Source organism: Salvelinus namaycush, chromosome 29 (genome assembly GCF_016432855.1).
Source record: "Salvelinus namaycush isolate Seneca chromosome 29, SaNama_1.0, whole genome shotgun sequence".
Classification (NCBI taxonomy): domain Eukaryota; kingdom Metazoa; phylum Chordata; class Actinopteri; order Salmoniformes; family Salmonidae; genus Salvelinus; species Salvelinus namaycush.
In genome coordinates this window covers 28,794,783-28,850,588 of record NC_052335.1, presented here as the reverse complement: position 1 = coordinate 28,850,588, position 55,806 = coordinate 28,794,783, and the positions used below count along the sequence as shown (strand labels likewise).

The window sequence follows — 55,806 nt, the reverse complement described above, 5'->3', positions numbered from 1 at the left end:
GGTGAAGGAACAGAACACCAGCCCTCAGGACTGTAGTCAGACACTATTTGCAGAGGAGCTCACAACAGGAGAGAATACCCTGACTAACTGCCGGCCCTCAAACTCTACAGACACAGTGATTCCTGGGCTCGGTCCTGAGCTCTGGCAGCTCCATCCGCTCATAGCGGGGCTGGAGTCAACAGAGGAGCGAAGAGGACTCTGGTAAAGTGGCAACTGGCAAGTTTTACTGAGCAGACTATCCCGGCTAAATAAATACATTGAAATAAATGAAGTGATGAGGACTCACCCTGGGTCTGTGTCGCCCCAGCAGCGGAAAAGGAATAGCTGGCCTGGGAGCAGCTCAGAAGACTGTACCCCATATCTTCAGGCCTCTGAGAATATGAAGAAGTCAAGGAACAGATCCTAACTTATAAGATAGGAAACATAAAATTCACAAAAATTGACGTTCGCTGAAGATTCTCATAGAACAAAATGTATAAAGATCTCCTAAGCCTGTGTTTGTTTTCCACAGACCTTATTTTGAGTTTAGCCAAACATTCCATTAATCTCCCCATAGGCTTTGTCCAACGAACCATGGAGGAGTTACAGCCTACAAAAAGACACCATTACTATTGCTCTCTATAGCATGAACTATCTAATGATTGTAACAAACACAACATCTCACTATGGTAGTGTTTCCAGTCATCCCTGGTGACTCTCCTAGGGACTTCATTCATCATATTAGCATTTTCATAATGGCTGTATGGAAGATATTTTCAAATGAGTACAATAATTGATGTGTCAAAAAGTGTTGGATACATTTTAGAAGTTTATACCCGAGGTCCATAAAGTGTTGTGATAAGTAACGAGTTACAACACACACAAAAAAGCGCTGTTCAAAAAAACGGTTTATTGAAGTTCTGGCATTGTAATACATTGTTGTTTATGTCCCTTTATTAGGTAAACTAACAATCAGCATGCCAAGAGGTAGAAATTAATATCAGTCAGAGACACACACTCTGCATTAGTCCTCCTGAACACAAAACAAAATGACCTAAACCCATCATCATTCATGCTGAAATCAATAACCTACTGACTAACAGCCTTCCAATTGATAAACACATACAATTGTCTGTGTTTGTGGTGGTAGGTGGTAGCACCAATTGGGGGCTATTTCATTTCATGTTCCCCTACTGAGGACCTTTGCAGACTTGATCCTTGACCTCTAGGCTGATAAAACTATACAGTTCAAGTTAAGTCCAACCATGTATCACCCATCTCTCAACATTGAACTAACACTTTAACAAGGTTTTACCGATTAGAGCCACAATACAGAAGAGAATGACTCATATGAGGAAGAGCTGAGTCCTGGGGCTGGCTCATGGGGGGGGGGTATAAGTCCTGGGGTTGGTGGGGGAGTCTGGGGCCAGAGAGGTGAAGGGTGGACACGGGGGTAAGTCCTGTGGCTGGCTCATGGGGGAGAGAGGGAGGTTTGGTAGGGGAGTCTGGGGCAAGTCCCGAGGCTGGTCCAAGTTTTTTCGTATTTTTTCTTTTTATGAGCGTTTATGTCCTCTTGTTCTCATGTCTTTTTGGTCTCATTCACTCCTTCTGTGCTGTGTACATTTACACCAGAGATCTGTATATAATGACTAGATGCTCATGTCTCCGCCCTAACAATGGGAGTCGTTGTCCCAAAGGCGGGAAGGCAGGCGACAAGCTAGGTTCAAAATAAGCACATAGGGCTTGGAGATTGGAGTGAGACCTCTCGCTTCGCCTCTTTCTCCCAAGCCCCTACAACAACAAAGATGAGCGATCACTTCTTCTTCTCTGACAAACGGTTTCAACTCTCTATTTACATTTGAGGTTTGGTCCAACAGAATGGGTCATATGGACACCATAACACATGGAGAAATGATTATACTGTAATAGAGGAGAAATTAACCTTTCTAATGAAACCCTGTTTATGTCTCAACTCCTCAGATTTTGAGCAGAGCTACACTACTACAACAAATTTACCAATGAACCTTCATCTGGAAAACGAATGCTCAGTTTGTCGCGCCGCATTACGGCACCACATATCACTAGCAGTATTTTAGTCAAATAAAGACGGTTACACCAGCTGTCTAGTCTGTTTTATGCTTATTGCACATTTATAAAACAATGAAGGAATTGTCATCTCATTCTCATTCAGAAATGAAGTAGGCCACTTGATTTCAACATCTGAACAAAGTGGACAGGCTAACATGCTGTTCAAACAGTTGGAGACGGACAGAAGGGTGTGTTCATAACAATTCAACTGTTCTACCTTGTTAGCTGAATCCAGAGCTAGTGAAACTATACCTAGATCCAAGTTTGCTGAACTAGAAATATAAATATTAGCTGGCTACTCACTAGCCTGTGGGCTTGTGCTTGAGAGATTGAGACCGGTATTCATTTTCTAGAATACCTGCTACATTATTAGTGAATGTGCATTATGCATGGTTCTGGTTACATTTGTAACAAAAAGTTAATTTTTATAGACAAACCTGAAAGCCAGATCAGTAATTATAGAAGAAAATAAAGCAGGTACAACTATTTTGATAAAGTAATGTAATGATTAGTGGGTCTTATGGTTGTCGAAGGAATATATTCAGCCTCTGTATAATTACACAAACTCTGAATTCATGAAATGATTTGACTGTTTTAAATGCAGTGGATTTGACCTTTAATTGTACAACAAAGCTTATTCAGAGATGTTTTTTTCTTCTTCTAGATATATATAGTGAATCGCTTATAAGAGAGGTGAGGGGTGGAGACAGGGGGTAAGTCCTGGGGCTGGCCCATGGGGGTGTGGGGGAAAGAGGGGTAACTGTATAGTCCGGCTGAACTGGAGCCCATGCCCAAAGCAAGCCTACACTGGGAAGGGAGAACCAGGAAGAGAGGGGTGGTGAATACAGGCCAGACAAACGGGTAGGAAGAGATTGATTACTGCTCAGGAACAAATGAATAAGTCCACAGTAGTGATGATGAGAGGAGGGAAGGAGAACAGCTGAACAAAAAGATTAGTGATCAATACAAAAAAAGAACGAGAACGAGTAAGAAACTTCTAAGACACCGATAGAGACACTTCCCCTAGAAACAGACTTCCAGGGAACCACCCCCTCCCCTCCTCTTCATTTGACCCAGGAGAGGCTGAGGCAGCGGGCGATGAAGGCGTACGTGTCGGCCACCTCCTGGATGACCTTGCTGGTGGGCTTTCCGGCGCCGTGGCCCGACTTTGTGTCCACGTGGATGAACAGTGGATTGCTCTGACCCGACCAGCGGCCCACCACGTGCTGCAGCGTGGCGATGTACTTCAGGGAGTGTAGGGGGACCACACGGTCATCGTGGTCACCCGTGAGGAGGAGGACAGCAGGGTACTGGACGCCCTCGCACTCGGGCACGCGTATGTTGTGGAGCGGGGAGTACCTGGAGGGAGAAGAGGAGATTTCTACAGGGACGATGATGTACGGTAAAACTATTGTGTACAGGTTTTAATACACCAAACATGGAGCAAATAGATACTAGAGGTCGACCGATTAATCGGAATGGCAGATTAATTAGGGCCGATTTCAAGTTTTCATAACAATGGGAAATCTGTATATTTTTTTGTTTTATACCTTTATTTAACTAGACAAGTCAGTTAAGAACACATTCTTATTTTCAATGATGGCCTAGGAACAGTGGGTTAACTGCCTTGTTCAGGGGCAGAATGACATATTTTTACCTTGTCAGCTCGGGGATTCAATCTTGCAACCTTACGGTTAACTAGTCCAACGCTCTAACCATCTGCCTCACAAGGAGCCCGCATGTTATGCGAATGCAGTAAGAAGCCAAGGTAAGTTGCTAGCTAGCATTAAACTTATCTTATAAAAAACAAATCAATCATAATTACTAGTTAACTACACATGGTTGATGATATTACTAGTTTATCTAGCGTGTCCTGCGTTGCATATAATCGATGCAGTGCGCATTCGCGGAAAAGGACTGTTGTTGCTCCAACGTGTACCTAACCATAAACATCAATGCCTTTCTTAAAATCAATACACAGAGGTACATATTTTTAAACCTGCATATTTAGCTAAAAGAAATCCAGGTTAGCAGGCAATATTAACCAGGTGAAATTGTGTCACTTCTCTTGCGTTCATTGCACGCAGAGTCAGGGTATATGCAACAGTTTGGGCCGCCTGGCCCTTTGCGAACTAATTTGCCAGAATTTTACGTCATTATGACATAACATTGAAGGTTGTGCAATGTAACAGGAATATTTAGACTTATGGATGCCACCCGTTAGATAAAATACGGAACGGTTCCATATTTCACTGAAAGAATAAACATTTTGTTTTCGAGATAGTTTCCGGATTCGACCATATTAATGACCTAAGGCTCGTATTTCTGTGTGTTATAATTAAGTCTATGATTTGATAGAGCAGTCTGACTGAGTGATGGTAGGCACCAGCAGGCTCGTAAGCATTCATTCAAACAGCACTTTTGTGCGTTTTGCCAGCAGCTCGTCGCTGTGCTTCAAGCATTGAGCTGTTTATGACTTCAAGTCTATCAACTCCCAAGATTAGGCTGGTGTAACCGATGTGAAATGGCTAGCTAGTTAGCGGGGTGCGCGCTAATAGCGTTTCAAACGTCACTCGCTCTGAGACTTGGAGTAGTTGTTCCCCTTGCTCTGCATGGGTAACGCTGCTTCGGGGTGGCTGTTGTCAGTGTTCCTGGTTCGAGCCCAGGTAGGAGCGAGGAGAGGGACGGAAGCTATACTGTTACACTGGCAATACTAAAGTGCCTATAAGAACATCCAATAGTCAAAGGTATATGAAATACAAATCGTATAGAGAAATAGTCCTATAATTCCTATAACTACAACCTAAAACTTCTTACCTGGGAATATTGAAGACTCATGTTAAAAGGAACCACCAGCTTTCATATGTTCTGAGCAAGGAAGTTAAACGTTAGCTTTCTTACATGGCACATTTTGCACTTTTACTTTCTTCTTCAACACTTTGTTTTTGCATTATTTAAACCAAATTGAACATGTTTCATTATTTATTTGAGGCTAAATAGATTTTATCGATGTATTATATTAAGTTAAAATACGTTTTCATTCAGTATTGTTGTAATTGTCATTATTACAAATACATTTTAAAAAGCGTCCGATTAATCGGTATCGGCGTTTTGGGTCCTCCAATAAATCGGTATCGGCGTTGAAAAATCATAATCGGTCGACCTCTAATAGATACAGTGCAATCCTCAAGTATTCACACACCTTGACTTTTTCCACATTGTTACTTCACAGCCTTATTCTCAAATTGATTAACTTTAAAAAACAAAAAACAATCTACACACAATAACCCATAAATGACAAAGCAAAACAGTTTATACATTTTTGCAAATGTATTGAAAATAAAAAAACTTAAATATTACATTTACATAAGTATTCAGACCCATTACTCAGGACTTTGTTGAAGCACCTTTGGCAGCGACTGCAGCCTCGAGTCTTCTTGGGTATGACACTACAAGCTTGGCACACCTGTATTTGGGGAGTTTCTCCCATTTTTCTCTGCAGATCCTCTCAAGTTCTGTCAGGTTGGATGGGGAGCAACGCTGCACAGCTATTTTCAGATCTCTCTAGAGATGTTCGATCGGTTTCAAGTCCGGGCTCTAGCTGGGCCACTCAAGGACATTCAGACACCTGTCCCGAAGCCATTTCTGCATTGTCTTGGCTGTGTGCTTAGGGTCGTTGTCCAGTTGGATGGTGAACCTTAGCCCTAGTCGGAGGTCCTGAGCAGGTTTTCATCAAGGATCTCTTTGTACTTTGCTCCATTCATCTTTCTCTCGATTCTGACTAGTCTCCAAGTACCTGTCGCTGAAAAACATCCCCACAGCATGATGCTGCCACCACCATGCTTCACCGTAGGGATGGTGCCAGGTTCCTCCAGACATGACACTTGGCATTCAGGCCAAAGAGTTCAATCTTGGTTGTTACCAGAGAATCTTGTTCCTCATGGTCTAAGAGTTTTTATTTGCCTTTTGGCAAACTCCAAGCGGGCTGTCAAGTGCATTTTACTGAGGAGTAGTTTCCGTCTGGCCACTACCATAAATGCCTGATTGGTGGAATGCTGCAGAGATGGTTGTCCTGGAATTTTCTCCCATCTCCACAGAGGAACTCTGGAGCTCTGTCAGAGTGACCATCAGGTTCTTGGTCACCTCCCTGACCAAGGCCCTTCTTCCCCGATTGCTCAGTCTGGCCAGGCGGCCAGCTCTAGGAAGAGTATTGGGGGTTCCAACCTTGTTCCATTTAAGAATTATGGAGGCCACTGTGTTCTTGGACTTTCAATGCTGCAGAACTTTTTGGGTACCCTTCCCCAGATCTGTGCCTCGACACAATCATGTCTCGGCGCTCACGAACAATTCCTTCAACCTCATGGCTTGGTTTTTGCTCTGACATCCACTGTCAACTGCGGGACCTTATATAGACAGGTGTGCGCCTTTCAAAATCATGTCCAATCAATTTAATTTACCACATGTGGACTCCAATCAAGTTGTAGAAACATCAAGGATGATCAATGGAAAATGGATGCACCTGAGCTCAATTTTGAGTCTCATATGGTCTGAATATTTATGTAAATAAGGTGTCTTTATTTTTAATACATTTGCAAAAAATTCTAAACCTGTTTTCGCTTTGTCATTATAGGGTATTGTGATGTCATTATGGGGTATTGTGATGTCATTATGAGGTATTGTGTGTAGATTGAGGAGGACATGTTTTATTTAATACATTTTAGAATAAGGCTGTAATGTAACAAAATGTGGAAAAAGTTCAGGGGTCTGAATACTTTCTGAATGCACTGTATGTCAAATAGCTGCACTTGACGTTTGCACATTTGGGATTACACTAAATCAAGCGAGCACAAGCATTGGAAAGAACTTAACATGCATTTGACGCGGTTCTGGAATACTGAAAGATTAATGTTAATATCCCAAACAGCCTAACTGTAGCCAGGTTCCAGATTTGTTTGTGCTGTGTAGCGAACACCTATGGTTACTGGCATGACAACCACCATAGAAGTTGGCTACAAAGCTAAATTGATCTGGAACCAGGCTAGGCTTAGGGAAGTGTAGCACTAGCACCCACTTGATGAGCCAGTCAAACTGCTCCTTGACCTCACAGCAGCCGAAGTCAGTGGTCCAGGCGTGGCCGATGGTGAACTTGTGGAACTTGAGCATGTCCATGACGCCCACCTGGGCCACGGCACAGCCAAACAGCTCTGGCCGCTGGTTCACACACGCCGCTGGGGGGGCAGAGGGCGTTACAGATATACACACACGTTAGCAGGCAGCGAGAGACACACAGACACACACAGGTGAGGAGATAAACACAGAGTAAGACAAAACCGCTGTATATACAGACAGACATTCCGATGTCAACAAAACTGTCAGCTTAGGAACGTGTCAGGGTTGGGTTTTCAGGTCAATGACTAAAAGCATCAACAAGAAAGTGATGCCATCATTCCGCAACGTACCTACGAGCAGGCCCCCGTTGGACCCTCCGTTGATGGTGAGTTTGGAGGGGGACGAGTAGCCCTCCTTGATGAGGTACTCTGCTGCACACTGGAAGTCTGTGAAGCAGTTTTGCTTTTTGGCCAGCATACCCGCTGGAGAAAAACACACAGAGAAAGATCAATGTGAGTGTGAGTGAATAAAACACAGAGGGATTTGAGTTGAGAGAGGTTGTGTGTGTTACTTTTGGAGATTGGAAACCCAAATTGGTCTACACGGACAAGTTCTGGCCTGGTTTAGATCTTATCTGTCGGAAAGATATCAGTTTGTCTCTGAATGGTTTGTCCTCTGACAAATCAACTGAAAATTTCGGTGTTCCTCAAGATTCCGTTTTAGGACCACTATTCTTTTCACTATATATTTTACCTCTTGGGGATGTCATTCGAAAACATAATGTTAACTTTCACTGCTATGCGGATGACACACAGCTGTACATTTCAATGAAACATGGTGAAGCCCTACATTTGCCCTCGCTAGAAGCCTGTGTTTCAGACATAAGGAAGTGGATGGCTGCAAACTTTCTACTTTTAAACTCGGACAAAACAGAGATGCTTGTTCTAGGTCCCAAGAAACAAAGAGATCTTCTGTTGAATCTGACAATTAATCTTGATGGTTGTACAGTCGTCTCAAATAAAACTGAGGGACCTCAGCGTTACTCTGGACCCTGATCTCTTTTGACGAACATATCAAGACTGTTTCAAGGACAGCTTTTTTCCATCTACGTAACATTACAAAAATCAGAAACTTTCTGTCCAAAAATGATGCAGAAAAATTAATCCATGCTTTTGTTACTTCTAGGTTAGACTACTGCAATGCTCTACTTTCCGGCTACCCGGATGAAGCACTAAATAAACTTCAGTTAGTGCTAAATACGGCTGCTAGTATCCTGACTAGAACCCCAAAATTTGATCATATTACTCCAGTGCTAGCCTCCCTACACTGACTTCCTGTTAAGGCAAGGGCTGATTTCAAGGTTTTACTGCTAACCTACAAAGCATTACATGGGCTTGCTCCTACCTAGCTTTCCAATTTGGTCCTGCCGTACATACCTAAACGTACGCTACGGTCACAAGACGCAGGCCTCCTAATTGTCCCTAGAATTTCTAAGCAAACAGCTGGAGGCAGGGCTTTCTCGTATAGCTCCATTTTTATGGAATGGTCCGCCTACCCATGTGAGAGACGCAGACTCGATCTCAACCTTTAAGTCTTTACTGAAGACTCATCTCTTCAGTAGGTCATATGATTGAGTGTAGTCTGGCCCAGGAGTGTGAAGGTGAACGGAAAGGCTCTGGAGCAACGAACCGCCCTTGCTGTCTCTGCCTGGCCGGTTCCCCTCTCTCCACGGGGATTCTCTGCCTCTAACCCTATTATAGGGACTGAGTCACTGGCTTACTGGTGCTCTTCCATGCCATCCCTAGGAGGGGTGCGTCACTTGAGTGGGTTGAGTCGCTGACGTGGTCTTCCTGTCTGGGTTGGCGCCCCCCCTTGGGTTGTGCCGTGGCGGAGATCTTTGTGGGCTATACTCGGCCTTGTCTCAGGATGGTAAGTTGGTGGTTGAAGATATCCCTCTAGTGGTGTGGGGGCTGTGCTTTGGCAAAGTGGGTGGGGTTATATCCTGCCTGTTTGGCCCTGTCCGGGGGTATCATCGGATGGGGCCACAGTGTCTCCTGACCCCTCCTGTCTCAGCCTCCAGTATTTATGCTGCAGTAGTTTATGTGTCGGGGGGCTAGGGTCAGTCTGTTATATCTGGAGTATTTCTCCTGTCTTATCTGGTGTCCTGTGTGAATTTAAGTATGCTCTCTCTAATTCTCTCTTTCTTTCTCTCTCTCGGAGGACATGAGCCCTAGGACCATGCCTCAGGACTACCTGGCATGATGACTCCTTGCTGTCCCCAGTCCACCTGGCCGTGCTGCTGCTCCAGTTTCAACTGTTCTGCCTGCGGCTATGGAACCCTGACCTGTTCACCGGACGTGCTACCTGTCCCAGACCTGCTGTTTTCAACTCTCTAGAGACAGCAGGAGCGGTAGAGATACTCTCAATGATCGGCTATGAAAAGCCAACTGACATTTACTCCTGAGGTGCTGACTTGTTGCACCCTCGACAACTACTGTGATTATTATTATCTGACCATGCTGGTCATTTATGAACATTTGAACATCTTGGCCATGTTCTGTTATAATCTCCACCCGGCACAGCCAGAAGAGGACTGGCCACCCCTCATAGCCTGGTTCCTCTCTAGGTTTCTTCCTAGGTTTTGGCCTTTCTAGGGAGTTTTTCCTAGCCACCGTGCTTCTACATCTGCATTGCTTGCTGTTTGGGGTTTTAGGCTGGGTTTCTGTACAGCACTTTGATATATCAGCTGATGTAAGAAGGGCTATATAAATACATTTGATTTGTTACCTTTGTGCCAGGTCTCTCCGTACTCCCCCCCTCCTCTGATGTTGGCCACAGCCAGGACTCCTCCCATGTGTCGGACAAAGATCAGCCGTGATACACTGGGAAACAACATTTAACATCACCTTACATCCTTTCCTTAGTCTGACCATCACCTTACTTCCTTTCCTTAGTCTAAACATCACCTTACATCCTTTCCTCAATCTGACCATCACCTTACATCCTTTCCTCAGTCTGACCATCACCTTACATCCTTTCCTCAGTCTAAACATCACCTTACATCCTTTCCTCAGTCTGACCATCACCTTACATCCTTTCCTCAGTCTGACCATCACCTTACTTCCTTTACTCAGTCCAAACAAGTCCAGGTAGATACAAAGCATGTAGAAGAGCCAAGACAAGATAACATTATTTGCAGGCACAATGACTATCTTAAATAGCCCTAAAAGTCAAATGATATACAGTGCCATCCATAATTATTGGGACAGTGAAGTATTTTTTGTTGTTGTTGGGCTCTGTACTCCAGCACTTTGCACTTTAACCTCAGTCATTGTATCACTTCAAATCCAGACTGTCAGCGTTATTGTATTTTCATTCCTATCGGGTGAACTGTTAAGAAATTACATAACTTTTGTACATTGTCCCCCCTCCCAATTTATATGTTTTAAAGTAGTCAAAAGTTTAGTATTTTGTCCCATATTCTTAGCCAGCCATGATTCCATAAAGCTTGTGAGGTTGGTATGTCTTAGGGGTATGATATTTGTGCGTCTAACTTCCTCACTCATCACTATTCACGATTTATTCAGGATTATCAGCCATCATGGCAGCATCCACATTAATGTAGAAGTGTTAAGAAGCAAAATATATTCTTATTTACAACAAAAGGGACTCCAAAATTACACAATACATTATTTACCATTCATTTCTATTGGGCGCAAAATAATCTGAAACACAACCTAAACAACCAGCAAATCCATCCAACAAGTTTGTAGAGTCACAAGCTTGATGTAGTAATTGTGTGCTAGGAGTATGGGACCAAATACCAAACTTTTGACTACTTTAATACACAAATGAATTTGTCCCAATACTTTTGGTCCCCTAAAATGGGGGGACTGGGTACAACAAATGCTGCAATTGTTAAACAGTTCACTCGATATGGATGAAAATACCCTCAAATTAAAGCTGACTGTCTGTATTTTAACCTCATAGTAATTGTATCACTTCAAAATCCAAAGTGCTGGAGTACAGAGCCAAAAGAAGAAGACAAATATTCACTGTCCCAATAATTACGAAGACCACTGTGTGTATAGCAGTAAACAAGTACATTTTCATGAGGAAATTAAAAGAAAAAATCAAGGTTAAAGCGACATCATTACATGTAGCAACTGCATGATACATCCAGTGTAACTTGGTGGTAGTACCTGTAGCTGGGGGTGGGACCTGGTGGTGGTACCTGTAGCTGGGGGTGGGACCTGGTGGTGGTACCTGTAGCTGGGGGTGGGGCCTGGTGGTGGTACCTGTAGCTGGGGGTGGGGCCTGGTGGTGGTACCTGTAGCTGGGGGTGGGACCTGTAGCTGGTGGTGGTACCTGTAGCTGGGGGTGGGACCTGGTGGTGGTACCTGTAGCTGGTGGTGGGACCTGGTGGTGGTACCTGTAGCTGGGGGTGGGACCTGTAGCTGGTGGTGGTACCTGTAGCTGGGGGTGGGACCTGGTGGTGGTACCTGTAGCTGGTGGTAGTACCTGTAGCTGGTGGTGGGACCTGGTGGTGGTACCTGTAGCTGGGGGTGGGACCTGGTGGTGGTACCTGTAGCTGGGGGTGGGACCTGGTGGTGGTACCTGTAGCTGGGGGTGGGACCTGGTGGTGGTACCTGTAGCTGGGGGTGGGACCTGTAGCTGGTGGTGGTACCTGTAGCTGGGGGTGGGACCTGGTGGTGGTACCTGTAGCTGGTGGTAGTACCTGTAGCTGGTGGTGGGACCTGGTGGTGGTACCTGTAGCTGGGGGTGGGACCTGGTGGTGGTACCTGTAGCTGGGGGTGGGACCTGGTGGTGGTACCTGTAGCTGGGGGTGGGACCTGGTGGTGGTACCTGTAGCTGGGGGTGGGACCTGGTGGTGGTACCTGTAGCTGGTGGTAGTACCTGTAGCTGGTGGTGGGACCTGGTGGTGGTACCTGTAGCTGGGGGTGGGACCTGGTGGTGGTACCTGTAGCTGGTGGTAGTACCTGTAGCTGGTGGTGGTACCTGTAGCTGGGGGTGGGACCTGGTGGTGGTACCTGTAGCTGGTGGTAGTACCTGTAGCTGGTGGTGGGACCTGGTGGTGGTACCTGTAGCTGGGGGTGGGACCTGGTGGTGGTACCTGTAGCTGGGGGTGGGACCTGGTGGTGGTACCTGTAGCTGGGGGTGGGGCCTGGTGGTGGTACCTGTAGCTGGGGGTGGGGCCTGGTGGTGGTACCTGTAGCTGGGGGTGGGGCCTGGTGGTGGTACCTGTAGCTGGGGGTGGGACCTGGTGGTGGTACCTGTAGCTGGGGGTGGGACCTGGTGGTGGTACCTGTAGCTGGGGGTGGGACCTGGTGGTGGTACCTGTAGCTGGGGGTGGGACCTGGTGGTGGTACCTGTAGCTGGGGGTGGGACCTGGTGGTGGTACCTGTAGCTGGGGGTGGGACCTGGTGGTGGTACCTGTAGCTGGGGGTGGGACCTGGTGGTGGTACCTGTAGCTGGGGGTGGGACCTGGTGGTGGTACCTGTAGCTGGGGGTGGGACCTGGTGGTGGTACCTGTAGCTGGGGGTGGGACCTGGTGGTGGTACCTGTAGCTGGGGGTGGGACCTGGTGGTGGTACCTGTAGCTGGGGGTGGGACCTGGTGGTGGTACCTGTAGCGGGGGGTGGGACCTGGTGGTGGTACCTGTAGCTGGGGAAGTGACCTGGTGGTGGTACCTGTAGCTGGGGAAGTGACCTGGTGATGGTACCTGTAGCTGGGGAAGAGACCTGGTGGTGGTACCTGTAGCTGTGGAAGAGACCTGGTGGTGGTACCTGTAGCTGGGGGAAGTGACCTGGTGGTGGTACCTGTAGCTGGGGGAAGTGACCTGGTGGTGGTACCTGTAGCTGTGGGAAGTGACCTGGTGGTGGTACCTGTAGCTGTGGAAGTGACCTGGTGGTGGTACCTGTAGCTGTGGAAGTGACCTGGTGGTGGTACCTGTAGCTGGGGAAGTGACCTGGTGGTGGTACCTGTAGCTGGGGAAGTGACCTGGTGATGGTACCTGTAGCTGTGGAAGAGACCTGGTGGTGGTACCTGTAGCTGTGGAAGAGACCTGGTGGTGGTACCTGTAGCTGGGGGAAGTGACCTGGTGGTGGTACCTGTAGCTGGGGGAAGTGACCTGGTGGTGGTACCTGTAGCTGGGGGAAGTGACCTGGTGGTGGTACCTGTAGCTGTGGGAAGTGACCTGGTGGTGGTACCTGTAGCTGTGGAAGTGACCTGGTGGTGGTACCTGTAGCTGTGGAAGTGACCTGGTGGTGGTACCTGTAGCTGGGGAAGTGACCTGGTGGTGGTACCTGTAGCTGGGGAAGTGACCTGGTGATGGTACCTGTAGCTGTGGAAGAGACCTGGTGGTGGTACCTGTAGCTGTGGAAGAGACCTGGTGGTGGTACCTGTAGCTGGGGGAAGTGACCTGGTGGTGGTACCTGTAGCTGGGGGAAGTGACCTGGTGGTGGTACCTGTAGCTGGGGGAAGTGACCTGGTGGTGGTACCTGTAGCTGGGGGAAGTGACCTGGTGGTGGTACCTGTAGCTGTGGAAGTGACCTGGTGGTGGTACCTGTAGCTGTGGAAGTGACCTGGTGGTGGTACCTGTAGCTGTGGAAGTGACCTGGTGGTGGTACCTGTAGCTGGGAGTGATTGAGATGTTGAACCCTCCGTAGCCGTAGAGGAAGGCAGGGTGAGAGCCGTCCAGCTTCAGGCCCTTCTTATGGACGATGAACATGGGGATCTCTGTGCCGTCCTTACTAGGGTAGAATACCTGGACACACAGATACAGGGGCTTGTTGGTGTGAAAACACATACATGGTATCAGTCAATTCTGGTGGTTTGTATTAGTATAGATAACCATCTAAATAAAGAAGACCTTTTAGGAGAGGTGCTGAACAACAGAAGATAAAACTATACATAAGAAAAATCTATTGGCATACTCATCACTCCTTCCTGTCGATATATTTGACCAATGTTTCATCTTTATCCTAAAAATTGGTCAAATATATCCACCGCAAGGACAGATGAGGGTGCAACGTTCTTTTTAATTTGTATAGCATGCGTGTACACTGAGTGTACAAAACATTAGGAACACCTGCTCTTTCCATGACAGACTGACCAGGTGAATCCAGGTGAAAGCTATGATCCCTTATTGATGTCACTTGTTAATTCCACTTCAATCAGTGTAGATGAAGAGGAGACAGGTTAAAGAAGGATTTGTAAGCCTCGAGACAACTGAGACATGGATTGTGTATGTCTGCCATTCAGAGTGTGAATAGGCAAGACAAAAGGGCCTTTGAACAGGGTATGGTAGTAGGTGCCAGGCACACCGGTGTGTGTCAAGAACTGCAATGCTGCTGGGTTTTTCATGCTCAATAGTTTCCAGTGTGTATCAAGAATGGTCCACCACCCAAAGGACATCCAGCCAACATGACAACAGTGGGAAGCATTGGAGTCAACATGGGCCAGCATCCCTGTGGAACACTTGACACCTTGTACAGTCCATGCCCCGACAAATTCAGAAAACTTTAAAAGCCTCAAAGGATAAGATAATCCAACTTTTAAAACAAGTTATTTTTGTCTAGTTACAGCAGTCAACTAGCTAGGTAGCTGTTTAGTTTTCTAGAGCGTTCACTAATTTGTTGGTAAACAATTAACAAGCTAATTGACTACCACACGTTCTTGTCAAACTGTCAACGGAGTAGCCAGTAAGAAACGAGAGATGCCGAATAACAGTCTACAAACCACTTGAGGGAAAATAAATCTAATTTGACTGTTCAGATAAGTCACGTTACCAAGAATCAGATTTGTATCTGATTTCAAGCCACCTACAAAGGTGGTTTGAAATACCTGATTCCAAGTGCTTTTTGGCTGTTCAGAATGCAGGGGGGGAAAAGAACAGATTCGAACATGCCATTTATTTATTTTTAGTCACTTGTAGGTATCTTACCTGAGTGGTTTGGTAGTCGGAGGGGTCAAAGCCTTTGACGGTGACCTCGCGGAACACGTGGGGCTGCAGGGGCTCCTTGGTCAGGTCACAGTGGTAGATGATGGCTGGAACACAGAACAAAGACAGGTCATTGACTTGTCACTGTTTCACTGCAGTATGATAGAAGATCCATACGGACTCCTGCAAGAACCTGTATGAGACTGTCTGATAGCATGAGCGATACCTGGCGGTGGGAAAGAGGTGAAGTTGTTGAAAGTCTTTGAGTGTGTGTGTGTGCGTGTGCATTTGTGAATGCATGTGTGTGTGTGTGTGTGTGTGTGTGTGTGCCCATGCCAGCATTCGTGTATCCACGTCTCCCTCTAATTCCCTCTTGCGTCCGTCCGGTGAAGTCCACCACAGAGTGTGTGTGTGCTCTGACACCGCACGTGTCTGTCCCCGACACCGCACGTGTCTGTCCCCGACACCGCACGTGTCTGTCCCCGACACCGCACGTGTCTGTCCCCGACACCGCACGTGTCTGTCCCCGACACCGCACGTCTCTGTCCCCGACACCGCACGTCTCTGTCCCCGACACCGCACGTCTCTGTCCCCGACACCGCACGTCTCTGTCCCCGACACCGCACGTCTCTGTCCCCGACACCGCACGTCTCTGTCCCCGACACCGCACGTCTCTGTCCCCGACACCGCACGTCTCTGTCCCCGACACCGCACGTCTCTGTCCCCGACACCGCACGTCTCTGTCCCCGACACCGCACGTCTCTGTCCCCGACACCGCACGTCTCTGTCCCCGACACCGCACGTCTCTGTCCCCGACACCGCACGTCTCTGTCCCCGACACCGCACGTCTCTGTCCCCGACACTGCACGCCTGTCTCTGATACCACACGTCTGTCTCTGATACCTGGCGACAGGAAGGAGGTGAAGTAGTAGAAGATCTCAGAGTCTCTCTTGCGTCCGGTGAAGCCCACCACAGAGCCCACGTCCAGAGAGAAGGTCCTGAGCTCCTCCCCCGAGCTCAGACGGTACATCTTCAGCACGTTCTTCACGTCGTGCAGGAAACACACAAAGAGGAGGTTGTTGTAGGTACAGGTGGCAAACACTAGAGAGGGGGAGCGCAAGAAAGGGTTTAGTCAAACTAAAAGTTTAAAAACCATGATCACCTAGACAGAGTATTCCTAGACAGAATATGGATGTTATTTCCTGTTAGGATCTGTTTTAAACCAACTGTAAATATAAACTGTTACAGAGCCTTCAGAAAGTATTCACACCCCTCGACTTAACACAACGAAATGTGGATTACAGCCTGAATCTACACACAATACCCCATAATGACTAAATGAAGACATGGTTTTAGAAATGTTATTGAAAATTAAATACAGAAATATCTAATTTACATAAGTATTCACACACGAGTCAATACTTTGCAGAAGCACCTTTGGCAGCGATTACAGCTTTGAGTCGTCTTGGGTATGTCTGCATCAGCTTTGAGTCGTCTTGGGTATGTCTGCATCAGCTTTGAGTCGTCTTGGGTATGTCTGCATCAGCTTTGAGTCGTCTTGGGTATGTCTGCATCAGCTTTGAGTCGTCTTGGGTATGTCTGCATCAGCTTTGAGTCGTCTTGGGTATGTCTGCATCAGCTTTGAGTCGTCTTGGGTATGTCTGCATCAGCTTTGAGTCGTCTTGGGTATGTCTGCATCAGCTTTGAGTCGTCTTGGGTATGTCTGCATCAGCTTTGAGTCGTCTTGGGTATGTCTGCATCAGCTTTGAGTCGTCTTGGGTATGTCTGCATCAGCTTTGAGTCGTCTTGGGTATGTCTGCATCAGCTTTGAGTCGTCTTGGCTATGTCTGCATCAGCTTTGAGTCGTCTTGGGTATGTCTGCATCAGCTTTGCACATCTGGATTTGGGGATTTTCTTCCGCTCATCCTTGCAGATTTTTTCAAGCTCTTAAATTAGATGGGGAGCGATGGTGAACATCAATCTTAAAGTCTTTTTACAGATTTTCAAGTCTTGGCATTGGCTGGGCCACAAAGACTTTCACATTCTTGTTATGAAGCCTGTATGCTTGGGGTCATTGTCCTGTTGGAACGTAAATCTTCACCGCAGTCTAAGGTTGTTTGCACTCTGAAGCAGGTTCTCATCAAGGATTTGGCTCCATTCACCACCATGCTTCACAATAGGGATGGTGTTAGACAGGCGAGGTGCTGTGCCTGTTGTCCTCCAGAGCGGGTTGCATTTAGGCCAAAAAGTTTCCTTTTTTTTTTATCCCTTTAGACCACAGGATGTTTTGCCTTATGCTCAGTCTTTCACGTGCCTTTTTGCAAACTCCAGGCATGCCGTCATGTGCCTTTCTCAGGAGAGGCTTCCATCTGGTCACTCTCCCATAAAGTCCAGATTGGTGAAGTGCTGTAGAGACTGTTGTCTTTCTGGCAGGTTCTCCCATCTCAGCCAAGGAACTCTGTAGTTCTGTCAGAGTGTTCATTGGGTTCTTGGTCACCTCCCTGACCAAGGTCCTTCTTGCCCGGTTGCTCAGTTTAGAGCTGGCCGTCCGACCAGGCAGTTCCATATTTTTTTCATTCCCCAATGATGTGCTCTTGGAAACACTCTAGACATCGTTTTATACCCTCAACACAATTCTATCACGAGATCTATGGACAGTCCCTTGGACTTCATGGTATAGATTCTGCTCTGACATGCACTGTCAACTGTGAGACCTTATATAGCCAGGTGTTTTCTTTCTAAATCATGTCCAAACATTAATTGGTCACAGATGGACTCCAATCAAGATGTAGTGACATTTGGATGATCAAAAGAAATTGGATGCACATGAGATGAATTTGGAGTGCATAGCAAAGGGGTGTGAATACTTATGTCAATGAGATATTTATGTATTTAATTTTCAATAAATTAGCAATAAATGTATAAATGTTTTCCCTTTGTTATTATGAGGTATTGTGTGTAGATGGGTGAGAAAATACATTTGGATTTCAGGTTGTAACAACAAAATGTGTAATAAGTCAAGGGGTATGAATCTTTTCTGAAGGCTCTGCATGTCTTCACTGTTTGCTCCTACTGCCAAAAAGTGATTATCTAAATTATCACAAAAAGTGATTACCAAATGATCTATTTCACCTTTAGCTATACTAAAACATCACTTATTGAGAGCAGAAAACAGCAGACATTACTTTTTCCTTTTTAGTGGATATTCTTGTTGTCGAGCTATAAAGTTAGCATATTATGTTGGTAAAACCCTCTCCTTTCATTCAGTCTGTGACCTACCGATGACGTCCTTGTCATGCTGGGGGATGAGCTCCTTCCAGTTGGCCTGGGCGGGCTGGGCGAAATCGATGTTGATGAGACGGTAACGCGGGGCCACCAGGTTGGTCTTGAAGGTGAACACCGTGCCCTCGTTGGTCACATACTCGTACTCCGCATCAAAGTTGTCTATCAGCTTCACCCACGGCAACAGGCCTGGAGGGGAGAGAGATAACTTGGCATCTTCAACTAAGCTACAGTCAACTAAACAAATACTCTAAGGCAACACATGGGGAGGGCCAACCAAGACATCGACAACGCAAGACATTGACAACACGAGACAGTCACAACACACTTACAATACATTCACAACACAATACATTCACAACTAGGGCTGTTACGGTGACCGTATTACCGCCAAACTGGCAGTCACAAGTCATGAAGGCAGTCAAATTCCACATGACCGTTTAGTCACGGTAATTAGGCTTCTCCAAGCTCTGATGCTGCTGATGGTCATTAGTAGCCTACCAAACTTGCTAACTGCCTGGTACTCAGCACTCTGTTGTCCCTCTAATCACTCTGACATCAATGAAAATGTTGTTGTTTTTTACCTTTATTAAACTAGGCAAGTCAGTTAAGGACAAATTCCTATTTTCAATGACGGCCTAGGAACAGTGGGTTAACTGCCTTGTTCAGGGGCAGAACGACAGATTTTTACCTTGTCAACTCGGAGATTCGATCTTGTAACCTTTCGGTTACTAGTCCAACACTCTAACCACTAGGCTACCTGCCACCCCCGAAAACCTGATCAAACACTTCAAGCATGAGCTCATGTTGCGCAACATTTTTATAGACTATGCAATTGTGTGAGAAAACAGAGATAGCTGATGGGATGCTATTTTTAATGGAGGCTTTCTATAGGCTAAGCCTTCTATATTGATTTATCAACTTTCCTAATATTAAGCATATTGCTTCTCTTTACAACAGGAGTATTGCCTACCTGGCTTGCATGAAAATTAACCACGGGAAAAACGTCCTCCATTTGCTATTTAAGTGCATAGATGACATTAATTATTTTCCGCTGCCCATGTTTCGAGGCATGATAATGGTCCATTCTATTTTTTTCTCCCCAATTTCATGGTATCCAATTGGTAATTACAGTCTTGTCCCATCGTTGCAACTCCCGTACGGACTCTGGAGAGGCGAAGGTCGAGAGCCGTGCATCCTCCGAAACACAACCAAGCCGCACTGCTTCTTGACATAATGCCCGCTTAACCTGGAAGTCAGCCGCACCAATGTGTCAGAGGAAACACTGTACACCTGGCGACTGTGTCAGAGTGCATTGCGCCCGGCCCGCCACAGGAGTCGCTAGAGCGCGATGGGACAAGAACATCCCTGTCGGCCAAACCCTCCCCTAACCCGGACAACGCTGGACCAATTGTGCACTGCGCCGCCCCAAGGGTCTCCCGGTCGCTGCCGGCTGCGACAGAGCCTGGACTCGAACCAGGATCTCTAGTGGCACAGCTAGCACTGCGATGCAGTCCCTTAGACCACTGCGTCACTCAGGAGGCCCCGATGCCACAGAATTCTAAGCAAATCTTGTCTGCTAAATGAACTAGTGTAGCCTACAGCCATTTGGCATAGCCAGACCTAACATACGGACAACTCAGAGTATGCTATTCGGTCCTTCTGAAATAGACAACATTTTCTTCATATCATGTTTCTTTAGACCTGTCTAAAATAATGGATTTATTAGACTTTTTAAAATGTAGATGTTCCAAAGGTCTGTAGAAGCCAGGAGTTGCTAAATGTGATAATGTTAATTAACAGTCAATTACCATGAGACCGCCAGTTATTTGCTTGACAATCTCCGGCTGCCGAAATGTCATGATCGCCACAGCCCTATTCACAACACAAGACATTGACAATACAAGACATTCACAATCTATAGTGGATGTTCTTGATAACACATCAAGTCAAAGCCCTACAACAAATATGGTGGCCGGTCAGTGGATGGTGATTATGTGTTAAGGAGACTAAAGAGAAAGACTGATCTGATTAGGTTGTGGTGTGCATGGTACCTGTGATACCCTGAGGAGTGGTTTGAAGGTCACAGTACCACAGCCGGTTGACCGGGTCACAGCCCTCCCTGATGGACAGCAGTACGTAGCGCCCGTCATCTGACACCTGGAGTGAGATCACACACGGACACCTTTCAGAATGCTAATACAACACTGTGCCGCTAGCGCTAATCAACCAGAAACCTACACTGATGACTAGAGGTATTATGACACGATAATCAGGATTCTAAATATCAGGGACATAAGACAAGAACTACAAGTCAGATTCTGTGCTGTCCACTTCCCTCTATGGACATAAAGGGAGAGGACTGGTGTAACACAGGTGGTGGAAACTCACTCACGAGTACAGACTTCAGGAGAACGATAGATATTAGGATACACGCTATGTCTCCTCAAAAGGGTACTTGGACTAAAGTTAAGAACCATTTCTGCATTGTCTAAGAGATATGAGACAGTCAAGTCCCGGTCTGTTTAGTGTCTAGCCAAGTCCAGCAGCGTACCTCAACCCCACTCATCCACTTAGGGTGGTCGGGGAACTCTGCACACAGGCAGTCCTGAGACTGGGGGGTCCCCAACACGTGGAAGTAGAGCTTCTGGTGCAGGTTTGTGGACGTCTCAGTCCCTAGAGGAGAGAGACAGTAAGTAATGTGTTCATACATTTAACTAAAACATGAAATGGAACAAACTAGTTCCCCTCTAAATATCCAAACATCCCCTCACCGTCACTTTTGCCCTCCTGCTTGGGGTAGGAGTTGTAGAAGAGGCCCTTGCCGTCATGGGTCCAGGACATGCAGCTGAACTTGACCCTCTCCAGCCGGTCATGTAGGGCCACGGCCCCCTCCACCCGCAGGAAGCGCATCTCCACCCAATCAGAGCCGCTGGCGCTGGTGCCGTATGCCAGGTACTCGCCGTCCTCTGAGAATGCATAACCTGAGGGACACAAGTAGCGCATAGTCAGAGAAACCATTCACATTATTTACATTGTGAATAGTGTTGAATATATTCATTTATAATGCATTGTGAATAGTGTTGAATATATTCATTTAGAATGCATTGTAAATATATTCATATTGCGTTTATATACACATCATTGGCAGGCTCTAGTAGCTACTGTATTTTAGTGCCAACACGAGCTGTACTGGCTTATAATTTTACTTTCCCTTTCACATGGTCCTTTCCAGCACGGTTCCAGCAACTGTGGTAGATGTCTAAACATGCCAGTGCAGCGTAAAGGGTGATACAGTATACTTGTAGATTCTAGGCTGTTCAGTACAGCAGAACGTGATGTCAGAAACACACGTGATGAAGGAAACCTTCATCTGTACAGTATTACAAACAAGACAATATTCTACATCATAATGAGCATTGCTTGACCATCTTTCCGTCCCCCACCTCGTAAAGCGACAGTCCCGTCTTCAGAGAAAGTGTTTGGGTCCAGGAAGACCGTGGGCTCTGCCTCTAGACTCTCCTGAACATACATTACACTCTGGTTCTGGAGGCCCGTGTTGTAGAAATGGAAATACCTGCAGCGGGGGGGGTAAAGTGTCAGCACAAAGCCAAGGAAATAAACTACCCAAAAGACAACAGTCTCCATCTTTAGGGGAAGGCTGTATTTTGGCTCATCCTCAATTAATCTTGCCTCAAGTCCTCTCTCCTTGCTTCCTTCTCAAAATGCATTGGACAAGAAGGTACACGAGGATGAAGCTTGGACCTCCCCCTCTACTACAGTTGAGAACGAGGCAGAGATATAGGATGTGAGGAATCACGGAAAGACAAATTGAGAAAAGTCCAAAACCTCCATGTACCGCCTCAAGTCTCCCTCTTTCTTTCATTCTCTCCCCCTCTCACCTGCTCCCCCTCTTGAAGGGGCAGCTGTATTTGGGGTAGTCGTAGAGCTCCGTCATGCGCTCCTTGAACAGGTCCCGCACCTCACAGCGCTCCAGGTAGGGCAGCGTCAGCTGGTTCTGAGCATTGACAAAAGCCTGGGAAGAAACACAAGACAAACTCAGCAAAAAAAGAAACGTCCCTTTTTCAGGACCCTGTCTTTCAAAGATATTTGGATTTTTACAAATTAACTTCACAGATCATTGTAAAGGGTTTAAACACTGTTTCCCATGCTTGTTCAATGAACCATAAACAATTAATGAACATGCACCTGTGGAACGGTCGTTAAGACACTAACAGCTTACAGACGGTAGGCAATTAAGGTCACAGTTATGAAAACTTAGGACACTAAAGAGGCCTTTCTACTGACTCTGAAAAACACCAAAATAAAGATGCCCAGGGTCCCTGTTCATCTGCGTGAACGTGCCTTAGGCATGCTGCAAGGAGGCATGAGGACTGCAGATGTGGCCAGGGCAATAAATTGCAAAAAAAAGAAATCCCCTTGAATGAGTAGGTGTGTCCAAACTTTTGACTGGTACTGTATGTCCACACACATTCAAACACATTCATGCACACAGCTGCACACATTCACACAAGCAAACAGTGATGCAGCAAAGGCACTCACACACAGTCATGCACACAACGCTCACAGTGTACTGTGAGACGCCTAAGACAGCGCTACAGGGAGACAGGACGGACAGCTGATCATCCTCGCAGTGGCAGACCACACGTAACAACACCTGCACAGGATTGGTACATCTGAACATCACACCTGCGGGACAGGTACAGGATGGCAACAACAACTGCCCGGGTTACACCAGGAACACACAATCTCTCCATCAATGCTCAGACTGTCCGCAACAGGCTGGACTGAGGGCTTTTAGGCATGTTGTAAGGCAGGTTCTCACCAGACCTCACCGGCAACAACGTCGCCTATGGGCACAAACCCACCGTTGCTGGACCAGACAGGAGTGGCAAAAAGTGCTCTTCACTGACAAGTCGCGGTTTTGTCTCACCAGGGGTGATGGTCGGATTCGCGTTTATCGTCGAAGGAATGAGCGTTATACCGAGGCCTGTACTCTGGAGGTGGATCGATTTGGAGGTGGAGGGTCCGTCATGGTCTGGGGCGGTGTGTCACAGCATTATCGGACTGAGCTTGTTGTCATTGCAGGCAATCTCAACGCTGTGGTTACAGGGAAGACATCCTCCTCCCTCATGTGGTACCCTTCCTGCAGGCTCATTCTGACATGACCCTCCAGCATGACAATGCCACCAGTCATACTGCTTGTTCTGTGCGTGATTTCCTGCAAGACAGGAATGTCAGTGTTCTGCCATGGCCAGCGAAGAGCCCGGATCTCAATCCCATTGAGCACGTCTGGGACCTGTTGGATCGGAGGGTGGGCTAGGGCCATTCCCCCCCAGAAATGTCCTTGGAACTTGCAGGTGCCTTGGTGGAAGAGTGGGGTAACATCTCACAGCAAGAACTGGCAAATCTGGTACAGTCCACGAGGAGGAGATGCACTGCAGTACTTAATGCAGCTGGTGGCCACACCAGATACTGACTGTTACTTTTGATTTTGACCCCCCCTTTGTTCAGGGACACATTATTCCATTTCTGTTAGTCACTTGTCTGTGGAACTTGTTCAGTTTATGTCTCAGTTGTTGAATCTTGTTATGTTCATACAAATATTTACATGTTAAGTTTGCTGAAAATAAACGCAGTTGACAGTGAGAGGATGTTTATTTTCTGAGTTTATGAACACCACTGCAATGACCACTAACTCACAGAAGGTGGGGCTGGTTGCAACATCTACGCAGCTGATCCTAAAATAGGGGTCGCCTGATATGAAAATGGGGGATGTGGGAGAATTTCCAAAATCCTGGTAAAAAAATATATAATAATTGTCTTCGTCTCTCAAAATAATTTTAATGTGGTTAACCTTAAAAACCTAAATGAAAATTATTCAAATATAAAAGTAAAATTTCAACCAGAGAGCACCCTTAGGTAGTGGGAAAAGGCCACTGTGAATGGCTCAGCCCACTACGCAAAGAAACCACAAACTATTGCAGAGACTGATATTACCGGCCGCACTTGATATGGTGAAAACAATGTGTGGGGAGGCAACGGCACAGAAACTCACATCAATACTTCTGTCAGATAACAATGTGAAACTAACCATTTATGCTATGGCTAGCAATCAAGAGGAAAATGACTGAACGACTCAAAAACTCCCCTCTCCAAATGGATGTTAGCTGTGAGGGCCGAGATGCCCAAGCATTGACTTTTGTTCACTACAGGTGTTCTCTAAGAGGACATATTGTTCTGTCTCACAATTCCCGAGCATGAAACGGCACAGGGGATGTTCAGTGTGCTGCATGGCTATATTGACGAAAAACAGATTCCATGGGATTGAATGGTGGGCTTTTCCACAGATGGGTCTACATCTATGGCGAGACGGCGGGCAGGCCTCTGCATTCTAGTTATGAATGTGTCTCCCTCTGCCATATGGACGCATTGTATGATACACTCACTGAGCTAGAATGGATACACCGAAAGCAACCTGTGGAAAAAGAGCTGAGCGCAGAACTCGGAGATATGCAGCAGGTAACTTCGATTGTAAACTACATCGTGCACAAACTGTTCACAAAACTACTGTATGTGGAGATATGGGATCAGAGAAGGACAATGTTCTATTTCACACCGAGGCTTGTTGGTTATCAAGGGGGAGTGTTAAAAAGATTTTTTGAATTGAGAGAGGAACTGTTGTCATTCACAATGGATGTAAAAAAACAGACTGTTGACTTTGTGGAATGAAAATAAAATGTGTGTCTCCTTGCCTATGTAAGAAATATTTAGAAAGGGGGAAATACAAAATATTCTACATACGAGTGACCAAATCAGCAAAATTATTTGACTGTGATCCTGGCTCAGTTAACATGCCGGTAAGTGAAACTTAACAGCTGATCAAGCTGTCATGTGGTCAAATGCTGCAGACCATGCATTCACGGGTCACTATGGAAGAGTTTTGGTTCCTGAGTCAAAGGGAATACTGTTCTGTCTCCCGCCGAGCATTAAAACTCATGGTACGCTGATTCAGTGCTCTCATCTGCATTAAAGACAAATATCGATCCAGGTTGGATGTGACAGGAGAGATGAGGGCGCACTGTCGACCAGGCCCCCTGAATTCAAGAAGCTCCGACGCAACATGCATAAAGCACACCCATCTCATTAGTGGATGTGAGATAAGAGAAATTATGTCAGAATAATTTGCAATTGATTCTCATAGCCCCACCTTAAAGTATGTGATGGTGAGTTGAGAATACAATCAGAAATACTGTTAGAATGTTTTGCAATTGACTGTCATAGCCCCAATTAAAAAAGTTAACTTGTTGGCTGTTAATTACATAATTTTTCACATGGTTGGGTCACGAGAATTTTCATTTATCAAAATGGGGTCATGGGTCAAACAAGTTTTGGATCCACTGATCTATAGTGTCAGTAGTTCAGGGATCATCAACTTTTCATGAGCGAATGGTCAGGGACTGGAACATAATTACAAATAATTTGTAGACTGCAAGAAGCCCAAACAGATATAATAATTAACTAAAAATTATTATTATTATAAATTAAATTATTTCAAACCTTACTCACATTTATATACAATCACATATATAAATAAAATCACATAAATAAATACATTTGATTTGACATATCTTTATTATGTGCGGGAATACTTTGGAACAGATTTCCAAAATTAAAATCACTTGCAGTTGATTTGCTGGTATTTTTACCATCTTTTATGTCCAAAAATAAACACTGTTCTTTATATAATTTTTTGCTCAGAAGACTTGAGGGGGCCAAATAAAATCACTGCCAGCTCGGGAATCCAGCAGCTGCCTATGTCAACGGTATGTTTGGACATTCTAGGTATATGCCGAGTTAGTGACTTGACTGTCCAATATTTGTTAGACAATACAGACATGGGTCTTTGTCCTTGATTGTGGGAAGGAGTTGACAGTGGCACACAATCCACATTGGCCAATTAACTTTATACCTAGATAATGGTGCTAATATTACATTTCATGTGAATTTCTGTCACCAAATTGACACTAAGAACTCCCAGGCAAACGTGCTGGTAACGTTGCCACAACATTCCTTGAGCCAGTGGTGCTGAAATACACACCGTATTTGGAGTGACATGACAGATAGCATTTACCTGCGTCTTCTCACTGTCTGGGTCCTCCAGCCAACTGTACGGGTCAGGAATATTGTTGCCATGGTAGTCATCCGCCTGTCAGAAATAACCAGCCGGTGAAATCCTGAATGTGCGCCAGCAGTCAGCCAACAACTTTGATCATTCATCGTTTGCTGCTGGCTGTTATGTGATAACTAGCTAAGTTAAAATGACAAGCCTAGGCATGGCTAGCAGCTAACATGAAATAAAGCTAACAAAATCCTAGCAGGCTGGCTCATTCATTTGAGCTAGCTATCCTACAAGATAAGTTAGCGAACTCGGTTGATATGTGCATTTGTTCAAATAACGTTACTAGCTAAGTTATTTTAGTAGCCTCAAAGCTATCCAACTAAATAGAGGGCTAACTATCAAGTGCCGGTACATGACACGCTTACTGGGTTATAAAGAACAAGCTAGCTAGCAAGTGGCTAGCTCCTCACCATTTACTTGAAAGCGACATGTCTAGCTAGATAACAAGCTAGTTAGCGTGTTACTTACAACTGCCTCATCACGGTAAGCATGTGGGTACTGGAAAGACATTTTAGAAGTGACTGTTCGGAATTCCGTAATAAGAAAAGTTGTGTAAAAGAATGAATGACTGGTTTTGTTATGACTTTCTGGATCCGAACAAACATCAACTTGAATGTTGAAGCTCTAGCCAGAATGGATTTGCTTATTTATGCTGCGTTCAAAACCAAGTGGAAATGTGGTATTTACCACATACGACTGGGGAAATTCAAGTAGAACGGCCCTCCAACTGGTAATTACTATATCATCACTGAACTCCGACTTCTCCCACAGGCTAAACTCTGATGTTACCTACTAAGGATATGACCTCGATATCAACATTTTCGGAAATTAAATAAAACAAAACATTATTTATAAAAGCCATCTATTAATATGGATTTGTTCACAAGCATGATATCTGTGCTTTTAGTTTATGGTAGACGCAGCTTGTTTTCCATTAGCCCATCAGCGTTTCTCAACAAGTTCAAAGCACGTGACTGCATTAAACTCGTATTTGCGACTTAACTGGCAATTACCACCAGCACACGTGGTTATAAACGCAGCTTTAGCTGGAAACAATCAAATGTCACCTCCAAGACAGCATCCAGGTTGGCTGATAGGAGCGGTTGAGTCACGAGAGCGCCCCCTGTCGGTGGATTTGTGGATGGAAGAGTGGGTTTTGGACGGCTAAATTTGAATCTATAATGATGAGGCTATTTACGTGCAATATTTGAAAGTAAATACAAACAGTGGCGATTTTAGCATGTCAATTTTGGTGGGGCAAACAAACCAAAAATATGTAGATGCATGCCAGCAAAGCCACTACACTACCCAACACTAAACAATCCAGTAATTGCACTATAACGGTGACAAACGGTGCCCACAAACTTAGGACCTACATAAAGCTGTCCCAACAGCAGTCCCAATAACTTACCACTGCTACACCTGGTTATCAGCAAAGCCTTGTCTGGCAGTGAAACAGTTCATTCAGCCTCAATTACTGCCTTGGCTGACTTGCTTAAACAAATGTGATTTCTACTGACAATTGAGATGTACAAACTATGGCATAAGCTGACAACGAGAGGATAAGAGGCAATCCGTAATTTTGATTAAGACAATCATGGGCGAGCTAGGACGATGTAGTCAATATAACTATTTGTTTAGCACTTTTGAAATGTACAACGACAGAAATCAGAACATGGGCCGTTCTGATGACTCCTTGCTGTCCCCAGTCCACCTGGCCTTGCTGCTGTTCCAGTTTCAACTGTTCTGCCTGCAGTTATGGAACCCCTACCTGTCCCAGACCTGCTGTTTTCAACTCTTAATGATCGGCTATGAAAAGCCAACTGACATTTATTCCTGATTATTATTTGACCATGCTTGTCATTTATGAACATTTTGAACATCTTGGCTCTCTCTAATTCTCTCCTTCTCTCTTTCTTTCTCTCTCTCGGAGGAACTGAGCCCTAGGACCATACGTCAGGACTACCGGGCATGATGACTCCTTGCTGTCCCCAGTCCACCTGGCCTTGCTGCTGTCCCAGTTTCAACTATTCTGCCTGCGGTTATGGAACCCCTACCTGTCCCAGACCTGCTGTTTTCAACTCTTAATTATCGGCTATGAAAAGCCAACTGACATTTATTCCTGATTATTATTTGACCATGCTTGTCATTTATGAACATTTTGAACATCTTGGCCATGTTCTGTTATAATCTCCACCCGGCACAGCCAGAAGAGGACTGGCCACCCCTCATAGCCTGGTTTTCTCTAGGTTTCTTCCTAGGTTTTGGCCTTTCTAGGGAGTTTTTCCTAGCCACCGTGCTTCTACACCTGCATTGCTTGCTGTTTGGGGTTTTAGGCTGGGTTTTTGTACAGCACTTCGAGATATTAGCTGATGTACGAAGGGCTATATAAAATAAACTTGATTGATTGATTGATTGATTGATCTTACAGTATTCTCCCTGTACACCAAGTCAGAACCGTAGGATAAATAAAGGGGGCATATAAGCAGACAATGAAAGCTCTTACAACATTCGATGATGATATTTCTCTAAAACAGGCTATAGGCTACATATGCACCACCAAGTCAGAACAGTATTATAAATTATGAGGGGAAAAGTGACCAAATTATTAGGGTGAGGCACATGGGCAACAACAGCTTACTACACAACATACATTTGGTATTACTTTCTTAGCTACAGTATACATATCTTTCTGGCATATTACATTTATGCAGCAGCATAAAATACATTTTTGGACTCACCTTGTTGTGCTGTGCTCACTTGAACAGGAAGGTGGCGCAGCGGTCCTTCGTAAGCAAACGTTGTCATCAAAGTCTGGCATTCTCTGGATTTATGATTCTTTCAAGACAACTGGGACCTCGGGGAAAAAAACAAGGATGAATCATGACGTCAGTGATCTTCAGGTCGGAGCTCTAGAAAGATGCGAGAGTTCCCGACTTGCAATTCCGAGTTGGATGACTGTTTAAAATGTATTTTCCCAGTCGGACCTCATTTTTTTCAGAGTTCCCAGTTGTCTTGAACTCACTGAAGTCTGAGATTTCCAAGTTCCATGTTTCCAGTTGTTTTGAGTGTGACAGAAATCATGCTGGATTGACAGTATGGCCAATGTTGAATGTTTATCCTTTTAAGCTTGGAACAGAGACCCTTAAACCCAGACTTGGACCACACACCCACTCCACTGAATAGCAGGCTAGTAATTGCTTTGCAATGCTTGCAGTTAGCCACTGATTCCTTCCAAACCAGTCATTGTTGAATTTGCGATATCCAACTTGTTGTGTAATGTTTATGGCCGATGAGCACCGATTCATTTTATCTTTAATTTCTCTTCATGTGACAGAGAATTGAAGAGGATTTGCCAGTAGATTGTGGACTTGATTCATGATGATGACTGCTAGTTTGCTAGCTAAGATTTTGAAAAATTATGTCAACATGATCAGTCCAATCAAAGCAACGGTAGATATAATCAAATTGATTTATAAAGCCCTTTTTACATTAGCTGATTAGCTTACATTAGCTTACAGAAACCCAGCCTAAAACCCCAAACAGCAAGCAATGCAGATGTAGAAGCACGGTGGCTAAGAAAAACCCCAGAGAAAGGCAGGAACTTAGGAAGAAACCTAGAGAGGAACCAAGCTCTGAGGGGTGGCCAGTCCTCTTCTGGCTGTGCTGGTTGGAGATTATAACAGTATATGGCCAAGATGTTCAAACATTCATAGATGACCAGCAGGGTAAAATAATAATAATCACAGTGGTTGTAGAGGGTGCAACTGGTCAGCATCTCAGGAGTAAATGTCAGTTGGCTTTTCAAAGCCGAGCATTCAGAGGTCGAGACAGCAGGTGCGGTAGAGGGAGAGAGTCAAAAATAGCAGGTCCGGGACAAGGTAGCACGTCCGGTGAACAGGTCAGCGTTCCATAACCGCCGGCAAAACAGTTGAAACTGGAGCAGCAGCACGACCAGGTGGACTGGGGACAGCAAGGAGTCATCAGGCCAGGTAGTCCTGTGGCATGGTCCCAGGGCTCAGGTCCTCCAGGAGGAGGGAGAGGGAGAGAACGTGAATTAGAGGGAGCATACTTAAATTCACACAGGATAAGACAGGAGAATTACTCCAGATATAACAGACTGACCCTAGCCCCCCGACATATAAACTATTGCAGCATAGATACTGGAGGCTGAGACAGGAAGGGTCGGGAGACACTGTGGCCCCGTCCGACAATTCCCCCAAACAGGGCCAACCAGGCAGGATATAACGTGATTTGACGTCATTTTATCTGTGGCCAATGACCTTGAGCCTTCTTGGATGGGCACTTATAATGTAACTCTATGGCAGCACTCAAGGGGCTTGAATTTTCAAGCTCTACCAGTAAATGTTGCTGCAACGTAGTGTCCCAATGAGTTATAGAACACTGAGCCAATCACAGCGCAACTAGAGAACATTACCAACTCCAATGCTCAGTATATTCCCCTGGCTGCCACACCACCACAGAAAGCACCGAGCTAGGCTGAAACACATGCATTTTGGAGCTGCCTTACTGAAGAAAGCAAAAAATAGACCAGGTTTGTATGCGGCTTTATTAACTCAATGCTTACTTTTTTTTTTACATTGTTTACAAACTGAAATGTGACACGTATTAATGCCAAAATAACATGCAAAACAGGGGAAAAAACGAACAAACCAAAAAATATGTACACTACCGTTCAAAAGTTTGCGGTCACTTAGAAATGTCCTTGTTTTTGAAAGAAAAGCAAATTTTTTGTCCATTAAAATAGCATCAAATTGATCAGAAATACAGAGTAGACATTGTTAATGTTGTAAAATACTATTGTAGCTGGAAACGGCTGATTCTTTATGGAATACCTACATAGGCGTACAGAGGCCCATTATCAGTAACCATCACTCCTGTGTTCCAACGACACGTAGTGTTAGCTAATCCAAGTTTATAATTTTAAAAGGCTAATTGATCATTAGAAAACCCTTTTGCAATTATGTTAGCACAGCTGAAAACTGTTGTTCTGATTAAAGAAGCAATAAACTGGCCTTATTTAGACTAGTTGAGTATCTGGAGTATCAGCATTTGCGGGTTCGATTACAGGCTCAAAATATCCAGAAACAAAGAACTTTCTTCTGAAACTCAGCAGCCTATTCTTGTTCTGAGAAATTAAGGCTATTCCATAAGAAAAATTGCCAAGTATATATACAGTATATACTGTATATAGTACTATGCAAAAGTTTTAGGCAGGTGTGAAAAAATGCTGTAAATTAAGAATGCTTTCAAATTACATGTTAATAGATTATATTTACCAATTAACTAAATGCAAAGTGAGTGAACAGAAGAAAAATCAAATCCATTTTTGGTGTGACCACCCTTTGCTGTCAAAACTGTCAGGACCTGGTGTGAGAAACAGTCACTAATAGTCGGCAGAACCCAGAAGATGAGGCAGACACAGCAGTACTAGAGACGGTGGTTTAATCAAGGAAAAAGATCTTCAGGCAAAAATATAAATCCACAACGTCAAAAGTAAAGCCAAGAGAAAAAATGGATATCCTCCAAAATACAAAGAAAATCCACAAAGTGGTAAGAACAGCAGGGAAAAAACAAACCTCAAAAGACTAATCAAAAATAAACAAGAACAAAACCAGAGTACCTCTGGAAAATCCAACAAGAGAAATATATGTTCACAGCATGGCTGGGGCTGGGTGCTAACATACAAACACAGAGCAAAGAACTGAGGGACACTAATGGTTTAAATACCTACAAGGAAATGAGGCACAGGTGAAAACAATAACTAGAAGGGAAAAAAACAAAAGGTTCAAAAAGGCGCAATGGGGACATCTAGTAACCAAAACCTGAATAGTCCTGGCCAAAACCTGACAAAAACAGCATCAATTCTTGTTGGTACACTTGCACAAAGTCAGGGATTTTGTCAGGTGTGTGATTAAACAATATAACAATTTAACAATTATACCAAACAGGTGCTAATGATCATCAATTCAATATGTAGATTGAATCACAATCATTAACTGAAACAGAAACAGCTGTGTAGGAGGAATAAAACTGGGTGAGGAACAGCCAAACTCAGCAAACAAGGTGAGGTTGCTGAAGACAGTTTACTGTCAAAAGTCATACACCTTGGCAAGACAGAGCACAGCAACAAGACACAAGGTAGTTATACTGCATCAGCAAGGTTTCTCCCAAGCAGAAATGTCAAGGCAGACATGGGTTTCCAGATGTGCTGTCCAAGCTCTTTTGAAGAAGCATAAAGAAACGGGCAACGTTGAGGACCGTAGACGCAATGGTCGGCCAAGGAAACTTACTGCAGCAGATGAAAGACACATCATGCTTACTTCCTTTCGCAATCGGAAGATGTCCAGCAGTGCCATCAGCTCAGAATTGGCAGAAAACAGTGGGACCCTGGTACACCCATCTACTGTCCGGAGAAGTCTGGTCAGAAGTAGCCTTCATGGAAGACTTGTGGCCAAAAAGCCACACCTCGAACGTGGAAACAAGGCCAAGCGACTCAACTATACACGGAAACACAGGAACTGGGGTGCAGAAAAATGGCAGTAGGTGCTCAGGACTGATGAGTCAAAATTGTAAGTATTTGTCTGTAGCAGAAGGCAGTTTGTTTGCCGAAGGGATGGAGAGTAGTACACGAATGAGTGTCTGCAGGCAACAGTGAAGCATGGTGGGGGTTCAACAGTGAAGCATGTTGGGGCTGCATTTCTGCAAATGGACTTGGGGATTTGGTCAGAATTAATGGTCTCATCAATGCTGAGAAGTACAGGCAGATACTTATCCATCATGCAATACCATCAGGGAGGCATCTGAATGGCCCCAAATGTATTCTGCAGCATGACAACAACCCCAAACATACAGTGAAAGTCATTAAGAACTATCTTCAGCGTGAAGAAGAACAAGGAGTCCTGGAAGTGATGGTATGGCCCCCACAGAGCCCTGATCTCAACATCATCGAGTCTGTCTGGGATTACATGAAGAGAGAGAAGCACCTGAGGCTGCCTAAATCCCCAGAAGAACTGTGGTTAGTTATCCAAGATGTTTGGGCCAACCTACCTGCCGAGTTCCTTCAAAAACTATGTGCAAGTGCACCTGGAAAAATGTATGCTATTTTGAAGGCAAAGGGTGGTCACACCAAATATTGATTTGATGTAGATGTGTCTTCTGTTTACTCACTTTGCATTTTGTTAATTGATAAATATAATCTATTAACATGTCATAGCATTCTTACTTCACAGCATTTGTGTGTGTGTGTGTAAACAAGGTCCTAAAACACTGATGTCATAGCTACTACTTTTTTAACCAAACCCTATGTGACCAAGTGGAATGTCAAAAGTGTTGTCAAGCACACACTGATAAAGACACCCGGCATCAACACTGTCTGTTCCCCCAGTGTGTCAGAGGACACACCGCTCAACTGATGACTGAAGTCAGTCTGCAGGTGCCCAGCCCGCCACAAGAGCGCGATGAGCCAAGTAAAGCACACCCGGCCAAACCCTCCCGTAACCCAGACAACGCTGGGCCAATTGTGCGCCACCCTATGGGATTCCTGGTCACAACCGGTTATGACACAGCCTGGGATCGAACTCGGGTCTGTAGTGACACCTCAAGCACTGCAATTCAGTGCCTTAGACCGCTGCGACACTCGGGAGACCCCATACTGGAGTTTTGTTCTAGGAATTATACTTTTTTGGGGATTCCATCACAGAAAAGCAATTCAGAAGTAAAAAAGAGAAATAAGCCTAAACTTAGAATGCTAAATCTCCAATCGAAAGCAATTATTTTTTATTCCTGCTGCATGTGGTGTCAAAGTAATGTTATTTAAATAAAAAAAAATCCCCTAATATCTGAACTGTTATGTTGGACTGAGACACACTTTTCAGAGTTGGCAAGTAGAACAGAAGACCACTTATCTTATGACTTCCACTCAATGACAAGTCACATGACTTCCACTCATGGTCAAATGCACAGTGACAGTGAGGTGTTGTAATAAACAAGACAATTTCACCTGCAGATATATATATCCTAGGTGTCACAGGGGTTTTGTTTCTCGGGTCGGTACATTCCTGTTCTCCTGCTATGTGGGTTAACTTCCTGATTGGTCAGCGACGGACAGGAGTTGTCCGAGGCGTTTGTGTTGGTCGTTTTGCATGTTTGTTAATCTTTCATCTCTGGCAGTGTTAAAAAGTGACGTAAAACCTCTGTGTTATATTTAAATACGCCACGGTTGCTCCAGACACTTACCTATAGCATATTCCTTCACACTCTGTCATTATAGACAGACGGACGGAAGGTCAAGTATGTCGGACAGACAGAGAGACAGCAAGAGAGACAGACAGGCATCCAGGCAGATAGACTGGCATGCAAACAGGCAGACAGACAGGCAGACAGACAGACAGGCAGGTCAGCAGACAGACAGACAGACTGACTGACTCACTCAGATGACATACTAACATTTGTTGCAGTAATTTTGAGTATAATCTTTGTATGGATCTCAGCTAGTCTTACTGTAGTAAATGTTCATGGTGTCAGTAACATGGGCTCCTGAGTGGCGCAGCGGTCTAAGGCACTGCATCTCAGTGCTAGAGGCGTCACTACAGACCCTGTTTTGATTCCGGCTGTATCACAACCGGCCGTGATTGGGAGTCCCATAGGGCAGCGCACAATTGGTCCAGCGTCGTCCGGGTTTGGCCGTTATTGTAAATAAGAATTTGTTCTTAACTGACTTGCCTAGTTAAATAAAAATTGCCCTACTCCCACTTCCCCTGAATGACCTCATGTCAGGAATACCATCCTCCACAAAAGGGGTTATCTTGTTTGCTTATGTCAACTGTAGATACAGCTCACAGAGTCATTGTCTCCTGCTCCTGCCTCTGTATCCTAAGCAGAGTGGTGCGTGTGTGCGTGTGAGAGTGAGAGAGTGTGTGTGCATGTGTGTCTATCACTCTGAATGAGTAGTCATCTCCCACTCCCACATTCTCCATTGTCCAGACCTCATGGTCAACAACAGTGTACACCCTCACAGGAAGCACCTGTCTGTCTCTGTTGTGTGGCTGGAAGAGCAGTGGTGGAAAACGTACCCAATTGTCATACTTGAGTAAAAGTAAAGATACCCTAATAGAAAATGGCTCAAGTAAAAGTGAAAGTCACCCAGTAAAATACAACTTGAGTAAAAGTCTAAAACTATTTGGTTTTAAATATACTTAAGTATCAAAAGTAAATGTAGTTGCTAACGTATCAAAAGTAAAAGTACAAATAATTAAAAATTCCTTATATTAAGCAAACCAGACGGAACAATTTTCTTGTTTTCTTTTTATTTACGGATAGCCAGGGTCATACTCCAAAAGTCAGACATCCTTTAAAAACATGGCATTTGTGTTTAGTTAGTCCGCCAGATGAGAGGCAGTAGGGATGACCAGGGTGTTCTCTTGATAAGAGTGCGAATTGGACCATTTTCTGTCCTGCTAAGCATTCAAAATGTAACGAGTACTATTGGATGTCAGGGAAAATGTATGGAGAAAAAAGTACAGCATTTTCTTTAGGAATGTAGTGAAGTAAAAGTAAATGTTGTCAAAAATATAAATAGTAAAGTACAGATACCCCAAAAAACTACTTAAGTAGTACTTTAAAGTATTTTTATTTAAGTACTTTACACCACTGTGGAAGAGGGATGACCACCTGCCTTGTTCACTGCAGAAGGTCACTGGGTCAGATAGAACATAAATCTCAGGTCCATTGTGGTGGATGAGTGAGCAGGTTAACTACCCAACTTTTGTGTGTCAGAGTGGGGTTTTTATTCATTGGTATCCTCTTTCCTTTTAGCTGGAACAACAATATTGTGCAAAGGCTCTTAGTTTCTTACCCGTTAACCTTTACCTGACATACTTGTAATACTGCTGAGGTGAGGCAAAAGGCACATTTCTGTCCTCGGATGGACAATACAATTATATTCTATGCTTATGACATTAATGTCAACCGATCACAAAATAATGTAGGTTAATGAAAAGTTAATTGTAAAACCCCAAAAAATATTCTAGGGTATTAATGGGAACCAGGGGCCAGAATAAAACCAAGGAATCATTTAAACGTCAGAACCAGTGTCACCATCCCACTGCTTCTAAAAGTTGTTGTCTGAGGGATCTCAAGCTGGCAACAAAACAGCAATAACAACAGCGCTCATACAAAAGAGACCAAAAAAAAACACCACATTTTCCTTCCGCTTTCCCCCCATTCAGGTGTCATTATTTCACGATAGAATAATAGTGTCTGTCTCCACTGTCCTGTGTGATGTCTCGGTCCGTCAAAGAAACCTGTCCCCCTCAGCTGTAGGCCTATACTCACTGACAACAGGATGTTATTGAAGAGCCAGACAAGGAAATTACAGTGCCCAAGGAAAATAACCCTACAGCGCAAATTACAGGAAGTATAAAGTGTGTTGTCATCATCTGTGTCTGTTAGGCTTGAGTCCCAAATGGCACCCTATTCCCTAGGGGTCCTGGTCAAAAGTAGTGCACTATAAAAGGGAAATAGGGTTCCATTTGGGATGCATACTTTGTCTCACTTTAGCCTCAATTTGAGTGATTTAGGATCTCATTGGAGCGAATGAGATACACTGACAGAAATTATTTGATACAGGTGAAATATACAGACATGTAGGATAATGATATGAGTTAAATTTGACTGAAAGCATCGTACACCACTCTGGGTGAGGCATGTAGATTGAGTGGTATTGTTTGTGGTTGACTTAACCTATTCTTTTTCAGAACAACATTTTTATAGTACACAGTATTCATTTCACACATACACTTCTCTCAGAAGAAAGAAAAGATTAGTGTTTGCCAGTCTTCTTGAGACGAAGTTGTTGTAATTGAGCGTGTTGAAAGGGGTAACAATGGCACTCAGGTTAGTTACGGACTCACGCCATACCCGCTGAGAGAGGGGAACACAAAGAGACAGCTCTATAGTAAACACAACTCCACAATGACACAAGTAATTCCTTTGAAAGCTTGTATACTCTCATGTTTATGCGTACTGCTTGTGAGGACCACACACACACACACGGTACAGGTAAGGCAGTTATGAGGAAGCAATAATGTCAGTTTGGAGAATAATCTTTTATCTTTGTTTAAAAGGCAGTAGATTCTCTTGATTTCTGTCTAACTAGGTCTACGTCATCTGTACTTTCTACCGGGGCTCAAACCCAGGTCTCCCGTGTGCCACAATACTATCTTAACCCGCTGAGCTAAAGCTAACGTATAAGCTTGGGTAGCCAACACAAATCTTCAGGTCTCAGACAAGGTTACTCAACAAGCACCTGTATTTCCAACCTATCTCTGTTACATCGACTTGTCCATCTCTAGCAGAACGGAATGTCAGCCTCAAACTGTGGCCCGAAACACACACAACCCTCTGCACCATAACACACCGTACTGAAGAAGCACTGTCAATTCCACAGACCCAGAAACGCCTATTCATCTCTGGATCTGGGGTGACAGTACTTCTAGGACTCAGGACGGCAGTAGAGATGCACTTTGTCATCCGCTACACAAACATCCATCATGATTGGTCAATCTGAATTTCCCAACATCCAGCCGAGTGGTCTGGGAAGTTAAACCAAAGCTGCAGCCTGCCCACTGGGCACAGACGTCTATTCCACATTGGTTCAACGTCATTTCATTGAAATTATGTGGAAACAACATTGATTTAACCAGTGGCAGTGGTGTAAAGATCTTACGTAAAAATACTTTAAAGTACTATTTAAGTATCTGTACTTACTTTACTATTTATATTTTTGACAACTTTTACTTTTACTTCACTATAGAAAATATTGTACTTTTTACTCCATACATTTTTCCTGACAACCAAAAGTACTTGTTACATTTTGAATGCTTAGCAGGACAGGAAAATTGTGAAATTCACGCACTTGTCAAGAGAACACGTGGTCATCCCTACTGCCTATGTTCTGGCAGACTCACTAAACACACATGCATCTTCTGTAAATAATGTCTGAGTGTTGGAGTGTGACCCTGACTATCTGTAAATAATGTCTGAGTGTTGGAGTGTGCACCTGACTATCTGTAAATAATGTCTGAGTGTTGGAGTGTGACCCTGGCTATCTGTAAATAATGTCTGAGTGTTGGAGTGTGACCCTGGCTATCTGTAAATAATGTCTGAGTGTTGGAGTGTGCACCTGACTATCTGTAAATAATGTCTGAGTGTTGGAGTGTGACCCTGGCTATCTGTAAATAATGTCTGAGTGTTGGAGTGTGACCCTGGCTATCTGTAAATAATGTCTGAGTGTTGGAGTGTGACCCTGGCTATCTGTAAATAATGTCTGAGTGTTGGAGTGTGACCCTGGCTATCTGTAAATGATGTCTGAGTGTTGGAGTGTGACCCTGGCTATCTGTAATAATGTCTGAGTGTTGGAGTGTGCCCCTGGCTATCTGTAAATAATGTCTGAGTGTTGGAGTGTGACCCTGGCTATCTGTAAATAATGTCTGAGTGTTGGAGTGTGCCCCTGGCTATCTGTAAATAATGTCTGAGTGTTGGAGTGTGACCCTGGCTATCTGTAAATAATGTCTGAGTGTTGGAGTGTGACCCTGGCTATCTGTAAATAATGTCTGAGTGTTGGAGTGTGCCCCTGGCTATCTGTAATGATGTCTGAGTGTTGGAGTGTGACCCTGGCTATCTGTAAATAATGTCTGAGTGTTGGAGTGTGCACCTGACTATCTGTAAATAATGTCTGAGTGTTGGAGTGTGACCCTGGCTATCTGTAAATAATGTCTGAGTGTTGGAGTGTGACCCTGGCTATCTGTAAATAATGTCTGAGTGTTGGAGTGTGCACCTGACTATCTGTAAATAATGTCTGAGTGTTGGAGTGTGACCCTGGCTATCTGTAAATAATGTCTGAGTGTTGGAGTGTGACCCTGGCTATCTGTAAATAATGTCTGAGTGTTGGAGTGTGACCCTGGCTATCTGTAAATAATGTCTGAGTGTTGGAGTGTGACCCTGGCTATCTGTAAATAATGTCTGAGTGTTGGAGTGTGACCCTGGCTATCTGTAATAATGTCTGAGTGTTGGAGTGTGCCCCTGGCTATCTGTAAATAATGTCTGAGTGTTGGAGTGTGACCCTGGCTATCTGTAAATAATGTCTGAGTGTTGGAGTGTGCCCCTGGCTATCTGTAAATAATGTCTGAGTGTTGGAGTGTGACCCTGGCTATCTGTAAATAATGTCTGAGTGTTGGAGTGTGACCCTGGCTATCTGTAAATAATGTCTGAGTGTTGGAGTGTGACCCTGGCTATCTGTAAATAATGTCTGAGTGTTGGAGTGTGACCCTGGCTATCTGTAAATAATGTCTGAGTGTTGGAGTGTGACCCTGGCTATCTGTAAATAATGTCTGAGTGTTGGAGTGTGACCCTGGCTATCTGTAATAATGTCTGAGTGTTGGAGTGTGCCCCTGGCTATCTGTAAATAATGTCTGAGTGTTGGAGTGTGACCCTGGCTATCTGTAAATAATGTCTGAGTGTTGGAGTGTGCCCCTGGCTATCTGTAAATAATGTCTGAGTGTTGGAGTGTGACCCTGGCTATCTGTAAATAATGTCTGAGTGTTGGAGTGTGACCCTGGCTATCTGTAAATAATGTCTGAGTGTTGGAGTGTGACCCTGGCTATCTGTAAATAATGTCTGAGTGTTGGAGTGTGCCCCTGGCTATCTGTAAATAATGTCTGAGTGTTGGAGTGTGACCCTGGCTATCTGTAAATAATGTCTGAGTGTTGGAGTGTGACCCTGGCTATCTGTAAATAATGTCTGAGTGTTGGAGTGTGACCCTGGCTATCTGTAAATAATGTCTGAGTGTTGGAGTGTGCCCCTGGCTATCTGTAATAATGTCTGAGTGTTGGAGTGTGCCCCTGGCTATCTGTAAATAATGTCTGAGTGTTGGAGTGTGCCCCTGGCTATCTGTAATAATGTCTGAGTGTTGGAGTGTGCCCCTGGCTATCTGTAAATAATGTCTGAGTGTTGGAGTGTGCCCCTGGCTATCTGTAAATAATGTCTGAGTGTTGGAGTGTGCACCTGACTATCTGTAAATAATGTCTGAGTGTTGGAGTGTGCCCCTGGCTATCTGTAAATAATGTCTGAGTGTTGGAGTGTGCCCCTGGCTATCTGTAAATAATGTCTGAGTGTTGGAGTGTGCACCTGACTATCTGTAAATAATGTCTGAGTGTTGGAGTGTGCACCTGGCTATCTGTAAATAATGTCTGAGTGTTGGAGTGTGCACCTGACTATCTGTAAATAATGTCTGAGTGTTGGAGTGTGCCCCTGGCTATCTGTAAATAATGTCTGAGTGTTGGAGTGTGCCCCTGGCTATCTGTAAATAATGTCTGAGTGTTGGAGTGTGACCCTGACTATCTGTAAATAATGTCTGAGTGTTGGAGTGTGCACCTGACTATCTGTAAATAATGTCTGAGTGTTGGAGTGTGACCCAGGCTATCTGTAAATAATGTCTGAGTGTTGGAGTGTGACCCTGACTATCTGTAAATAATGTCTGAGTGTTGGAGTGTGCCCCTGGCTATCTGTAAATAATGTCTGAGTGTTGGAGTGTGCCCCTGGCTATCTGTAAATAATGTCTGAGTGTTGGAGTGTGCACCTGACTATCTGTAAATAATGTCTGAGTGTTGGAGTGTGACCCTGACTATCTGTAAATAATGTCTGAGTGTTGGAGTGTGACCCTGGCTATCTGTAAATAATGTCTGAGTGTTGGAGTGTGACCCTGACTATCTGTAAATAATGTCTGAGTGTTGGAGTGTGCACCTGACTATCTGTAAATAATGTCTGAGTGTTGGAGTGTGACCCTGGCTATCTGTAAATAATGTCTGAGTGTTGGAGTGTGCACCTGACTATCTGTAAATAATGTCTGAGTGTTGGAGTGTGACCCTGGCTATCTGTAAATAATGTCTGAGTGTTGGAGTGTGCACCTGACTATCTGTAAATAATGTCTGAGTGTTGGAGTGTGACCCTGGCTATCTGTAAATAATGTCTGAGTGTTGGAGTGTGACCCTGACTATCTGTAAATAATGTCTGAGTGTTGGAGTGTGCACCTGACTATCTGTAAATAATGTCTGAGTGTTGGAGTGTGCCCCTGGCTATCTGTAAATAATGTCTGAGTGTTGGAGTGTGCACCTGACTATCTGTAAATAATGTCTGAGTGTTGGAGTGTGACCCTGACTATCTGTAAATAATGTCTGAGTGTTGGAGTGTGACCCTGGCTATCTGTAAATAATGTCTGAGTGTTGGAGTGTGACCCTGACTATCTGTAAATAATGTCTGAGTGTTGGAGTGTGCACCTGACTATCTGTAAATAATGTCTGAGTGTTGGAGTGTGACCCTGGCTATCTGTAAATAATGTCTGAGTGTTGGAGTGTGACCCTGACTATCTGTAAATAATGTCTGAGTGTTGGAGTGTGACCCTGGCTATCTGTAAATAATGTCTGAGTGTTGGAGTGTGACGCTGACTATCTGTAAATAATGTCTGAGTGTTGGAGTGTGACCCTGGCTATCTGTAAATAATGTCTGAGTGTTGGAGTGTGACCCTGGCTATCTGTAAATAATGTCTGAGTGTTGGAGTGTGACCCTGGCTATCTGTAAATAATGTCTGAGTGTTGGAGTGTGACCCTGGCTATCTGTAAATAATGTCTGAGTGTTGGAGTGTGACCCTGGCTATCTGTAAATAATGTCTGAGTGTTGGAGTGTGACCCTGGCTATCTGTAAATAATGTCTGGGTGTTGGAGTGTGCCCCTGACTATCTGTAAATAATGTCTGAGTGTTGGAGTGTGCCCCTGACTATCTGTAAATAATGTCTGAGTGTTGGAGTGTGCCCCTGACTATCTGTAAATGATGTCTGAGTGTTGGAGTGTGACCCTGGCTATCTGTAAATAATGTCTGAGTGTTGGAGTGTGACCCTGGCTATCTGTAAATAATGTCTGAGTGTTGGAGTGTGCCCCTGGCTATCTGTAAATAATGTCTGAGTGTTGGAGTGTGCCCCTGACTATCTGTAAATGATGTCTGAGTGTTGGAGTGTGACCCTGGCTATCTGTAAAACATGTCTGAGTGTTGGAGTGTGACCCTGGCTATCTGTAATAATGTCTGAGTGTTGGAGTGTGACCCTGGCTATCTGTAAATAATGTCTGAGTGTTGGAATGTGCACCTGACTATCTGTAAAACATGTCTGAGTGTTGGAGTGTGACCCTGGCTATCTGTAAATAATGTCTGAGTGTTGGAGTGTGCACCTGACTATCTGTAATAATGTCTGAGTGTTGGAGTGTGACCCTGGCTATCTGTAATAATGTCTGAGTGTTGGAGTGTGCACCTGACTATCTGTAATAATGTCTGAGTGTTGGAGTGTGACCCTGGCTATCTGTAATAATGTCTGAGTGTTGGAGTGTGACCCTGGCTATCTGTAATAATGTCTGAGTGTTGGAGTGTGCACCTGACTATCTGTAAATTTAAAAAACAAGAAAATGGTGCCGTCTGCTTTGCTTAATATAAGGAATTTTACATTATTTATACTTTTAATTATACTTTTGATACTTAAGTATATTTTAGAAATTACATTTACTTTTGGTACTTCAGTATATTTAAAACCAAATACTTTTAGACTTTTACTCAAGTAGTATTTTACTGGGTGACTTTCACTTTTACTTGAGTAACTTTCGATTAAGGTACTAGCTATACTTTTACTCAAGTATGACTTGTGGGCCTCCCGGGTGGCGCAGTGGTCTAAGGCACTGCATCGCACCAGAGACTCTGGGTTCGAGCCCTGGCTCTGTCGCAGCCGGCCTCGACCGGGAGGCCCACGGGGCGGCAGTGGTAGGCTTGATTACCAACAACGACGAGACGGCCTACAGGGAGGAGGTGAGGGCCCTTGGAGTGTGGTGTCAGGAAAATAACCTCACACTCAACATCAACAAAACAAAGGAGATGATTGTGGACTTCAGGAAACAGCAGAGGGAGCACCCCCCTATCCACATTGACGGGACAGTAGTGGAGAGGGTAGTACATTTTAAGTTCCTCGGCGTACACATCACGGACAAACTGGATTGGTCCACCCACACAGACAGCGTTGTGAAGAAGGCGCAGCAGCGCCTCTTCAACCTCAGGAGGCTGAAGAAATTCGGCTTGTCACCAAAAGCACTCACAAACTTCTACAGATGCACAATCGAGAGCATCCTGTCAGGCTGTAACACCGCCTGGTACGGCAACTGCTCCGCCCACAACCGGAAGGCTCTCCAGAGGGTAGTGAGGTCTGCACAACGCATCACTGGGGGCAAACTACCTGCCCTCCAGGACACCTACACCACCCGATGTCACAGGAAGGCCATTAAGATCATCAAGGACAACAACCACCCGAGCCACTACCTGTTCACCCCGCTATCATCCAGAAGGCGAGGTCAGTACAGGTGCATCAAAGCAGGGACCGAGAGACTGAAAAACAGCTTCTATCTCAAGGCCATCAGACTGTTAAACAGCCACCACTACTCGAGTGGCTGCTGCCAACATACTGACTCAACTCCAGCTCACTTTAATAATGGAAATTGATGGGAATTGATCAAAAATGTATCACTAGCCACTTTAAACAATGCCACTTAATATAATGTATATGTATATACTGTACTCTATATCATCTACTGCATCTTGCCATCTTTATGTAATACATGTATCACTAGCCACTTTAAACTATGCCACTTATGTTTACATACCCTACATTACTCATCTCATATGTATATACTGTACTCGATACCATCTACTGCATCTTGCCTATGCCGTTCTGTACCATCACTTATTCATATATCTTTATGTACATGTTCTTTATCCCTTCACACTTGTGTGTATAAGGTAGTAGTTGTGGAATTGTTAGGTTAGATTACTCGTTGGTTATTACTGCATTGTCAGAACTAGAAGCACAAGCATTTCGCTAAACTCGCATTAACATCTGCTAACCATGTGTATGTGACAAATTCAATTTGATTTGATTTGATTTGACAATTGAGTTAGGGAGGGTTTGGCCGGTAGGGACATCCTTGTCTCATCGCGCACTAGCGACTCCTGTGGCGGGCCGAGTGCAGTGCACGCTGACTAGGTCGCCAGGTGTACAGTGTTTCCTCTGACACATTGGTGCGGCTGGCTTCCGGGTTGGATGTGCGCTGTGTTAAGAAGCAGTGCGGCTTGGTTGGGTTGTGTTTCGGAGGACGCATGCCTCTCCCGAGTCCATGCTGGAGTTGTAGCGATGAGACAAGACAGTAACTACTAACAATTGGATACCATGAAAAAGGGGTAAAATAAAAATAATAAAAAAGAATGACTTGTGGGTACTTTTTTTCATACTTTTTAATTTTTTTAATTTATTATTATTTTACCCTTTTTCCCCCCAATTTCGTGGTATCCAATTGTTAGTAGTTACTGTCTTGTCTCATCGCTACAACTCCCGCATGGACTCGGGAGAGGCTCTTCACCTGCCGTTTTTTTATTGTTTAAATTACAAGTGAGTCGACAAGAGAAGAATGCTGAACAAAGTGAACCGTTTTAACCCCACATATCACCTTGACCCCTTGACCCCTTATGGAAGTAGACTCTGTGGTTTGGGATCATGTGATCATAAGGGGGGGGTCACCCAGGTCCACCGACCAGAGAAACAGGCCTCAATAACAGCTACATCCCTCCTTTCTCACCTTTTGTATTATCACCCCCCCCCCCCCGAGGATGTGTTCCCACCTTCCCTCTTTCTTCACCACTCAATTCTTTATTTTGCTCTTCTCTTCTGTCTCTCAGACTCTATCACTTTGGGCTTCGTAGTCAGAAAAGGGAGGGAGAGAGGATGAGTGTATCAGTTGCGTACAACGTGTGCCGCTGTCCTGTAATTTGCACGTTGACATGTGCACTTACAGCACGGCTCAGGGACAAATGTAATGACTGGGGCAGGTTACAATAGAGACAGGTGGAAGGGATGGGCTTGTCTGAGTAACCCTGAGGAGGGGGGGGGGGGTGTCAGAGAAACAGAGGGACACCGAAAAAGAGGTGTAGACAGACACCGATTTGTTATTAAGCTGCAGTAAAATTCCCCCTTTATTGTATTTGACCATTCCTGGTAATTATACTCATGAGAGAGAACCACACAGTGACATCGGTTATTACGCAATCCTAGTCAGTTTATGGCCCTCATCCTTTTATGGCCTTCAACTTACATTTAAACAAGTCCTGCCGAGACTGATGCTGTCCTAATATGGACACTGTACACTCTTGCTCATTATAGAACCTGTGACTTTTTACTGTCACACTATGAGTTCAATTCAGTCAATGAGTTCACAGCAGGACAGCAATTTCCATTGGCAAAGGTTCTTTTAAATCTGGAGGGCCCCTCCCCAGGCGTCTTTATTGATAGCGTTATCAAGAAGAGATCTGTGGTAGTATCATTTACTGCACCGTCAGGGACTGGTGACAAACACACTTGTGCACACATGCAGACACACAGCTTCTATGTACGTTTCACCTCTTCAGGGTCATGGCTGGGCCTTGTCCTAGTGAGGTTGTTTGTTTGTTTGTTTGTTTGTTTGTTTGTTTGGGTGGGTGGGTGGGTGGGTGGGTGGGTGGGTGGGTGGGTCTGTCTGTCTGTCTGTCTGTCTGTCTGTCTGTCTGTCTGTCTGTCTGTCTGTAAGAGGAAACTCTAGCACCGCGTCAGAGTGTGACTGTTGGGATCAGGTTTACTGGTGTTGTTCAGCGGCCACCTCAAAATATGGCAGGAATCTGAGAGGCATGGGGCTGGGGCTTTGAGACGCAAAGAGAGTGAGAAAGAGAGAGAGAGAGAGCAGGAGATTTAAGGAGAGACGGAGAGATAGGAGAGAGAGCGAGAGAGAGAGGGGGGGCGTGAGGGAGTGAGAGAGAGGGGGGCGTGAGGGAGTGAGAGAGAGAGGGGGGCGTGAGGTAGTGAGAGAGAGGGGGGGCGTGAGGGAGTGAGAGAGAGAGGGGGAGCATGAGGGAGGGAGTGAGAGAGAGAGTGGGGAGGAGCGTGAGGGAATGAGAGAGAGAGAGAGAGAGGGGGGGGGAGCATGAGGGAGTGAGAGAGCGAGAGAGGGGGGGTGCAGAGAGAGAGAGTGGAGAATCAATTACTGTTACTATTCATAGACGGTTTCAACACTTTCCACTAGTAGAGATGTTTTCCTATTTCCTCCGAGACCATCTTCATCCATTGCAGTGTTCATGACATATCTCCACAGCAGTGTTCATGACATATCACCACAGCAGTGTTCATGACATATCTCCACAGCAGTGTTCATGACATATCTCCACAGCAGTGTTCATGACATATCTCCACCGCAGTGTACATGACATATCACCACAGCAGTGTACATGGCATATCTACACAGCAGTGTTCATGGCATATCTCCACAGCAGTGTTCATGGCATTTCTCCACAGCAGTGTACATGACAGATATCTCCACAGCAGTGTTCATGAGATATCTCCACCGCAGTGTACATGACAGATATCTCCACAGCAGTGTTCATGACATATCTACACAGCAGTGTTCATGACATATCTACACAGCAGTGTACATGACAGATATCTCCACAGCAGTGTACATGACAGATATCTCCACAGCAGTGTTCATGAGATATCTCCACAGCAGTGTACATGGCATATCTACACAGCAGTGTACATGACATATCTCCACAGCAGTGTTCATGGCATATCTCCACAGCAGTGTACATGGCATATCTACACAGCAGTGTTCATGGCACATCTCCACAGCAGTGTTCATGACATATCTCCACAGCAGTGTACATGGCATATCTACACAGCAGTGTACATGACATATCTCCACAGCAGTGTTCATGGCATATCTCCACAGCAGTGTACATGGCATATCTCCACAGCAGTGTACATGACATATCTCCACAGCAGTGTACATGGCATATCTCCACAGCAGTGTACATGGCATATCTACACAGCAGTGTTCATGACATATCTCTACAGCAGTGTACATGGCATATCTACACAGCAGTGTTCATGGCACATCTCCACAGCAGTGTTCATGACATATCTCCACAGCAGTGTACATGGCATATCTACACAGCAGTGTACATGACATATCTCCACAGCAGTGTTCATGGCATATCTACACAGCAGTGTTCATGACATATCTCTACAGCAGTGTACATGGCATATCTACACAGCAGTGTACATGACATATCTCCACAGCAGTGTTCATGGCATATCTCCACAGCAGTGTACATGACATATCTACACAGCAGTGTACATGACATATCTCCACAGCAGTGTTCATGACATATCTCCACCGCAGTGTTCATGACATATCTCTACAGCAGTGTTCATGACATATCACCACAGCAGTGTTCATGACATATCACCACAGCAGTGTTCATGACATATCTCCACAGCAGTGTTCATGACATATCTCCACAGCAGTGTTCATGACATATCTCCACCGCAGTGTTCATGACATATCTCTACAGCAGTGTACATGACATATCACCACAGCAGTGTTCATGACATATCTCCACAGCAGTGTTCATGACATATCTCCACAGCAGTGTTCATGACATATCTCCACAGCAGTGTTCATGACATATCTCCACAGCAGTGTTCATGACATATCTCCACAGCAGTGTTCATGGCATATCACCACAGCAGTGTACATGACAGATATCTCCACAGCAGTGTACATGACATATCACCACAGCAGTGTACATGGCATATCTACACAGCAGTGTTCATGACATATCTCTACAGCAGTGTACATGGCATTTCTCCACAGCAGTGTACATGACATATCTCCACCGCAGTGTACATGACATATCTCCACAGCAGTGTTCATGACATATCTCCACAGCAGTGTTCATGACATATCTCTACAGCAGTGTACATTTTTCAGAAACATTGCCGATGACATCCAGTCATATGGTTATGCACTAAGGGATGTTTCTAAGTGTTTTGTTTCTCTCTGTGTGTGTGTGTGTGTGTGTGTACTAGACAAAACAATGAGAGGAGCATCTTACAGCAGCCGAGACAGAGACATGCACCTCCTGAGGGTATTAAACTGCACTTCCTCAAGTGGCATTTATAGTCCGAGAGTGTCTGATTGGGTTAGGGTGGATGGGTGGAGGGGACATGTAGGAGATGTCTTCTGTATATTAGGAAGATAAGGGAGGTAACACATTCAAACACACACACGCACACACACACAAGCACACACATACGCATTTAGAGCAAGCTATGTACTTACATAGTTATTACATGAGCAGGTAGTGTATTTACCATATATGTACTGTAGCTTGTTTTACATAGTACCAGTACAACTGTGAAAACAGTTTTACAGATTTTGAAACACCCCAATATTCAAAATTTTATTAAAATTTAAACATTTGCAAACCAATTTAATTGAGTTTATTACATAAATACAAAAAACTCTTTATATTGTGAATGTGGGGAGAAGGAAACATGTGGATGGAAAGATGGAAAGATGGAAAGATGGCAGGATTGCCTGCCGTTCTGTACCTTTCAGACTCTGCTCTGGATTACTAACCTCTGAATGCCCTTGACCTGTCATTTGCCTGCCCCCTGTTTTTGTAACAAACTTGTGTTACTTCGAACTGTCTGCATCTGGGTCTTATCCTGAGGTCTGATAGTTCCAGTGATTATCACGAGCCGTCCTACCCTCAGCAGCCTCCACTTTAGTCCAGGGTCTTGTTTCCCAGTCGCCATGTGACTAAAGCCTAACGATGATGGTACCAGATACATCATTATTTACGAGCCAACTTTTTAAGTGATTCCCAAACAAGCAGGTAGAGAGAACGTTGACTAAGTGCATCATTAGACCATGTATTTGTCACGCCCTGGCCATAGAGGCTTTTATTCTCTATTTTGGTTAGGCCAGGGTGTGACTAGGGTGGGCATTCTAGTTTCTTTATTTCTATGTTTTCTATTTCTTTGTGTTTGACCGGGTGTGGTTCTCAATCAGAGGCAGCTGTCTATCGTTGTCTCTGATTGAGAACCATACTTAGGTAGCCCTTTTTTCCACCTGTCTTTGTGGGAAATTGACTTTGTTTAGGGCACATAGCCTTTGAGCTTCACAGTTTGTTTTTGTAGTGTTTATTGTTTTGGCGTCATTTTGATTAAAATAAAGAAAATGTACGCTTACTACGCTGCACCTTGGTCCTCTCCTTTCAACAGCCGTGACAGTATTGATACTGATAGGATCGAAAGAAAAGCTGCGCTGCTCTCGGATCAGCTTCCTCCTTTAAAATTTGACCTTAGTATTGTGGAATAATTCTAATGCTGACTACGGATCAGCTACTAGAGAGATGTTACCATCTATGGCTGCAAATATTGAGGCTGCTTATTCCAAATGCCTACACCTTAATCATGTGCTAAATCTGGATTTGTTACACATCATGAAATATATTGAGACAAAAATGACAGACAATAGCCTAGAATTAGCTAAATAGAATTCAGTTGAATGAATATAAAATGTTTTTCAATGCGATCAAATATATAGGCCCATCTCGGTTTTCCTTTGAAGCATTGTGTTATTCTTCGCTTGTTTGTAACAATTGCAAAGACATTGGCAACGCTGTATTTGTAGTCAACTTTTTCTAAAGTTATCGGTTTCACAGAGATGAAACAAATGAACCTCTGGATTCTGTGTTTAGTGGAGATTTTCTGTGTATAAAGTGACGCAGAAGGACAAGAAAGCATCTAACGACACTGTTCTACATGTGGTCTGAGGCAGTCGATAAATTAAAAGTGTTTTCAAGTGCAACTTTAGTAACGATGGTTTTGGGAAACAACTTGGCTACTAAAGATACATGGTAAGAGGGTTCTAACGATGGTCTCAACGCTACGAAGGCTCTGGGAAATGAGGCCCAATACAGTAGCAGTGTGTCTTTGTCCTGGTGGGTGATATCGCTGGTCTAGTCCAGTCCAGTCTAGTTCAGTCCAGTCCAGTACAGAAGCAGTGTGTCTTGGTCCTGGTGGGTGATATCGCCGGTCCAGTCCAGTCCAGTCTAGTTCAGTCCAGTACAGAAGCAGTGTGTCTTGGTCCTGGTGGGTGATATCGCCGGTCTAGTCCAGTCCAGTCTAGTTTAGTCCAGTCCAGTACAGAAGCATTGTGTCTTGGTCCTGGTGGGTGATATCGCCGGTCTAGTCCAGTCCAGTCTAGTTTAGTCCAGTCCAGTACAGAAGCATTGTGTCTTGGTCCTGGTGGGTGATATCGCCGGTCTAGTCCAGTCCAGTCTAGTCCAGTACAGAAGCATTGTGTCTTGGTCCTGGTGGGTGATATCGCCGGTCTAGTCCAGTCCAGTCTAGTCCAGTACAGAAGCATTGTGTCTTGGTCCTGGTGGGTGATATCGCCGGTCTAGTCCAGTCCAGTCTAGTCCAGTACAGAAGCATTGTGTCTTGGTCCTGGTGGGTGATATCGTCAAGGCTCCTTTATCACAGTCGTTCCTCTTCCTACCAGCATTCCTTCTCTGACTGAAATCACAATAATAATAACCAACGTCCTGTCAACAGCAGATCAGACAGGAGGGAGGAGGAAGATGACATGGAGGGAGACCTGATGAAATGGTGAAAAAGAGAGGGGTGGAGAAATAGAGAGCGTGAGAGAGTTATTTCTCAACTGCAGAATGAATGGGACAGGCAGAGAGAGAAAGAAATTACAACAGAAAGACAGGAAGAGATATGGAGACAGACAGACAGACAGACAGACAGACAGACAGACAGACAGACAGACAGACAGACAGACAGACAGACAGACAGACAGACAGACAGACAGACAGACAGACAGACAGACAGACAGACAGAAAAGTGGAGCAGAGAGGGAGGGAGGGAGGGGACAGTGACCAATAGGGACACTCAGAACACAAAATATTTTCCTCAAAAGTGAGCCATAAAACAGTTAGAAAGAACAGGAGTCGTAAAAGTGACCCTCTGTGGATCGCCAAACAACCCCAGTGTAGAAGCATTGTCATCGCTCACCAGGTGTGACAGAAGGGGTGGTAGATATTTGGTCCAGCGAGCCCTGCGAGAAATGTCCCGAGGCAGGTACAGACAGATGCAACAGTGGTAATTACAGGGTTAACCCTTTATAAAGGCCATTTGCAGAGGCCCCTCAAAGGCGTCCCTGCTTCTGCCTATAAAATAGAGGCTCTCTCTACGGTGTCTGGGAACTTTCCATCATATTAAACTATCGGATTTACTCCTTTGTTAATGGCACTTTCTTCACAGGAAATATCTAAGGAATGACAGTTAATGACATTATCTGAGACATTCCATTTCTGTTTTGTTGAAGGAGGAGGAGACGGGAGGAGATGGGAGGAGACAGGAGTGGACGGGAAGAGGACGGGAGGAGACGGGAGTGGACGGGAGGAGACGGGAGACCGGAGCAGACAGCAGACACACTCAACTTTTTTAGACTGCCATAAAGATGAAAGATGTGTCATTATGTGGTATTGTGTGTAGATAGTTGAGATTTTTGTTGTTTTAATTCAGCCTCTAACACAACAAAATTTGAAATAATATGTCAAATGGTATGAACAATTTCTGAAGGCACTGTCAATGGGTTTCCATCGCATTTTCAACTTTGCTGACGATTTTGTCACAAAAACTTGCGTTGTATAGCGAATGTGCCCTATCAATCAATCAAATGTGCATACTGTAAAATCGGTGTTATATTTAACTACTCCACGGTTGCTCCAGACACTTACCTATAGCACATTCCTTCACACTCTGTCATTATAGACAGACAGACGGACGGACGGACGGACGGACGGAAGGTCAAGTATGTCAAACAGACAGACAGCAAGAGAGAGAGACAGGCATCCAGGCAGATAGATTGGCAGACAGACAGACAGACAGACAGAGACACAGACAGACAGACAGACAGACAGACAGACAGACAGACAGACAGACAGACAGACAGACAGACAGACAGACAGACAGACAGACAGACAGACAGACAGACAGACAGGAAGACTGGCATGCAGACAGGCAGGCAGACAAACAGACAGACATGTCAACAGACAGACTGACTGACTGACTCACTCAGATGACATACTAACATTTGTTGCAGTAATTTTGAGTATAATCTTTGTATGGATCTCAGCTAGTCTTACTGTAGTAAATGTTCATGGTGTCAGTAACATGGGCTCCAGAGTGGCGCAGCGGTCTAAGGCACTGCATCTCAGTGCTAGAGGCGTCACTACAGACCCTGGTTTGATTCCAGGCTGTATCACAACCGGCTGTGATTGGGAGTCCCAAAGGGATCCAATTGGCCCAGCATCGTCCGGGTTTGGCCGGGGTAGGCCGTCATTGGAAATAAGAATTTGTTCTTAACTGACTTGCTTAGTTAAATAAAGGTTACATTTGAAAATATATATATACAAACATCATTTGCCAACAGGTACCACTCATATATGCATGTGTGTGAAGGATAGAAGTCATTTCCTGAGAGGACAGATGATGAGAAGACAACTCCCTCTCAACAGAATGTGATGAATGAGATGTCTGAGGGGAGCGAAAGACAGAAGTGGACTCTACATTACACAGCACTTCTTGTCAACGGCTCTAATTATTACCCGTGAAGTGTGGTGAGTAGACCAGGATACGAGCGAGGAAAGACACTGGCGTAAAAACAACACAGAAAAAAAGAAAACAAGAGTGAGAGAGAGAGGCTATTACAGCGAGTGATATTGTATCAGTAGACTGACACACCCCAAAAAGGGTTAAAAATGAACCCGTACCAAAATGGCGCTTGGTAGTGTTGTTGGCACTTGGTAGTGTTGTTGGCACTTGGTAGTGTTGCGTGGCGCTTGGTAGTGTTGCGTGGCGCTTGGTAGTGTTGTTGGCGCTTGGTAGTCTTGTTGACACTTGGTAGTGTTGTTGGCACTTGGTAGTGTTGTTGGCGCTTGGTAGTCTTGTTGACACTTGGTAGTGTTGTTGGCACTTGGTAGTGTTGCGTGGCACTTGGTAGTGTTGCGTGGCACTTGGTAGTGTTGCGTGGCACTTGGTAGTGTTGTTGGTACTTGGTAGTTTTGTTGGCACTTGGTAGTGTTGTTGGCGCTTGGTAGTCTTGTTGACACTTGGTAGTGTTGTTGGCGCTTGGTAGTGTTGTTGGCACTTGGTAGTGTTGTTGGCACTTGGTAGTGTTGCGTGGCGCTTGGTAGTGTTGCGTGGCGCTTGGTAGTCTTGTTGACACTTGGTAGTGTTGTTGGCGCTTGGTAGTGTTGTTGGCACTTGGTAGTGTTGCTGGCACTTGGTAGTGTTGCGTGGCGCTTGGTAGTATTGCGTGGCGCTTGGTAGTCTTGTTGACACTTGGTAGTGTTGTTGGTACTTGGTAGTGTTGTTGGTACTTGGTAGTGTTGCGTGGCACTTGGTAGTGTTGCGTGGCACTTGGTAGTGTTGCGTGGCACTTGGTAGTGTTGCGTGGCACTTGGTAGTGTTGTTGGCACTTGGTAGTGTTGTTGGTACTTGGTAGTTTTGTTGGCACTTGGTAGTTTTGTTGGCACTTGGTAGTGTTGTTGGCACTTGGTAGTGTTGTTGGCACTTGGTAGTGTTGTTGGCGCTTGGTAGTGTTGTTGGCACTTGGTAGTGTTGTTGGTACTTGGTAGTGTTGTTGGTACTTGGTAATGTTGTTGGCACTTGGTAGTGTTGTTGGCACTTGGTAATGTTGTTGGTACTTGGTAGTGTTGTTGGCACTTGATAGTGTTGTTGGCACTTGGTAGTGTTGTTGGCACTTGGTAGTGTTGTTGGCGCTTGGTAGTGTTGTTGGCACTTGGTAGTGTTGTTGGTACTTGGTAGTGTTGTTGGTACTTGGTAGTGTTGTTGGCACTTGGTAGTGGTGTTGGCACTTGGTAGTGTTGTTGGCACTTGGTAGTGTTGTTGGCACTTGGTAGTGTTGTTGGCGCTTGGTAGTGTTGTTGGCACTTGGTAGTGTTGTTGGCACTTGGTAGTGTTGTTGGCACTTGGTAGTGTTGTTGGTACTTGGTAGTGTTGTTGGCACTTGGTAGTCTTGTTGGTACTTGATAGTGTTGTTGGTACTTGGTAGTGTTGTTGGCACTTGGTAGTCTTGTTGGTACTTGGTAGTGTTGTTGGCACTTGGTAGTGTTGCGTGGCGCTTGACAAGTCTGTGGAAAGTAAATCCTCTAAATCAGCTGTCAGAGCTGGCTGGCATCCTGCCAAGTCAAACGCTGCTCCGTACCAGAGAACAGTGGCACAACACTATAAAATATACTTTATTAGTCCATACAGGATGGAAATATGTCTTCTGCTTTTCCCAACCCCTGTAACACAGACAGACAGACAGACAGACAGACAGACAGACAGACAGACAGACAGACAGACAGACAGACAGACAGACAGACAGACAGACAGACAGACAGACACATTAAGGTAGTAGAGGCTGGAGCAGAGGGCAGCTACAAGTCACTGCCTTATGACCTTCCTTAAGGAAACATCAGCAGTAGGTTGAACCTGAGGTATGGATGCATAACAAATCCCGCTTCTCTAACCTCGACGTTATAACACTCCTTACGTAGAAACCGCAATACATGCTTTGGTTTTGTGAAACTACCCACTGGGCGAAAAAACACATTCTATCTTGGGCACGTTTGAACAACTTTATGTGAACATACTTACCTGTTGCTTATGCAATGCATTGAAGATAAATATTGAATTTGCAAAAAGATGCCAACCTTTTGCACTCACTGTATATAGACTTTTTCCCCCATTTTATTTCTACTGTATTATTGACTGTATGTTTTGTTTTTTCCATGTGTAACTCTGTGTTGTTGTGTGTGTCGAATTGCTAGGCTTTATCTTGGCAAACATCACTCCTTGGTTCCAATGGCACATTGTGTTAGCTAATCCAAGTTTATCATTTTAAAAGGCTAATTGATCATTAGAAAACCCTTTTGCAATTATTTTAGCACAGCTGAAAACTGTTGTTCTGATTAAAGAAGCAATAAAACTGGCCTTCTTTGGACTAGTTGAGTATCTGGAGCATCAGCATTTCTGGGTTCGATTACAAGCTCAAAATGGCCAGAAACAATGGCCTTTCTTCTGAAACTCGTCAGTTATTCTTGTTCTGAGAAATTAAGGCTATTCC

General features: G+C 44.7%; 1 protein-coding gene across 1 annotated transcript; it reads right to left on the bottom strand.

The window, feature by feature from the left end:
• Nucleotides 1–895: 895 nt before the first annotated feature.
• Nucleotides 896–27,216, bottom strand: LOC120024412 (prolyl endopeptidase). The gene is made up of 15 exons (XM_038968650.1): nt 27,092–27,216; nt 26,576–26,650; nt 22,323–22,456; nt 21,867–21,997; nt 21,195–21,404; nt 20,975–21,096; nt 20,475–20,580; nt 18,418–18,609; nt 16,042–16,239; nt 15,142–15,245; nt 13,826–13,962; nt 9,964–10,058; nt 7,527–7,658; nt 7,139–7,295; nt 896–3,426 (listed from the first exon to the last, which is right to left on the bottom strand). Exons 1-15 carry the CDS (start codon nt 27,131–27,133, stop codon nt 3,132–3,134), a joined length of 2,130 nt encoding a protein of 709 aa, XP_038824578.1. The 5' UTR covers nt 27,134–27,216; the 3' UTR covers nt 896–3,131.
• Nucleotides 27,217–55,806: the final 28,590 nt, after the last annotated feature.

Bases quoted from the DNA above. Each gene is read 5' to 3' on its own strand.
- LOC120024412 (XM_038968650.1), bottom strand. From the start codon at position 27,133: ATGTCTTTCCAGTACCCACATGCTTACCGTGATGAGGCAGTT. The intron at 26,651-27,091 runs GTAAGTAACACG...TATTTCTGACAG, and splicing joins CTTACCGTGATGAGGCAGTT to GCGGATGACTACCATGGCAA. The intron at 18,610-20,474 runs GTACCATGCACA...TCTCCCCTCCAG, and splicing joins CACTCCTCAGGGTATCACAG to GCCTGTTGCCGTGGGTGAAG.